General features: G+C 41.0%; 1 protein-coding gene, 1 long non-coding RNA gene and 1 other non-coding gene across 3 annotated transcripts; 2 read left to right on the top strand and 1 right to left on the bottom strand.

The window, feature by feature from the left end:
• Positions 1-12655: 12655 nt before the first annotated feature.
• LOC131230025 (small nucleolar RNA R71) lies at positions 12656-12762 on the top strand. The gene has a single exon (XR_009163753.1). It is a non-coding gene; the product is annotated as a small nucleolar RNA R71 (small nucleolar RNA).
• A 4989-nt stretch (positions 12763-17751) lies between these two features.
• LOC131229295 (uncharacterized) lies at positions 17752-18927 on the bottom strand. Its single transcript, XR_009163251.1, has 2 exons — positions 18814-18927; positions 17752-17928 (listed from the first exon to the last, which is right to left on the bottom strand). It is a non-coding gene; the product is annotated as an uncharacterized LOC131229295 (long non-coding RNA).
• A 995-nt stretch (positions 18928-19922) lies between these two features.
• On the top strand, positions 19923-28278 carry LOC131228797 (phosphatidylinositol/phosphatidylcholine transfer protein SFH3-like). Its single transcript, XM_058224660.1, has 5 exons — positions 19923-19955; positions 20042-20143; positions 20228-20277; positions 20366-20465; positions 27802-28278. Exons 1-5 carry the CDS (start codon positions 19923-19925, stop codon positions 28276-28278), a joined length of 762 nt encoding a protein of 253 aa, XP_058080643.1.
• Positions 28279-72089: the final 43811 nt, after the last annotated feature.

Genomic DNA, 72089 nt, shown 5'->3' on the forward strand with positions numbered 1-72089 from the left:
TTTCCTATTGTGGCCCACCTTGAAGAATGGATTAGATCTACACCATGGGCGGTGGAAATCCCCCCATGATGTATTATCCACACCGTTCTTCCTAGACAAACTTGGATGAAGGACAAACACAAGTATCGGTTTGATCCAAGCGGTGGGCCACGCTGATGTGGACCCACCATGATTTATTTATTATATCAAACCGTCTAGATTGCTGGACAGTGTGTTGCACCATGGTGCATGTGTTTTATCAACGCTTTCCATTTGTTTCATCCAGACCGTTTAGCGATCTGGACGTGGTCATGGACCACCATGTTGTATGTATTATATCCCACCCGTCCATCTGGAGAGTGGGGACCCACGAGCTGCATACCTGCTACATTTACATCAGCAGTTTTGTGGGTCTTAATCATGAGGTGTGTTATATCTCAACCGTCCATCTGGACGGTGGGCCAGCACGCCGCACCAACAGCTAGAGCTGCTATAACAACATTAGCAAGTTCTATGGGTCCCGCATGATGTATGTGCTTCAGATCTAGGCCGTTCGTCCATGGTCGGGACATGTGGCCACCTTGATGATGTGTCGTAGATCCACACCGTCTAGACCTCTAGACAGAGGGTCCTTCATGCCGCATGTGTTATATCTAGACCGTCCAGACCATGAGTCCCACGTGAGGTATATGTTATACCTAGACCATCCATCCATAGGACTCACCTGACGTATGCATTTTGCATCCACACCATCCGTAGGATGGGACCCATGTGATGTATGTGATCTATATCTAGGATGTCCGTCCATTGCTAGGACGTGAGGCCAGCCATGATGCACGTGTTGTATATCCTCATCATCCAGCTTGCTGGATGGTGGGTCTCTATGATGTATGTGTTACATCCAAACTGTCCATCTGCTGGGTCACACCAGCTATATAGCTGCTGTAGTGATGTTAGCAAGTGTGGGCCTGATCATGAGTTATGTGTTAGATCCAAACCATCCATCCACTGCGCGAGCTCGTCTTAGGGGTTAAGAAGAAAAATAAGACAGATCTATCTATCAGATGGACCACACTGTAAAAATCAGTGGAGGATTGAACACCTACCATTGAAACCCGTTTGGGGTTCCAGAAGTACTAGATCAATATTGTAAGGCCCGTATCCTAGACCGTACCGTTCTATAAGCTTCCGCGGTCCTCTCGATCAAATTCTGGTGACCCTTGACTTGTATCCGATGTTTGCTTGCAATTCTAAGCCGAGTCTTGCATATCAGAGTTGGCTTGACTCGAAACTTGTATCATTATGTCGCGCCGTCACTGTGGTTCCAATGCCGCGTCTCACGCGCTGAGGCGATATCCAGGCCAGGAGATGTGGGCCGACATTCAGTTCGAGAAAAAATGTTGCGCATTGCAAATCCCTAGAGAATGTCCATCAATCAATCCCATCAATCACCTCACATGCCAAGTACAACATCCCATCCCCAAGTACCAACACCCATCCCTCTCTCACCTAAAGTCAACTCTCCCTTACAACTAAGTACACATCCATCACCCATCACCCATCTCTCACCATCACACCCCATTCCCCTCTCTCTACATCACCTCTCTCTTCTCATTCTCTATCTCATTCTCTCCCAAGCACCCAACGTCCATGACTCTCCATGAGAGAAGCTAGTGTGGCCAACTCCCTACCAACCAATCCCATAGTCTATGATCCATCCCAACCGTCGAAATTCATTCATTGGAACTTTAACATGCATTGGCGGAAGAATGAAGTGGAGATCTAACGGTGGGTGATTTATGATTTGATTTTGATTATTTGAGGGCCCACTTGTGATGGGACCCATGTTGATGTATGTGTTGTAAACCAGAGAGACCCATAGTGGCGGCGTCCCTCATCGCACATCTCTCCCTTTCTCTCTTTCTCTCTTTCTATTGATGGCCCACCTTGATGTCTGTTGATCTGCACCGTCCAAATGGACATTGGAAGATGGATTGGCTGGAGTTCCTCCACCAACTATGTTGTTGTCCCTTGATGACAGCAAGCTTTGTGGGGTCAACCATGATGTATGGGCCTTAGCTGCACCGTCTAGACAATGGGTACCCACCATTTGATGTATGTATTATATCCTAACCGTCCATCCATTTGTACGTGGACCCCCACCATGGCAACGTGTGGGGCCCACCTTGTATGTGTGTTGTATCCATCCCGTCCAGATCTGCTAAACGGTGGATGTAGACGTGTTGCATCCACCCACTGAATGGCTGGTGTACCATGCAACTACATAGCTACTGTACTACATGTCAGTATGTTCCTGACGTCAGCAACTTGTGTGGGTCCCATCATGTGTTATATCCCAACCAACCATCCATCTGGCAGTTGTGATTAGGGGCCCACCCCACATGTGCTGCACGTGTGGGATGGGCCCCACCTTGCTGTACGCATTCTGTATCCACACCGCCTGTATGGGGCCTGCGTAATGTGTTTTAAATCCACACCATGTATCTATGTGGCCACCTTGATGATAAGTGTTTAATCTACACCATCCATCTATCTTTAACCATGCCATTTGGCACCGTGGGGCCCACACCACACGTGTAGCACTTGTGGGATGGGACCCCACCTTAATGTATTTATTTGATATCTACATCGTCATTTGGATGGTGTTGCTGTGGTACCAAACATGAGGTATGTTCTTTGAGCCCACGCTTTGGAATCCCTAGCGTGGGGTCCACCGTGATGTATTGTACATTCAAGTCCGCCCCATCCTGGCCGTCCAGATCATGGGCGAACCATGATGATGTGTAAACGCCACATAGTCCATCTGATGGCATTGCAAAGTGGATGAGATAGATCTAAATCTCAGGTGGGCCCAGTAGCCATAAATGTTGTACTACACGTCAGTAATTTTGTGGGGCCTGACCATGATGTATGTGCTTCGATCCCCACCGTCCAGACCTCTAGACTGTGCTAGAGAGATTTGGACGGTGTTGTGGACTGCCATGATGTATATCTTGATCCAGACCATCCATCTCTGTGGACCCCGCCATGATGCATGCGTTGCATCCTACCGTCCATCATCTGGACGTGGCCCAGTAACCCCCCACATGCAGATCAGCTGTTGTACTGTTGTCAGCAAGTTTTGTAGGGCTGATGATGTACGTATTACATCCAACCGTCCATTCATTTGGTGTGCTCGAGACTACAATGAAGCAGGTCCAAATTCCTGGTGGGCCACTTATGTGAGACCCACCTTGATGTTACCATTAGATCCGTACCGTCCAGAATATTTGGATAGTGCTGGACCATGTTTTGGATGATGCTATGGACCCCACCTCAATGTATGTTCCTTTTCCACACCTACCACAATGTTTGGATGGTGCTGGATAACGTCCAGATGATGCTGATTTACATGGATAACGTTTGGATGGTGCTGATTCACCTGAGACGATGTTTGGACAGGGCTGGTCATCTTTAGTGGGCCATGTGCCTCATGGAATGATGTGTACAATGATACACATGTTGCACCTGCAAGTATCGAAATGATTTTTAGATGTAATCCAAGTTCTCATCTGTGAGGCTCACTTTGATGTAATTTGTGGCCCATTCAAGAGGCCCACCTTGATATACTTGTAGCCCATCGGTGAGCCCACCTTGATATGTTTATAGTCCATCTATGAGGCCCATTAGTGCGGCCCATTGATGCGGCCCGCTTGTTGTATATGAGGCCCATTGGTGCGGCTCAATGACACGACCCACTGTGGTGTGTATGTTATCCAGGCTGTTCTTTGGTTGGGCCGCTGGTAGGCCCAGCTATGATGAGTAGGCCCACTTGCTGCATGTGTAGGGCCTACATGTTATGTATTTGAGGCCCATGATCAGGGTCCACCTGTGTATATGAGGTCCATTGGTGCGGCCCATTAATGCAGTCCACCTGTTGTATTTGAGGTCCATCGTGACGTGTATTAGGACCATGTGATGCAGCCCATAGTGATGTGTATGTAGCCCTTATATGAGGCCCATTGCGATGTATATTAGGCCTTTGTGTGAGGCCATAGGCCCACTTTATATTTGGCTCTATGTGGGCCACTCCTTGGGAGCAATGTTGGTTAAATGTCCACATTGATGGGCAATGATGGTTGAAGGTCCTCATTGTGACCTTCCATTAGGCCCTTTGTTAGGCTGATTTTGATTGTCATGACCGATTTTCTGACTCTGATTATCGATCGATCCTGATTGTCATGATCGATTTGCCGATTCTGATTATCGATCGATCCGATTGTCGTGACCGATTTGCCGATTCTGATTATCAATCGATCCGATTATCGTGACTGATTTGTCGACTCTGATTATCGATTGATCCCGATTGTTGTGACCAATTTGCCGATTCTGATTATCGATCGATTCGGTTGTTGTGACCGATTTGCCGACTCTGATTATCGATCGATTCGATTGCCGTGACTGATTTGCTAATTCTGATTATCGATCGATCCCGATTGTCATGACCGATTTGCCGACTCTGATTATCAATCGATCCCGATTGTCATGACCAATTTGTCGACTCTGATTATTGATCAATCCTGATTATCGTGACCGATTTATCAATTATGGTTATCGATCGATCCAATTATCGTGATCGAATTACCGATTCTGATTATCGATCAATTCTGATTATCGATCAATCCTGATTTTCGTGGCTGATTGCTGATTCTGATTAACGTGACCGATTTACCGATTCTGATTATCGATCGACTTCGATTATCGTAGCCGATTGCCGATTTCAATTGTCATGACCGATTTGTCGATTCTAATTATCAATCGATCCCGATTGTCAAGGCCAGATATTGAGGCTGAATCCGATTGTCGAGTTCGAGTGTCGATTTCGATTGTCGAGGCCGATTTTAATTATTGAGGCCGATTGTCGAGACCTATATGGTGCATATGTGACTCATAGTTGAGGCCCATTGTGATGTATGTTATGTGAAAGGCCCATCCTGATGTGTATTAGACTCTTGAGTGAGGCCCATGGTGTTGTATATTCGGCCTTTGTATGAGGCCATGGGTCCACTATATGTTAGGCTCTATGTGGGTCATTCTTTAAGGGCAATGTTGTTTAAATGTCTACATTGTTGAGGTCGATTGTCGATGCCAGTTAGATATCGATTATGAGTATGTGACAGCATAACATCATGATATGTGCCCATACGCATCATCTGCATGCATGTTATGAGATGTGGTTAATTATTGCATATGTCATTGAGCATGTTGTTATGAGACTCCCTGATAGGTGGAGGTTATCTCACATGAGTGCACAGTATGCGTAGGATTGATGCATGGCTAGTTCATATGACTCATGCATTTTACATGATTACTGTACGCCCTAGCCACATCAGGGCCGTAGCCTCCATAGGCATTTCATGGTTGGCCAAACGGGACACCAGAAATTTATTTTAGCATCAGGCTGCCATAGATGGCCCTAGGTGAAAATTCCTAAACCCTCTTGGTATCAGAGGACGCCCCAACGTTGAGACTAAGTGGATACATGAGCGCCCGAGTACCGAATACCAGGAGGTCGCATCTCCCAATATGTCGTGGTCGGTTGGGAGGGGGTGTGGCCTTACCCGCCCGAGTGTAGGGGGCATTAGTAGGCTGAGTTTGACCAGCTCGTGAATGGGTCCGTTATCGACGTGCCGAATAGGTATTGGCAAACTATTGGCCAGGTGGATAGTGAGGTTTCTTACGCTCACTTGGACTGTGGGGCTCGGAGAGCGGCAGTGCCATTTGAAGTGTACTAAACCCCGGTGATGATCCTAGAGATGAACAATATCGATATGTGGACTTATTGAGCAGGAGTTACATACTCATTCATTCATTCATTCACTATCCACTCGGGCTGCTGGTGCGCAACTATTTGTTACGTGTACCTTCGCAATGGCTAGGATTTCGGTTGGGGTGCGTGACTAACCTGAGATCAGGAGTTTACCACATTGAGTCTGACTATCCAAATTTAGGTATGGGACTGGTTTGAATAGAAGTCTCTTGTGATGGACCCCATAGCCTGCGATACTACGTACTATCATCCCGACTTCACACTCCAGCATGGTCATTCCAGTCACACCGCATATTATATTACATTCACGGTATATGGCATTTTGGGTTACTGTGTTTCTGTATTTATATGGTCTAGATACGGCTGACGCTATTCATGAACTCATCAGGATTTGCATATTACATCGCATCCTCGGTATCTGATATTTTGCTCTTTATGACTCCTAATTTGCATAGTTGTCCTATATTGCGTATTCTGATATTAATTGACTTATGGACTTGTTTGTATTTCTGCTTACCTTGTTATCGTATAATTCATGATCTTGTCAGTATTTCTGCTTATTCTGATATTGTATGATTATGAATTACCAGTATTTTCGGTATTGTATGATGATGGCATTGTATTGAATACTTGACACTTACCTTGTGCACACACTTACACTACCCTCTAAGCTTTCTATAAGCTTATGCACGATAGATGCATGCAGGTGATGTTAGGTTGCAACAGTGTTGAGCTTGGAGCTTGCAGCGGTCTTCTGGAGCTTGATTTTCGATTGATGTATTTTCCTTTCAGCATTGTACTTAAATGATTATATTAGTGGATATATGATGATGATGTTGCCTTTGTGAATTAGGTAATCTTGTGGTTATGTTTATTATGAGTTAAATGTACAAAAAAATCCTCCTTGTAGGATCCTAGGATCAAAATCTGGCGTATGGACACTAGGAGCCGAGAATGGGGTACTATGGAGGCTATCGGTACCGGATTCGGCAATTGGGATTCCTGTGAATCCGATCTCCGGGTTTGGGGCGTAACAAATATGGAATTTTTTTCCTCTTAATTCAGGTCTTTGTAACCTTATGAACAAATTGGAAAATAAACGTTTGGGTGGGCCGGTGAATTGTTAACGGTGAAAATCATTATCTCCACTGCTATTTGTGGAATGGTCCAGACGATCTTTTGATATGATTCATTTTTGGGTAACACTCTAAAATGATCTCTAAAAATAGATGAATGGTGTAGATAGTCCAGCTAGAACGATGGGTCCCACTTAATGTATATGAGGCCCATGTGATGCGGCCCAATCTGATGTGTATGAGGCCCATATGTGAGGCCCAATCTGATGTGTATGAGGCCCATATGTGAGGTCCAATCTGATATACATAAGGCCCGATGGGTAGTATATAAGGCCCTTATAATGAGGCCCGATGTGATGTATGAGGCCCATATGTGAGGTCCAATCTGATGTATATAAGGCCCGATGGGTAGTATATAAGGCCCTTATAATGAGGCCCGATGTGATGTATGAGGCCCATATGATGAGGCCTGATGTAAGGTATATATGACCCATGTGATAAGGCCCATTAAGATGTATATGGGGCCCATGAGTGAGGCCCAATGTGATGCATATGTGGCCCATGAGTGAGGCCCATCGTGATGTGTATTAGGCCCTTTGTGTGAGGCCCATTATGTAGTATATGAGGCCCTTGTGTGAGGCCATGGGCGCACTATATGTTAGGCTCTATGTGGGCCACTCCTTGGTCGCAATGTTGGTTAAATGTCCACATTGATCGGCAATGATGGTTAGATGTCCATATTGTGACCTTCCCTTAGGCCTTGTTAGGCCCATTCTCATCCTTCTCTAAGTAGGTTTACCCAAATCGGTGGGCCCCATTGATATTGCATGATCCATCTATTTTTCTTGGGCTAACCCAAAATGTTAAGCCCCCATTGGTTGTTAGTAGGGTTGTTTTAATCTTAGAGTCCATCTAATACTTATTTGGGCCCCTAGGGCATCTAGCAGGCCATATGATAGTATGGTGAAGGAAGCTCTTTCCATATCCTTTGGATTATAGGTAGGCCACCTAGGCCTAACCTTGATATGAGGAGAGTTCATCATCACCGTAGACGGAAGGATCCGTGCTATCAGATTTGGTATATCTACAATTGAGGATTGACCCTCATGTCATGAATCTACTATCTATTTATGGACCCCGCCTTGTATATAGACCGATTATCTATGCCGACTATGACCTTCTACCTCGCATTGTAGGATTACCCAAACCTTGTAGCCCACCTTGTGTTCCTACCAGACCTTTCATAGTAAATGTGGTCCACCTAGATATGTGTGTTTAGCTAAGCTTAGTGACCCTAGCCTAAGGCCCACTTAGATGATGAGCGGGCTACCCGATCCATTTGTAAGGAAACATAGCCCTAGATGTGTGAACCTTACCAAGGCCCGCCTTCTATTCATACCAGCCCCCCTAAGGAAATCTCAGTTGCTACATGATAATGAGGGTGAGGAAACCCACTTGTTGTACTTAGATTCATCCTCTTGTACACCCGCTTGACTCACCTCGTGAGATGTGTTCTACTCTCATAATCGATTGCTAGGACTTCGATATTATGTTTGTATCATCCACACCGTCTAGTTACCCCCTTTCAAGATGAGCGTGAGGCCCATCCTTGACGTTAGTATGCCATCTAAGCCATCCATTATTTGTAAGATGAGTACATCATCACCCCTTGTTGTAGATGGAAGACTATGTAGTATTAGGTTTGGTATATCCACTATATATATCCTATCTTAATGTATAGGCAAGATTTGTTGTCCTTCCAGTGGACCCTATCTTAAGATATATGGTATATCAGTACCTTAGAAGGCTAATGTTAGTATAACGCGGGACATACCGCATGGACTCCTATAGTTGTAGAAGGAGCATGTTGTTAGTTTATACTCTTGGTATGTGACATGCCAGTAAAGTTCAATTGTGGATTATTGTTGTCTGCCTTATCAGATAATTGTGCCTATGTACTTTATTACATCATGATGCATGCCCATATGCATCATATATATGCTTGTTATGAGGAGTGAATGATCATAGTATGTGCCATTGGGCTGGTTTATTATGGGACTCCTTGTGAGTGAAGTGGCCCCATAAGAGCACACAGTACCTGCAGGTTTGATGCATGACTGCATAGTATGACTCATGCATCTCACATTTTTTTTAGTATGACTCATGCATCTCACATCAGGGCTATGGCCTCCACAGGTATTTCGTGGTTGGCCAGTTAGGACACCGAAAATGTTTAGTTCTAGGATATAAGCATCTAATGTGTCTGTGGGTGAAAGTCCCTAAACCCCTTGGTACCAAGGACGCTCCAACATGTAGACAGAGTGGATGTAGGAGCACCGAGTGTCGAATACCAGGAGGCCATGCTTCCCACTGTGTCGTGGATGGTTGGAAGGGGATGTGGCTATACCTACCTGAGGGAGTTAGCAATGTTAGGCTGGGTCTGAGCAACTCATAAATCAGTCCGCTATAGACGAACCGAGCTGATATTGGTAGGCGGATAGTGAGGTTACTTTCACTTACCCATTTGTGCGCTTGATGAGGCAGCATGTGGCGTAGAGGGTACTAGACCCCGGTTATGACCCTAGAGAAGTATGGTACTAATATGTGGACTTACTGAGCAGGAGTTGCATACCCAGCATTTTACTCATTCATTCATTCACTATCCACTTGGGCTGGTGGTGCGTAACTAATTTATTATGTGTACCCTCGCAATGGCTATAATTTCGATTGGGGACATGACTAACCTGAGATCAGGAGTATACCACATTGTGTCCAGCTATCCAAATTAGTTATGGCCTAGTTTGGATAGAAGTCCCTTGTAATAGACCTGACAGCTTGCGATACTACGTACTATCATCCTGACTTCGCACTCTAGTTTGGTCATTTCATTCGCACCAAATATTGCATTACATCCTCAGCACATAACATTTGGTTTAATATGCTTCTGTATTGCCTATCCTGAATAAGGTTGATGGTATTATGGACTCACCAGGATTTGCATATTACATTACATCCAAGGCATATGACATTTAAGTTGCTATGTTTCTACATTTATATGGCCTAGATGAGGTTGATGGTAATCGTGGTTCGTTAGGAATTGTATATTGCAATACATCCTCGACATCTGATATTTGCCTCTCTATGACTCCACATTTGCATAGCTGATCTGCATTGTATACTCTGATACTGTATGACTTATGGATTTTCCAGTATTTCCGCTTACTCTGATATTTGTGTGCTTGACACTTATCTTGCGCACACACTTACACCACCCTCTAAGCTTTCTATAAGCTTATGCACGATCGTTGCGTGTAGGTGACGCTAGGTCGCAACAACGTTGAGGCAGGAGCTTGTGGCAAATCACTTTGGAGATTTTGTTATTTATATATTTCCCTTTCAATATTGTATTCAAATGTTTATATTAGTGGATAAGTGTTGTTAATATTGTCATTTGTGACTTGGTTATACTCCTTTACAAAAAAAAATCACATTAAAAATCCTCTTTATAGGATCCCAGGATTGGAATCTACCGTATGAGTGTTAGAAGCCGAGAATGGGGTACTATGAGGCTATCAGTGCCGGATTCGGCGATCGGAAATTTTGTTAGCCCGATTTCTAAGCTTGGGGCGTGACATGATACCCACATCCAATAATTAAGTACCTCAGCGTTAACCACTTCTTTCATGTTTGGATTTAATTGACGTTGTATTTGTCGAGAGGTTTTTGCATTATCCTAAAGATGAATGCGGTGAGTACAAATCAAAGGGTCAATTCCCTTAAGGTTTGCAATCGACCATCCAAAGAGCTCCTTTATGCTTAATGAGGGTGGAAATAAACACACTCTCCTATTCTTTCTCAAGGTGGGATAAAATCACCACCAGGTATGTCTCATCTTGACTTAAATAGACATATTTAAGATCAGTGGGTAAGGATTTTAGGTCAAGCTTCAGTGCCTTGATGCTAGATAATAGAGGGACTACATCGGTTTGGAGTAAAGTTTCACATTGTGGCCTCCATTGGTTAACTTCAAGTATCGTTGCAGCATCAAGCATGACATCCATCTCCCTAATCGTGTCACCATCTAAATAAGGAGAGTGGGCCAAGCACGTCTCTAGAGTGTCAGAGTATAGAGTCGAAAGTGCTCTATCTACCACGAAAGAATCTATCAAGTCAATGTCATGGATATCATCAACATCCTCTGACTGTTTGCTCATGTTGAAAAAGATATTGAGCTCTAATGTCATATTTTGAAAGATGAATTTATAATTCTATTTTTACAATTAATGATTGCATTTGATGTAGCAAGGAATGGGTGACCAAGAATGACAGGAATTTGGGTGCTCATATCTACGATGGGTTGAGTATTTAAGACAATAAAGTCTACTAGATAATAAAATTTATCAACCTAGACTAATACATCCTCAATCATCCCTCTAGGTACATGAACTAAGCGATCGACATGTTGTAATGTGGTCCGAGTGGGTTTTAATTCACCTAGACCCAATTATTCATAAACTGATAGGGATTAGATTTACACTTGCCCCCAGGTCAAGAAGTGCATGCTTAATTTGGTGATTCCCAATTATACATGTGATAGTTGGGCTATCAGGATTTTTATATTTTTGTGGTAATGTTGTTTGAGGATGACACTCACTTTTTCTGTCAGAAAAATTTTCTTTTATATGTTTTGCTGTCTTTTGGTAGTGTATAGATCTTTCAGAAATTTAGCATATGAATGGATTTGTTTAATGACATCCAGTAGAGGAATGTTGACATTCACTTGTTTTAGCACCTCTAGAATTAGATAGAGGTTTTTGGTGCAATCAACCCTTGAGGGAATAGCGCAATCGACTTACTTTGAGGTTCCAGTTCTAACCCATGTGGAGCATTACTAGGTCTGTCATTGTCATCTATTTCCGGGTCCTTAGGTTTTTCAGCCCTTACCAGAATAGCTTTGTCAATTGTCTTCCCACTCCTAAGAGTGGTAATAGATTTAGCTTGTTCCATTTATTTTGAAGGGCTTGAGTCACTTATTTCATATTGAGGTTTTGGGTTGGGGAGAGGCTGGGCCGAAAGGATCCCTTTCTCTCCAATCGAATTTTTTGTCTCAAGCCCTTGTATGACCTTTGTAAGGTCTTGAAAGGCTTGTAGCATACCCTGATTAAAAAGCTCTTAATTTTAAATATGTTTTAAAACTGGATCCTCTCGAGTTTTCCTTTGATTCAGAAATTGGTTAAGGATCCCTTGAGGAGCAATAGTTTCTCCATTCAACTAACTGAAGTTTGGATGGTTCCTCCAGCTTGAGTTATATGTATTTGAGGTGGGTTCACTAGAAGGTTTTTTGTAGTTGTTTATGGCATTTGATTGCTCATTCAATATCTCTTGAAATGCAGGAATTGTTGGGTAATTTTAGTTGTATGTATGTTAGAAGCACAAATACCATAAACAACTTCTGCAGTATTTTCAGGTTCTGCCTTCTTAAGGTCTATGGCCTCAACTTTTCTTGTGAGTTTGGTCAATCTTGCATTTATATCATCTTCCTCTTTTGAGACATAAATTCATCCCCTTTCCTTTGATTGAGTAGGCTTAGAAGCGGTAGTTTTTGAGGAGGTATCCCATGATTGCGCCTTTTCAACGAGTTTATCAAAATAATCACACGCATCATCGGCTTCCTTGTTCATGAATTCCTCATTACACATCATCTCCACAAATTGGCTCATGGATGAGGTCAATCCCTCATAGAAAAAGCTTGTTATATGCCATGTTTCATAGCCATGTAGTGGACATGAATTTATGAGATCCTTAAATCGCTCCCAACATTGGAAGAAGGTCTCATCCTCATTTTGCGCAAAATTCATGATTGCTTTCCTTAAGGTTTTTTTTTTATGACAGGGGAAGAACTTTTTAAGAAACTCTCTTGTAATCTCAGCCCACGTTCTAATGGACCATGGTCTTAAGGAATGTAATCACGACTTAGCCTTTTCTTTCAAAGAGAAAGGAAACAATTTCAGTCTTACCGTGTCCTCAGATACATTTGGGAAGTGCAGCCTAGATATGATCTCATCTAACTCTTTCATATGTAAGGACTTTCAAATTCAATTCCATAAAACTTAGGAAGGAGTTGAATCACCCCCAATTTAACATCCACAGTTTCTGCATTCAATGGAAACATCATGCATGAAAGTGTACTCACCCCCGCGAATTGTAAATAATCTTGCAAAATATGAGGCGAGGACCATTATGCACCTCATTCTCATCTTGAACCTCCTCAACTGGAGGTTGAGGTTGATTTGTAGTCATTACTTCAATTAACTGAGAGGATCTCAAGTGGTGTCTAATCCTTTGATAGATAGGCAACCCTTCGACTAATCCTCCTTCACTCAAGTGACGAAGAGTGTTATCACAAACCCAATTGGGTATGAAACACACACAACCCTTAAGCACCAAACAACTAAAACCTAGAAGAAAGAAACCTAAAGAAAATAAGAAATCTAAAAGACAGAGAGAATTGGAAAGAGATTACCGAATTGGAGTTGCAAGGTTAAGATCCTACAAAACAGAAAACAATGTCAGTTTCTAAAAACAATTTCAAAAAAAATCCTAACAAAAAAAAGAAGTAAAAAGTAACCCTAATCTTAACCTATTTCTAATACCAATTAATCTTAGAAAAACATACTCGTAGACCTCGATAACGGTGCCAAAAACTTGTTCATAACCCCAAGTGTAGGGTCACTGTAAGTGCTATAATGTTTAAAGCATACTTCACACTTTGTTTGTCAAATTTTGTTTAGTCAAAACATCTTATCAAGTGTTCTTCAAGCACGATTCAAGATCAGGGTTTAAAATACGTTCAAGATCTAGTAGAAGATCAAGCTCAAGATCAAGTTGAAGATCAAGCTCGAAAGACAACATGAAGTCATGATCTACTAATGTTCTAATAGAAGATCAAGCTCCTTAGAAAAGTTCAAGTCTCTAATCTCCTTCAAGACAATGAAGTTCAGTCCATACTGGTATTATAAACCTAAAAAGACCTTAGGTTTAGGTGCTTTTAAAATATATTCAAAATTGGGTTTTTATGCTTGTATTTGGTTGAGTTTCGACCAGCCTAAGTTTTGGCTCGACTAGCTTAAAATTTTCTCGACCAGTCCTAGTACAAATAGAGTGAAAACAGAATTTCTGTTACACCTTCGACCAATCGAGTGGTCTGCTCAACCAGTCAAAGGACAATCTTCGACCAGTTAAGTGTTTCTCGGCTTGAAGTCCAGCAACTAAATCAATTTGGATTATGGCTCCTTCGACCAGTCGAAGACCACATTCCACGAAATGAAGGTTTGTTAAATCTTATCCCGCTCAAATTTGAAAATTTGTTGGAACAAAATCTGGTGCTTGGGCCAGTTGAAGACTGCCTTAGGCTAGTTGAAGTAACAACTTTTTTGCCTAAAAAATGAGGTTCTCTTTCAATCTGAAAATTCATTTAAGTTTATCAAAATCCTTCTGCAAGAGAGAGAAGCTTCATTTATTGTCAAGCTATTGAACGGTATTTATAAATCATTTTATAGCTTTTTTGTTTAATTCCTTAATCTCGAACTCTATCATTCTTATTGAGATTTAAAAGAATTAATATAAGTAGCTATTAGTTTAAATTTAATTAAAATTAATAGAACCCTGAACCTTTCTTTATCGGACTGAACATTGAACATTCGACATTCAAGAAAAGTGGTTTTTCGGATACAACTTTTACGGTGAAGATAAGTATACATTTACATTTTGTATTTGGTTTTTCTAAATAGCCAGAAAATCTCAGTGTTGGTTTTTCTAAGATAAGCCAGAAAATCTCAGTGAGGGTTCTTGTTTGTGATATCCCAGTAAAATTACAACTGTATCAGGTTTTAAGGTGACCCTGAGAAAACCTTATTCATAGTGAAAGCGAAGATTACATGGATATTAATTTTGGGAGTGGAGTAAGTGTGACTATTTAAGAACAATTGTTGACACACCGAACCACTATAATTCTTGGTGTTTGTGGTGAATGCTTTTATTATTTTTGTGGTGAATGGTTGTAATTTCATTTTAGTACAAGTGGTGAATGATTGTAATATTTATTTTATTTACTTTTGCTTAGTTTGAGATTTTGATTCTTATCACATTCGTGAAATAAGATTGTCCTACCTAAACTTGTTTGGGTGAAGGTTGTCCTACGAATCAGTTTGAATCAACGTTTCAATACTAGTGTAATTGAGATATCTGATTTATTTATTATTTAGTACTTTATTCAATTATTTGGCATACTCCTATTCAACCCCCCCTTTAGGACTTCTTAAGCTCTCCTTTTCAAGTGGTATCAAAGCAGGTTGCTCTATTTTTTGGATTAACTTCCTTTAGTTTAGATCCAGAACTTTATTATGTCAAATTTCGACAGTTTATTTATTACCAGGCCACCTCCTTTTAATGGCTTTGGTTATTCATATTGGAAAGCCAGAATGAGGGCTTTTCTAAAATCTTTATATGAAAGTGTGTGGCAAGCTATTGTGAGTAAATGGAAACCTCCTATGACTGAAGTAGTAGCCGAGGATGGATCCAAATATATGAGAGAAATTGCATTCTATTTATGGATTGCAGGTCAGAAAAGTGAAAGCAGTGCTAATGCTAAAGCCTTAAATCCCATAACTTATGCTCTATTGCCTAATAAATTCAAAAGAATTATTTCATGCGATACAACTAAGCAAGCATGTGATATTCTCGAAATGACACATGAAAGAACTACTATATTCAAGAAATCAAAAGTTTAAATCCTCACTACAAAACTTGAGAAAATTCATATGGAATAAAATGAAACTTTCATGGACTTCTATACGAAACGAAATGACATAGTAAATTGCATGTGGGGTCTAAGAGATGGAATCTAAGAAAGCAAGGTTTGTGCAAAAATACTGCGATCTCTTCGTAACAGATTCAATTTTAAGGTTACTGTTATTCAGGAATTAAGGGATACTGATCTTATGAAGGTTGAGGAGTTAGTTGGTTCTCTTCAAACATATGAGTTGAATTTTAAGGCTTTTAAAGATAAGTTCATTGCTCTTAAATCTTCTAAATCCATTTAAACAGAAAATAGTTCTAATTCTGATTTTGAAGAAAATGAACATAATACGGCAATGTTAGCTAAGAAATTTTACACAATTTTCAAAAATAAGAAAAGATCAGATTTTCAAAAATCTAATTCTTGGAAATCTAAAACTAAGGACAATCAATGTTTCAATTGTTATGAATATGAGCACCCGGCAAATAAATGTCCTAAAAAGGATAGATAAAAAGAAAGGGCATGATAGCAAATTGGGATGAATCATTTAACTCTAAAAGTTCTTCTGAGTTTGATGAATCAGAACAAGAAAATACAAATGTAAATGATGTGAAAGCCCTCATAACTATATCCAGAGTCACTTCCTCAGATAGTTATAGTATATCTAACTATGAAAATCTCAGGAGTGACCCTGAAAATGAAAATGAAGATGATATTCAAGATGCCTACAATGCCCTATACAGAGAAAGTTGTAAAATTATTGTTAAATTGAAAATTCAAAAAGAGAAATATGATAAGCTAAAGAAGAACTTGAAAACACAGTTTTAGATAAATCTCATTTTTCAGATTGTCTTGAAAAAACAAAATTAGATTTAAGTTTTAAATCTTTTGAATTACAAAAATTCAAAATGGAAAATAAGAAACTAAAACTTGAAGTTTCTTCTCTTTTGGGTTCTTAGGACACTTGAAAATATGACCATGGTGACCAAGAACTTAAAAGATTATATTAACCGCATTAAGGCAATATAGTGACAAATCTGGTCTGAGTTATATTAAAGGTAATTCTTTGAAATCCAAAGATTTTGCTCCTATTTTTGTAAGAGGAGAATCCTTGAACTCTAAAGATAAGACTTTGAGAGATTTTAATGGTTATGATTTCAAAAACTCAAAACCCTTTCAAGTTCCTAAAAATAATAATACCTTCAACTATAAACATCAAAGGAATAATAAATCTCCCTTAGCTGAAAAAATCATGGACTTGCTTAAAGAGTTTCTAAAATTCAACTTTGATGAAAATGGAGTTTATAAAAAAAGGAGAAATCCTAACTCCCAAATGCAGCGAAAATCAAGAGACACTCCTAAACCTAGAACCGTAATGAAATAAGTTCTAAAGGTTAAGTGTCATGTTGTCCACACAGCTTTCAAAGCCATTAGCCACTCAAGATGGTACCTAGATAGTGGATGCTCGAGACTATGACAGGTGACAAGGAGATCATCATGAATATTAAAGAAATAAATGGTGGCTTACACTACAAGAAAAGGGGGCTTTAGCCTCGATTCAAAATTAAGGCTAAAAAGGTTAAAAACTGAGGCTAAAGCCTTTAGCCTCAGTTTTGCCTTAGTTATCCAAACCGAGGTTGAAACCCCCGTGGCTAAAGGCTTTAGCCTCAGTTTTAGCAACCGAGGTTAAAATGACTTCTATAGCCTCCATTCTTCAAGTGAGGCTAAAAAAACCTTTTTAGCTTCAGTTTTCTCGAAATGAGGCTAAATTTTGATTTAGCCTCACTTGTTTCCAATTGAGACTAAATCCAAATTTTAGCCTCGATTGCCTCCAATTGAAGCTAAATCTATTTTTAACCTCGGTTCTCAACAACCGAGCCTAAAGCCTTTAGCGATGGGAATTTCAGTCTTGGTTCTCAACTACCGAGGCTAAATCCAAGCCTTGGTTACAAATTAAGGATAAAAATGTTTAATTTTTTTAAATATTTATTTAAACCACTAATCCATTCATTCAATCCACTCATGAAACAATCAATCATGAAAGCCATAATACCAACAAAATAGTTAACAACTCAATCAAACAATCAATCTCACATGTTTACTATTTAAAGTTTTCAAAACAAACTCAATCAAACTATTACACAACATTAGGTTCCACAAATAATACAAAGTCACAACGCAAGATTTAGGTATGACTTTTGCTTGGCTGATGAACAACTACAGCTTGTTCGGTTGTCTGAAAGCATCTGCAAAGAAGAAGAACTCGCCATTAGCAATAATGTTGTGTGCGACTGTCCATGTGTCAAATGAACACAACTCCCCGTGCTATCTTCCCTATTACAACCCGAGAAAGTGACTGAACCCAAAAACAAAAACAAAAATAACTCTGCTTTTAACCTGTTGGAACATCAGGTCAATGGAATCTTGGCAATGGTTAAGTGAGATGTGTGCAGGACCTTCTTGAACACATCTCACTCAAGTTTATTCAATACACACACCATGGTTCTTCACAAACTGTTTGATTAGGGACCTAATAGCTGACACTTCAAATGTGCTAGGAAGGTAATTTTTTTTAGTCCATGAATGGCAGAGCATACCAGTTCAATTGTGCTTATAACCATCCAAATCTCAGAGGACATGCAATTTTATGGATACTTATAGCAGGAGAAAAAAAAAAGATAGACTCTGACATCAAAGGAGAAGCTGGTTACAAGCCACAACTGTTGGGCATAGTTCCAATCTTCCTGAGAGATATGTTCTAGTCACAGACTCTAAAACATTCAGAGGGAGTGGCTCTAGAAAAGGACAGAGCCATCTACCACTTTTTTTCTACTGATAAAGATAGACTCTGACATACACACGCACACCCAGATTCTCTATGACTTATAAATTCTCAGATAAAACAATACATTCAAAAGTACCATCTAGTTAACTTGTAAGACAGTAGACCACATCAATTGCAAAATCAAGTGAAAAATAGCAAAAAATCTCTAGTGATAATTATATAAGCTCTCAAAACAATCTAATTCTTTAAGAAAGTTTAAACTACAAACATGGATCTTGTAAATTAATTTTAATGCCTGCACAGCTTCCCATAAAGCAATATGAAAACCCAAGGATAACAAACATACTGGGAATTCACGAATCTTGTATTACTGGATTGTCCTTCCATCTGCATTCATAATGCCAATCCAATAACAAAAATGAGAAATGGTATCCAAGATACAACATCCAACTTCGAAAAAGGAAAAGGAAAAGAATATCTAAAACACTGCAATGCAAGCATAGTTTTCTTCAAAGCAAAACTACAATAAGGTTGGACATGCGAACTTCAACTAAGATAATAAGATGCAACAGAGTGGAAATAAACAATCGCAACAATTTTCTGATTATAGATGCAGTTTTCTCTCAACATTGCTGCAATTGTTTTCGTTTCAAGTCCGACTTAAAATAAATGCAATTGCAACTTGGAACATATCACTCACTAAATAAAATGGGAGTAATCCAATTTTGGATATCTTACTTGTTGGAATTTAATTTAAATCAATTGCACATCCGAATGTAGCTTAAGTTAAAAGCATGGTTGTAGAAATTGCTATAGCGGCATAGTCAGTTGAGTGCCATGCTCGTTTGAGCACACATTACTACCACTAGATTGTAGAATATGTTGTCATAAAGGAAAACTGAGCACACATTACTCCAACTTTTGTAAGTTGTCTTTGATGCACATCTGAAATGCCATATACATTGAAGAGAGCACCTGGCTTGCGTATTTTTATTTTTTTTTTACGAAAAGAAATGTTTGCATTTTTACCCTCAGGGGTACCATGGAGTTGATAAAAAAGGGAGACCCATCTACATCGAGAGGCTTGGAAAAGCTGAACCAAACAAGCTTATGCACATCACTACAGTAGATCGCTACTTAAGTATCATGTACAGGAGAGGGTCTTCCCTGAGAAATTTCCTGCATGTTCAATTGCGGTAAAAAGGCCCATTAATTCCACAACAACGATCTTGGATGTTCATGGCCTGGTATGTGGCATGTTTGTTCCTTTGTTGCAGTTGGCTTTTTGCATTTTGAATACACTTTGTATCTTTTACATTAGAGGGATTCTCGTCTCTTTGGAGATTCGGGTCCATTTGCATCAATATGGATGACACATTTACCTCACATGGGTTCATTTGTGAGACACAGGGGACAAAAAATTTAACAAAGTGTGCTTAGGACCTCCTTGCTGGCATGCAGAAAATTGATTCGAATTACAATCCTGAGGTATCTAATTCTTTTTGTCACTGGGAATGTTCATGCTCCAAAAGTTTTTTGGTGAATTATTTAACCTATTAATTTATTTTATGCAGACATTACATCAGATGTTCATTGTTAATGCTGGTACTGCTTTCAAGATGGCTTGGATGAGTGTAAAGAAATTTCTTGATCCAAATATTATGGAAAAGATAGAAGTAAGAGACCTTCCTTTGGGGACTGTGCTGATTTTATAGCTTTCTGCCGCTTTGGGTGAATATGTTTGGGTGCTAAATTTGCAGGTGTTAGGATCCAAATTCCAGAGTAAATTACTTGAAGTCATTGACTCGAGGTATGTTGATTTTTTCCTTGTGCTTTTACTGTTGAGTTTTCCAAAATGTAGGATGTTTTCTCATTTTTTAGATTGTATCTTCTTTTAGTCAACTTCCAGACTTCTTGGGTGGCTCATGCACTTGTTCTGTTGAAGGAGAATGCCTTAGGTCTAATAAAGGACTTTGGAAAGATCCTGAAATTATGAAGGTAAGTTCTAATAAAGGACCTTGGAAAGATCCTGAAATTATGAAAGTAAGTTGCATTATGTTGTTGAGTGACTGGATGCATACTTCTATCACTTATTGGGCATGATTAACAAAGGAAAAAGTACTGATGCATATTGTTTCCTCATAGCTTGTACACAATGCGGAAGCAACATTTATAAGGGATGTCACACTAATATCAGAAGGAGAACATAGAACCAACTTCTATACTAAGCTAAAACCATTGAAGGCAAGACTCTATCGAGCTATTATAGGTTGTTGGATTGGTATAAACGAGATGGTGTTGCACTGAAACAAGTTGCAGGACAAAGCGTAGGAAGAGAAAATTCAGCAAATGTCTTCCCACATGGATTAAGTTGTGAATTGGCAACAGTTTTGATAGCAGGGAAGTATGAGCAGAGATAATTTCTAACAGGAGATCAGAGTCGCATGTACTACTAGTAGATAAGAAGCAATTGAAGGTTCCTAAGAATCTGTGTTTTATTGCAGGTTCGTGTATTTCAAATCACCAAAAGAAACAGAAAATCCAATGAAATCTCAAAATGTATTTCAAATACATGATATTACATAAATCAAAGATAAATCTCTAAAATCTAAATACAAAAACCTAAATTACAACTTAAATCAGCAAGAATCGAAACAAAATCCAATGAAATCTCTTAGAATAAAGAGACATAAATTGGATCAAGATCAAAACAGATCAAGCACCAGAAATCAAGAAAAAATTACAAAAATCAAACCCTAAGTGGAAAATCAAAGCTCCAAACAATGAGATCCGAAAGGAAAACAGATCAATCAACAAGAATCGGATCAAAATCCAACGAAATCTCTTAGAATCGAGAGACATGGATTCATATTAAAATAGATTAAGCACTAAAAATTGAGAAAAAAAAATCCATAAGTGGAAAAAAAAATGGATGTCCAAGGGGGGAGGAGAGAGAGAGAGAGAGAGAGAGAGAGAGAGAGAGAGAGAGAGAGAGAGAGATGATAGATCTAATGAAGACGAGAGAAATATTGGAGAAGACAGAGAGAAGAGCTAGGGTTCGTTTCGGTGAGGAGTTGCAATCGGTGTATATGCCCCTTGTTTATCTAGCCTGCACAGAAATCAAAAATGGAGGAGCAGATTTCGGAGCAGAGAACAAGGTTTTGCTCTCAGATCGAACACCAAACCCTAATCGCTGATATTGCAATGCAAAAACGACAGCATTTTCCACTTCTTGAGCAAGATTTCAGTGAAATCAGCAAAAAAAAAACTCCTCAGATCGAACCAAAAAATGCGAAAATTGGATTTTGAACGGCCAAATGGGGAAAATGCACGAAAATGAGAGATTTCTACCTCGATTTTTGATTTTCGAGAGAAATCAGTAAAAAAAGAAGAAGAAGAGATCGAGTACCTGAAATCGACGAAGAGATTCAGAAGATGAAAAATTAGGGCTTGAGCTGCGGATTGATTGGAAAACGTAGCGACTGCAATGAAATGCGTCGGCTTCGTTCTTTAAAGACTGTTAAGCCGACACGCGTGTACAACTCATCTAGTGCATAAGCCACCACGTATGACAGCATGACATATAGATGAAATAAATCCATTCCATTCATCATGTAGATCTCATCGTATATATGCTTTTATAAGGATTTAAAGGTGGTCCACTCATTTTTTTGGGCCACTAAATCAGAAGTAAATGGACGTGTTATAAAACTTCAGTTGATTTTTTTCACAATGGTATTTTTTTCAATTAATTGTGGCCCACCTGTCTAGTGGACCGATCAGGTTCCATGGATAGTGAATCTATATAATGGTGCCCTTCCAATGAATGACTTGGATTTTGCAATCATGTGTCATGCTGGTGTATTTGCTGGCATGTGCGTTAGCTAAGGTTTACACGTGCGTGGGCTTAGCAAAAATAAATATAAACAAAAGCAAGGAGTGGTTGAGAAGCTGGACCGTTGTACTTTTACTTAAAAGAACTAAATGGGTGAAATTATACAATGCTCTGTACAAATGTTTGTATGTTCATACTCCATCTTGTGGAAGTGAAGAACATGGGTCAGTGATCTGAACCAATGAAGATAAGGACCCCACTATAAATGGACAATAAATTAAAAAAATCTCTAGATGGAGAGATCCTGACCCTTGTAAGAAACAAAATATGGCAACATTCCACATTCCACGGATAGAAGATAGAAGACCATTTTTTTTTATGGGGGATGGTTAGCCAATGGGCTATCCAGAGTGAGGTCCTTCATATCAACAGTTTGGATCACGGGGAAGTCGGCCACTCTTGTAAGAAAAAGAGTAAAAACTGTGAAATGGTAATACTTTTTTTTTTTCATACGAAGTAAACTTTTGGCCTCGGCTCGTAACTGAGGCTGAAAAAGTAGAGTTTTGGCCTCGGTTTGTAACTAAGGCTAAAAGTAGAGTTTCGGCCTCAGTGTCTCTACAACTTAAGCTAAAAAAATTGACTTTTGGCTTCCGTACCTATGCAATTTAGGCTTTAAAAAAAAGGCTAAAAAGTAGGTCTTTCGCCATGGTTCCTATGCAATTAAGGTTAAAAAGTAGACCTCTCACCTCGGTTCCTATGCAACTGAGGTTAAAATGTAGACCTTTCGCCTCGGTTTCTATGTAAATGAAGCTAAAAAGTAGACCTTTCGCCTCAGTTTTTATGTAACTGAGGCTAAAAAGTAGACCTTTCGCCTTAGTTTCTATGTAACTGAGGCTAAAAAGTAGACTTTTTGCCTCGGTTTCTATGCAACTGAGGCAAAAATGTAGATTTTTCGCCTCTGTTCCTATGTAAATGAAGCTAAAAATTAGACCTTTTGCCTCAGTTCCTATGCAATTGAGGCTAAAAAGTAGATTTTTCGCCTCAGTTCCTATGCAACTGAGGCTAAAAATTAGACCTTTTGCATCAGTTCCTATGCAACTGAGGCTAAAAAGTAGACATTTCACCTCGATTCCTATACAACTGAGGGTAAAATGTAAATTTTTCGCCTTGGTTCTTATGCAACTGAGGCTGAAAATTAGACGTTTCGCCTCGGATCCTATGCAACTGAGGCTAAAAAGTAGACCTTTCGCCTTGATTCCTATGCAACTGAGGTTAAAAAGTAGACTTTTAGCCCCAATTACCTAGCAACTGAGGCAAAAAATGAACTTTTAGCCTCAGTTCCTTAGCAACTGAGGCTGAAAAACACATTTAGCCTCCATTTTTTCAACTGAGGCTAAAAAATTGAGGCTAAAGGCCTACTTTCTTGTAGTGTTAGTTACTTTCGGTGATGGAAGTAACTGTAAAATAATAGGCCAAGGTACTGTATAACTTCTTAACTTACATCTCTTTGAAAATATGCTTTATGTTGAAGGTTTAAAACATAACCTCTTAAGCATATCTCAAATCTGTGATAATAAACACAATGTGAATTTTTCTGATCACGGATGTGAGATAATGAATGAGAAGGGTAATGTAGTATTAAATGGTCGCAGGACTTCTGAAATTTGCTATATAGTTGATAGCTCTTACTCATCCAACCACTCATGTTACATGGTCCAAAAAGACAAGATTGAACTATGGCATAAACGTCTTAGACGTGTGAACTATAGAAATGTTTATAAGCTGAGCAAAAGAGATCACTTACGCAGCTTACCCAAGCTAAAAAAGGTGGAAAAAGTATGTGGCTCATGTTAAATTGGCAAACAGATCAGGAGCAGTCACAAGAAAGTGAACTCCTTAGCTACGGCCAAACCTCTAAAACTACTCCACATGAATCTAGTAGGACCAATTAGAACGGAGAGTAGAGGCTGAAAAAAGTATTTTCTGGTCATTGTTAACGATTACACCAAAAATCAGAAAATACTTTTTTCGACCTCTACTCTCCGTTCCACATGGGTAACCTTTTTAAGAGAGAAATCAGATACTCTCGATGAAGTCAAATTTTTTTTAAAGTGTATTCAGACTGAAAAGGAGATATCTGTGATCAAAATTAGAAGTGACCATGGCACTAAATTCTCAAATAACAATTTTGAGAAGTACTGCAATGATCATGGTATATCACATGAATTCTTTGCTCCTAAAACACGTCAACAAAATGGAATTGTTGAAAGAAAAAATAGAGTTTTACAGGATATGGCTAGTGTAATACTAAATAGCATGAAACTACTAACAAATTTATGGGCTGAGGCTGTTAATACTGATCATTATATTATAAATCGTGTTTACATTAGAAAAGTAAAAAATAAATCAATTTATGAACTATGGTTTAATAAAAAGCCAACTGTCAAATATTTTCTGACTTTTGGAAGTAAATGTTTTATTTTACATGACGGAGAAAATTTGGGAAAATTTGAAACTAAGAGTAATGAGGAAATATTTCTAAGCTATGCACTAAATAGTCATGCTTACTGGGTTCTTAATAAAAGAACTGGGGTGATTTAGGAATCTATAAATGTAGTGATTGATAATCAACAAATCACATTCACTCCTGATCAAGATGATGATGAAGTCAAAGTAATTGATATACCTGAATCTTCATCTAAATCAGTCAATACTGAGACAAGGTTAGTCAAAGACCATCCAACTGATCAAATTCTTGGTAGGTGTACAGACTAAAAGACAATTAGAAAATATTTATAATTATGTCTCCTTCACTTCCCAAATTGAACTGGCAAATGTAAATGAAGCACTTACTGTTGAAAGTTGGATAATAGCTATGCAAGAACAATTAAATCAATTTGTTAGAAATGATGTATGGTACTTGGTTCCTAGACCTTCTGATAAACATGTAATTGGAACCAAATAGATTTTTAAGAACAAAACTAATGAATTAGGTAATATTATCAGAAATAACGGTCGACTGGTTGTACAAGGGTACACTCACATAGAAGGTATTGATTACGATGAAACTTTTGCACCAGTTGTGCGCATTGAATCGATAAGATTATTCATTTCAATTACATGTCATAATAAATTCAAAATATATCAAATGGATGTCAAAATTTTGTTTCTAAATGGTGACTTACATAAGGAAGTATATGTTGAACAACTTAAGGGTTTTGAGGACCCTAAACTTCCAAATCATGTGTACCATCTTAAAAAGACATTTTATGGTTTGAAACAAGCTCCCAGGGCATGGTACGAAAAATTAATTAAATTTGTAATTAGTCACAAATTTATTATGGGTAGTGTTGATAAAATTTTATTCATTAAGAAATATAACGATCATATATTGATGGTTCAGATTTATGTTGACGATATCATTTATGGATCTACATGCACTAATTTATCAATTGAGTTTCGAGATTTGATGAAATCCAAGTTTGAAATGAGTATGGTTGGTGAACTAAACCATTTTCTTGGATTATATGTTAAGAAACTTGAAGATGGTATATTCATCTCACAAACCAAATACGCCTTGAACCTTGTAAAAAGGTTTGGGTTTGAGAATGGAAAGAATTTTGAAACTCCAATCACTATAACTCTTAAACTCTCGAAGGATTAATCAGGTAAAAGTGTAGACTTCTGTCTATATCGAAGTATAATTAGTAGTCTCTTATACACAACTGCTAGTAGAACTGATACTACTTTTAGTGTTGGAATATGTGCTGGATATCAATCTAATCCTAAAGAATCACATCTAATTGTTGTTAAATGAATAATTAAATATGTCGCAAGTTCTGTTGACTTAGGACTTTGGTATCCACATGATACATTCATACAAATTGCCAGATATACTGATGCAGACTGGGCAGAAAATATTGATGATAGAAAATCTACCAGTGGTGGATGTTTCTAGGTAGGGAACTGTTTAGTTTTATGGCTCAGTAAGAAATAAAATTTTGTATCTCCCTCAACGATTGAAGTTGAATACATCGCAGCCGGTAATGCCTGCACTCAGCTTATTTAGATGAAAGAATGTTAGCTGATTATGGTATTGCACAAGATACAATAACACTGTTCTGTGATAATTCAAGTGCAATTAAATTTAAAAAAAATTCAATCCAACATTCTTGTACAAAACATATCGATATTCGATACCATTATATTCAAGAATTAGTTAAAGATAAGAGTATTATGCTAGAATACATTCAAACTGAGAAGCAGCTTACAGACATACTAACCAAACCGCTCGACAAAAATAGATTTTTCAATTTAATACATGATCTTGGTTTGTGTATTATTAATTAATCATATTGTTTATGCATTTATTTTTTTTATGTTTATATTAATTAAATGCATAAAATGATAATAAAATTAAAATTAAAAAAATTATTAAAAAATCATGTCAAAATTCATATTTTGTGTGTTTTTCAACGAGTCGAGTATGTGCTCGACCAATCGAACTGTCGACGAGTCGAGTACGTGCTCGACCAGTCGAGGACCAAGCGATTTCACCCTAAAACGATAAAATCACTTTTCCATTTCATTTTCATCTTCTTCTTCGACTAGCCGGTGCCCCACTCAACGAACCCAATTTCTAAACTTGGTTGTAAGTGTTTTTTTTAATATTTTCTTCAAGTTTTGGGTAGATCTTTGCTAGTCAATCTCATATTTGGAGTTTATTTTTTTATTTCAAACCCTCTTTGTATTGGGTTTTGCGTAAAATCTGATCTAGCTTCAATCCATTCACTCTCTTTAATTAGTTCTTGTGCAAGCACTAAATGGAGCATTATACTAAAAAAATGGCAACACGCAAGAGCCATGGTAGCTCGTCCTCTAGGCCGACTCTATTTAATCTGAGAACCCTAAACGGCCCCAAAGAAGATTCGGAGCAAGTTAGGAATTTCCGCTCAAGAGATATAATTATCAAGCGTACTGTCGATCTTGATCACATTGCACCGTTTAATCTTTTTCCTCTTCTTTCCAATATCGGTTGGGATGTCATCCTTGGTTGGGGTGGAACGACTTATCGTTCCATTGCACAGGGAATGTACGCTTCTATTTGTGATATGTCTCTAGAAGATCTTACATTTACGATTAAATTTGTAGAAGGGACCTTCACGGTAAATCGTTATACTATCTCGGCATTGACTGAGATTACCATTACAGAAGATGAAATTCCAATTGATAATTTAACTGATAAAATAACTCATTCTAAATGGCAAGCGATTACTCATAAATTATGTCATTTTAATGCTAAATGGAAATCCGGTAATGCTCTCTATGCTAACCAAATGCTCCTAAAATATCAAGTTCTTCATAAGATTTACGTCTAATGTCTATCCTAGATCAGGGAATAAGTCTGAACTTACTCCCTTTATGACTCGTGTCCTCCATTCGGTTGCATCTGGTATTCAAGTCTACCTTTCTTCTCTAATATGCTACATTATTATTCAGTTTCATCTACATCCTGGTCATGGTTTGATTCCGCTTGTTTATCTCATGACATGCATTACTTTACATTGTAATGTCACCATTCCTGTGTCTGAGGCACTAGAGTCGGAATTACGATTTAACAATACCAACTTGAATAAGACGAATCTGCAATTTCTTCCTGGCCAATGTGAAGAAAAGGAGGAGGAAGCACCTGCACTTAAAGACACTTCCATGGATGATATTTTTGCTGAACTCGATGAGTCTGATGATTCAGAAGATCCAGACTATCAACCTTCTCAGGTTGATGATCGTCTTAAATCTTTGGAGGAGAAGGTTGAGGCATTGCAGGTCTCCCAGGACAATGTGGTTCAAACCCAAAAATCATTAATGAAGTACATGAAAAGTACTTCCATCATATCACCAAGAGTTTGCACCAGCTTAACCCTTCTATGCATGCTCCTTCATCATCTGGATCCAATTGAGATCATTTCTTTTTAGTACTTATATTTATGGAGCTGTAAAACTTAAACTTTAATTGTTTGCTTGGTTACTTTCTTCACACTCTCCTAAACTCTTTGGATATTATTTGCCTAACTTTGACAATTTCATATGCTAATTTACTCCTTGCTATATTCATATGCTTAACCCTTCTATGCATGCTCTTTCATCATCTGGATCCAATTGAGATAATTTCTTTTTAGTACTTATATCTATGGAACTGTAAAACTTAAACTTTGATTGTTTGCTTGGTTACTTTCTTCACACTCTCCTAAACTCTTTGGATGTTATTTCCATAACTTTGACAATTTCATATGCTTATTTCTTCATCTATTAGGTTTCTATCCTTATTAATTCATTGAATATCTCATTTACTTGATAGATAAACTATTCCTTCCCTTGTCAACTTGTGACAAAAAGAGGGAGAGAGTTAGTTATTACTAGAAGAATGGCATGTTTGTTTTGAATATACGAATATATGAATGACACATAATGCTTGGAGAATTAATGAATGACTATGGATGGAATGCTTTGGAATGGAATGTTTTATGTCATAATACAGGGGAAGTACAAATTGAGGGGGAGTAGTAATGTAACACCCCGAACTTTTCAATATCCGAGTATTGAAAGTTCTCGAGTGTTACCATGAATTTTAACTTAACATGTACACATGTACGATACCAATCTAGCTATCCTGAACTTACATCCATCCTCCAACGTAAATATGACCGATTAAGAATGATCTTCATCCATAAATTAAGTCATCCAACCGTTGATCACGTGGTTTGATATATATACCTTCTTTTGACTAAATCAGTTAATAACTCTTTATCCATAACAATTTAGATATAAGCCCTTTTGTAAGAATTTCTTAGAAACGTGCCTACAACCATGTAGAACCATTAGATTTCACAAATCTCTTAGATGAACATTAATTATGAAAATACCATTAAATTACACCCTTGAATTCCAGAACACCTAGTTTCCATGATCCATTTCATGTAAAAAATTTATATCGTGCCTATGTATCAAAATTAGCCATACACGTTAAATTTCAACTCATAGATCATTGTAAAAATAACTCAGCCATTAACCATTGATTTTGGGGCCCACCTGATCTTTGGATATGCTTCAATTTTAGGACTCAACCCCTTAGTTTAGATGGAAAAATGAATGGATGGTGTAGATTTCTCAGAGAAACGTCACTGTGGACCCCGCCTTAAGTCATGTACGTACATAGTGCACGCACTCCCGCCGCGCACTGATCCAGAGGTAGAGTCAAACATGGTTTGACCCGACGTAATCCCGAAAACGGAGGGATTTCTCCCTACCGGCACGCTAACGGATCCCGTCCGTTTGAGGACGCTGATGGGCCACCATCACAATGGCCCACGATAATCGGAAACGTCCATCCTATAGAGGAGCTCAGCCTGATCGAAACCTAACTGGCCTTGTTCTCTCATGCATGCACACGTCCGATTGTGAAGCCTATGGCCCACCAGGATCAACCAGTGAGATGATCCAAACCGTCCATCTTGATGATGGGCCAATTCCGAAAGGACCTTGGCTGCTCCGCACAAAGACTAGTTTCCACGTGGGCACCAATCCAGTCACAACTGGATTGTGCGAAGATGAAATTTCTAAAACAGCAATTAAACCGAGATGGCTCAAAAGACTTTCCATGACCGAGAATTGAGTTTCATATTGATCTAAACTATCCATAACCTTAGGATTTGGATTCCAACTATAACCACGTCATCCAAAAGGAGCGTTAGGAAGAGGAGGATCCGGTATTTCCACCTCCTTTTACGCAAAACCACGCTGCTGCATCCGTAAGTTTCTGGAAACCTCTTTCACAGCAAGAAGTCGTGCGAAGATCGGAAACCGTCCGTTCGTCCGATCGCACGCCAAAGGAAGATCAGAAACCGTCCAGAAAACATCTCCTGCACAACCTCCCTTCAAAGGCACCTCAACCAAAGGATCAGATGGGGTCGTTCAATACTATATCCTCACCAATCTGGGCCTCACGCAAGACTTTGCAGAACACCCTACCAAAAAGCGAGAGGGCGTGCATAAAATAGCCGCCTCTTACGCAGCTTACGCAAGAAAGGCTTCGAAGGCCTCAGCTGGTATAAATGCGTCCCCACCTGTGCTGGAAAATGCACCAGTAGGGAAGAGAGAGGAAGAAACAAAGAAATGTAAGAAGATTAGCAGCCAGCCCTTGCTGGACGTGGCAGCAAGGAAGAAAGAAGAAAAAGAAAGAGAAAGAAAAGAAAAGAAAAGAAAACAAAGGAAAAGAAAAAGACAGAAAAGAAAGAAGAAGAAAGAGAAAGGAAAGGAGAGAGAGAGAGAGAGAGAGAGAGAGAGAGAGAGAGAGAGAGAGAGAGAGAGATTGTTGTTCTGAGTCAACTCGTCGAGTCCTAGGTCTAGGTCGGGGCCAGGTTCGAGTTAGTTTTGGGTCCTACAGTACTAAGAACCTTGGTGAGAAGCGTTCATCAGATGGAGTTATAAGATTGACGAGCTATGTTAAATGAGGTAAATTATGTGATTACCTAATGTCTTGATTCAAGTGTTACTGAAATAGTAATTAGTTAAACCTTATGCCTAGGCCATAGACATATCCATAGATTTAATCCTAACCTTGTAGATCTTATGATATAAGATAAGATTGAATGTGAAGGAGTATGTAGGAACACCTAGCATCGGATGAGGACAATTTGACTTTAAAAGTGAAGGTTTTATTCCTTTAAGCTTACAGTAGTTTGAGTTGATATGCTTTATCTTGCCTTTTACATACTATGTTTTTATGTTACTAAGATTCCCTCTTTGCAATTGATAATTTACCCTTTGCGAATCATGATTCAGTTTACATTCTCTATCACTGTAAGTGATGTGTTAAAGGTATCACGACTAGTGACTCAATATTTATCGTGGACGTAATGCTTTACGAGTAGCGGCACTCTTGGTCAGCACGTAATTTTGTGGGTTGGTTGGTGTGGTACATAATCGACATAAGTAAAATGTCATGCGTATTACATCACTCCTCAGGATTGTTTGTTACAAATAGTCACTCCATGAACACATCGTGTTACGTAAATTCATCAATCGCGTCATTGTGTCACCTTAAGATGCTCAGATAAATCCATGTTAACGTGGGACACGCCGATGAGTATCCGTATAGTGAGAGTGCTGGTCGAGCCGGATATCATGAACTGTTTTCCAGATTGTGATAGTGATCACTACGTATGATGAGCCGCATACACTTTTCTAAGCATACATTCATGTAGATGGTTTACGCATATTGATATGTCTCATAGTAGTGGAGTATGTGACGTATTAGAACTCTTACATTACTTTTATGAATCTCTTGAATTATTGTTAATCTTAAAGGATGATCATCACTATGAGTAGGGTGTTGACCCTCTCCCAACCATGAAGATGATACAAGTGATGTACAGATTGAAGACCTAGAGGACCATCTCCCTATAAAAGACTATACCAAAAGAAAAATACGAAGATAGTTTTATCATTTAGTTTTATACTTCCACTGCGAACTCGATTAATGTAATATGCTTCCATTGAAAAGGCATTTGATTATTTATTAAATTTCTTTACTCCGATGAAATAATCAATCTAGTCAATTTTATTCTTGTGAATGTTACCTTCATGAATGTATTTGGATGCGATTTTTTAAAAAAAAGGTGCGATTTCTAAAGCATCCAAGTTTACATTACTAACACACGGTTTTCTCGGGCACGATTATAAACTCTGGCTGTGAAAATTCGGAGTGTTACAAGTAAATCTTTAACAATCTTCTACAACATGAGTACAAGAGTAAAAAAGCTTCATTCTAATAATTGTAATACTAAGTGTTTTTTCACAAAATTGACAAAGGGAGAGTTGTAAGTGTTATAATGTTTAAAGAACACTTCACACTTTGTTTGTCAAATTTTGTTTAGTCAAAACATCTTATCAAGTGATCTTCAAGGATGATTCAAGATCAAGGTTGAAACAAGTTTAAGATCTAATAAAAGATCAAGCTCAAGATCAAGTTGAAGATCAAGCTCGGAAGATAACATGAAGTCAAGATCTACAAATGTTCTAGCAGAAGATTAAGCTCCTTAGAAAAGTTCAAGTCTCTAATCTACTTCAAGACAATGAAGTTCAGTCCATACATGTATTATAAGCCCTAGAAAGACCTTAGGTTTAGGTGCTTTCAAAATATATTTAAAATTAGGTTTTTATGATTGTATTTGGTTGAGTTTCAACCAGTCCTAATACAAATCGAGTGAAAACAAAATTTCTTTTACACCTTCGACCAGTCAAGTGGTCTGCTCAACCAGTCGAGCGTTTCTCGGCTCGAAGTCTAGCAACTAAATCAATTCGAATTTTGCCTCCTTCAACCAATCGAAGACCATGTTCGACCAGTCAAAGACCACCTTCGACTAGTCGAAGATTTGTTAAATCTTATCCCGCTCAAATTTGAAAATTCGTTGGATCAGAATCTGGTACTTGGGCCAGTCGAAGAAACAACTTTTTTGCATATAAATTGTGGTTCTCTCTCAATCCGAAAATTCATTCAAGTCTATCAAAATCTTTTTGCAAGAGAGTAAGAAACCTCAGTTATTGTCAAGTTATTAAACGGTATTTATAAATCATTTTATAGTTTTTTAGTTTAATTCCTTAATCTCAAATTTTGTCATTCTGATTTTAAAATGAGAGGGAATACTCTTCTTATTGATATTTAAAGGAGTTAACATAAGTGGCAATTAGTTTAAATTTAATTAAAATCAATAGAACCCTGAACTTTTCTATCGGATTGAATATTGAGCATTCAACATTCAAGAAAAGCGATTCTTTGTCTACAACTTCTTCTATGGTGAAGATAAGTATACATTTACATTTTGTATTTGGTTTTTCAAAGATAGCCAGAAAATCTCAGTGTTGGTTTTTCTGAGATAAACAGAAAATTTCAGCGTTGATTTTTCTGAGATAAGCTAGAAAATCTCAGTGAGGGTTTTTGTTTGTGATAGCCCAGTAAAATTACAACTGTATCAGGTTTTAAGGTGACCCTGAGAAAATCTTATTCATAGTGAAAGTCAAGATTACATGGATAGTAATTTTGAGAGTGGAGTAGGTGTGGCTATTTAAGAACAGTTGTTGACACATCGAACCACTATAATTCTTAGTATTTGTGGTGAATGCTTTTATTATTTTTATGATGAATGGTTGTAATTTCATTTTAGTATGAGTGGTGAATGATTGTAATATTTATTTTATTTACTCTTGTTCAGTTTGGAATTTTGATTCTTATCAAATTCGTGAAATAAGGTTGTTCTACCTAAACTTGTTTAGGTGAAGGTTGTCATACGGATCAGTTTGAATCAACATTTCAATACCAGTGTAATTGAGATCTCTAATTTATTTATTGTTTAGTACTTTATTCGATTATTTAACATAGTTCTATTCACCCCCGTTCTAGGACTTCTTAAGCTCTCCTTTTTAGTCGCGATGTAGTAATAACTCGTGAGAACGAGGTCGAATCTACAAGGACTAAACTTGTACGTATTCTGAAAAGAACTAGAACTAAAAGAAGATCTAAATTAAAATATGAATAATTAAGAGTAATTATGAATAATGTTTAAATTATCAATTAAAGTTAGGAACTAGGGTGCCAAGGATCCACTTTAGCTATCAAGATGCTACCTTACTTGATTCAAGGAACACAATTGGAATTGGAGTCCTATCATATCCAATTGGAAGATAAAACAATTAAATTAAATATGAACTTTTCATTGACCTAATTCTCAATAGAAGAGAATTATGATGAGTGGAAGGGATTCCATCACCCTACCATGCCCAGGAGATGAGGGTGAAATATAAGATTTACCAATCTCACAATCTCAAAATAGGAAAAGAAGATATCCAAAGTTATCACATCATTTATTGTAATTTGAGTCACAATAAATCATAGAAAACTAAAAATATTCCTTAAAATCAAATTAGAATCCAATGAAGTTCAACATAAACAAGAATCAAAGCAAAATAAACATCCAAATACAATACAAGCTTCACATCTTAGCCCTAGTAAGAGGTTGAGCCAATCATTGACATGATTGAAACTAAATCTCTTAAACAAAGCATGATAAATAAATTAGGGAAGTAGACAAACACTTTGGCAGCTGTTCCACCCTTGTGTATGCTCCTTTGTAACGTCTCAAAAAAATTAGTATAAAGACCCGAGTACCACCTCAGGCAGAAATACCTAAGGATCGTATCCCGTAGAAATTTAGGCAAAAATAGGTTAAGTGCAAAACTAAATAATCGATGAATTTAGCTCGAACCACCATTTCTAAAAATGGCAAGACCTAAAACCATTGATACCACTAACTCAACACGACATAAAGACCTAGAAAAAATCCCAAGAGCCTGTCGCTCTCGAGAGTACATTGAAACTCCATACGGACCTGGACCGCACGTCGAGAATCTGATGAGCGCGAAACTATAAGGTTACATCCATCCTACTGGGCTTGACAACCATCGCAGGAATCGAGCCCAGATAGTATATAGAAATGCACAAGTTGAGCCCTGAGTGAAGTGTGTGAGAAACGTGAATATCTTTAGAAAATGTATTGAAACTTAAGTGAATTGGGCCATTCGCTCACACGTGAAATTGAGGATTTTAGACCGTCAATTCCTAACCAAACTTCACCCATGGGAAAAGGAAATTTCCCTGCACATATCCGTATACTTGTGGCCCCGATCGAGTAAGAACGACCGTTGATCTGACGCAGTCCTCCACGGTCAATCGACCTATCCAATCACACTGAAACTATATCTTGGCATAGATCCATTGTCAGGGAACTTACACTATGACTTATGTGAGTTGTGGGGCTTCCTATGAATCCTGTTTGTCGAAAATAGTCGCCCTTTGGATATAAATTAAGTATACCATAGCCTTGAGCCCATTTGCATCACTTCTGGGCCTATATATAGCCCTTAAACTACCCCATATCTCTCCCATACGAATTTCTCCAAACCCTAGGAGAGAGAACAGAGAAAAGAAGAGAAAAGAGGAAGGATAGAAGAGAGATCTTTAGAGATTGCTTCAGCAGTTCTCTCCCACTACTCCACATACTGATTCACCTCCCCACTTCGCTACATGATCGTTTTCGGCTACGATTTGGGTTAGAAAACCTAACCCTAGTATCGTTGTAAAGATCTAGATTGAGTAATCGACAAACTAGCTAACCTATTTCATGATTTAGGTACCCGTCGTTCCATTTTCGAGAACGTAGAATTCGAACTGAGTCCGAATCGAGTATTCCGACAAAAGGCGCGGACTATAAATGTTCAGGTTATGGTTTTCAATACTTTCAATGTCAGCTAATGATTTATGTCTAATTTGATTGTTGCCATATGATCTTAGTTACGTCGTTTTCGATGTAATATACATGTATGAACTATGTAGAATGAGATATGCATCCTATGTGTTTGTTGAAATGTTTGAATGAACATGTAAACGTGATATGTGCTTGCCATGATTACTAATCTAGGGTTCATGTTTGTCATATGCATATGACCTCTTTATGTAAGGAATTGCCAAAATATACGACGTAACTAATCTAGTCTATGTATTTGGTAATGTGTAGTCTGTGTTTAATAAATTGTATGAATGAGAAAAATGTTGATGATTTGTATTTATTAAGAGTATTAAGATAGGATTCTCATTTACCTTAATCATATGTATAGTTTCTTTCATGTAATCATATTTGCCGCCATGCAATTTGTGGATAAAATGCAAGTGTTTGGTGACCTGTTCAATGTGTTTGATGAAATGCTCAAATGAGGGATTTATTTGGATTGTTTGTAAAAGGCTGGCATGATTATCACATGTGTCTACCTATTGCATCTAAGTAAGATTGGGGCTACAACGTAGCCCATGCAATCGGTAACAATCCATGTACAGGTGGCTGAATTAGTCTCGCCACCTTTGGGAACTCGACGAATCCATGTCGCACGACGATTGTCGACAGTGGTTAGGGCATAAGGGGTGCTTATGCGCTCCATGTCGATTAAGTCAACATGTGCTCGTACCAATCGAATTTACCAAATAAACTGATTGGCCCACTGTGTTTTTACCATGTATGGACATCACTGCTTGAATCTAAGGTACCACTTACCAATGTAAAAGCCCGTTTTAACTATGGTACCATGATCCGCTAAGACTCATGAGCTAGGCGTGGTGGTATGGGACACCGTGGTCGAGCTGTCAGCCTACGCTAGGCTGACGAGCCTCCCCGTAGTGACCAATGAGCAACTCAGACTCGTGAGTCGGGCATGGTGGTATAGGACACCATGTTTGAGCTGTCGGCTTACACCGAGGTGATTAGCCACCCCGTAGTGACCATGAGTATAAAGTTTTGAATTTGCCTATTGACTGCTTTTCATTAGGGGTGATGCCCTACCACTTGCCTATCGTATGTGATTAACTAAGATTGACGACCCTAGATGGATCCTTCAGTTTGGGTCAACGATATAAAGGGAGGTACCTTGGCTTCCAAAATCTATTGTGTGAATAAGCTTAATTAAGTACTCAGCTAACATGACCATACATCATATTGCATGTGCTTTTGCGAGAAAGGTGCACTTTAGGGAGTGTTGTCATATGCGAAATTGGTTACCGGAGTCTCTTGTGAGGGAGCTTTGTGCAAGGACATACATCATTACTGCACACCATTCTTGTATTAATAAGAATAGCTGGGAAGTGATTATTGTATTGCGTTATCATTACTGCTTGATTGACTTGATAACATGTTAATTTTTGCCTTACAATACCACTGAGTTGATCACTCACTCCCACCCTAGGACAGTGTTTTAAAACACCAACCAGACTCTGGTTTAGATGCAGGTGATGACGAAGCCTATGCAGCGAAGTTAGACTTCATAGATGAGGAGGAAGAATTCTCCTACGTTCAACTCTTAGGCAGGTCTATGTAGACCTCGGCTGATTCATCGGGATTACAGGGACACATGGATTAATGAGACACTTTACATTTTGATATTTTGTCTATTTTGAAAACAACACATGTATATATTCAGCCCGTTTACATAATCATACTCTGGAGGTTGTGAAACACTTACCTGTTCAAATATATATGCTTCAGTCTTCCTGTAACGCCTTGAAATTCGGGGGTCGAGCATAACTCAGCTCCCGAGTTTCAAAACATCACTTATGTAACATATTTAATGATGGATGTATGTTGTCTGTATGAGTACATAAAACATAGAATAGATTAAGCCAAACTGCAAATATAATTCAAGGATAAGTAAAAAACACAAGCGGAAGACTCAAAGAAATATATGTGTACAGGTGAAAGTCCCTAAAATACATATACATGCCAGGTCATACTTACAAGTGCTGCTATTAAAATACAAGTATTAAAATGAAATTCATCTATTCCCAAAAGAAAATCCAGAATTCCCGCACATCAGGACATGGCTCACAAGAACCCGCCTGAAAACTGCATGAAAGAGAACGCAACCTCATCATCCTTGAACTCCTGCTCTGCCTCAGGGGTCGCATCAAGATCTGCATCTAAGACAGAGTCTGGTTGGTGTTTAAACATGTAACGCCCTGAAATTCGGGGGTCGAGCATAACTCAGCTCCCGAGTTTCAAAACATCACTTATGCAACATAATTAATGAATGATGTATGTTGACTGTATTAGCACATAAACATGGGATAGATTAAGCCAAAACACAGATATGATTCAGGGATAAGTGAATAAAGCAAGCGGAAGACTTATAGTAAAATATGTGTACAAGTGTAAGTCCCTGAATTACATATACAACCAGATCGTGTAAAAGTGTTATTTATCAAAATTATAAGTACAAGTTACATCATTTGATTCCCAAAATAATCATCCCATAGATCCCGCGTAGCACGAGGCTCGCTAGAACCCGTCTCAACTGCATATAGGAGAAGGCGGCCTCGTCGTCATCCGGCTCCGCTCTGCCTCGGGCGTCGCATCCACATCTGCAACATCGGGGCCTAAGACAGAGTCTGGGGTTAAAACACCGTCCCGAAACGTGGGAGTGAGTGATCAACTCGGTGGAACAATAAGGCACTTAGGTTAACATGTTATCGTTCAATCAAACAGTAATGATAAAGCAAGACAATTAAATAAATCCTAAGTACTCTTGTTAATGCAGGTATGAATGCAATATGATGCGTGCCCTCACGCGTACACCCTCAGCGTCTTCATCTTACGTTACGCATGACATCGCCTCAAAGTGCGCCACATCTACAAAGCACATGCAAATGCGGTGCATGGATATGATTACCAAGTTGTTATTAGTCCAATTCATACCGCAGGATTGGGAAGCTAAGATACCTTCCTCATATCACCATCCAACAGTGATCCATACTAGGGTCGTCAATCCTAGACATCTCATACGATCATATAGTTGAGGTCGTAGCAAAGGGCTCGTCACCAATCAATGCACGCCTTTCATGCCCTTACTACCACAGATCGGCTCGTCACCTCCTTGCGGTATCCGGGTATGCTCGAGGTCACTACAAAGGGCTCGTCACCAATCAATGTAGGCCGACGACGAATATAGTGTCCCATACCACCATAATCGACTCACGAGTTTAGTTGCTCACTGGTCACTACGGGGAGGCTCGTCACCCCAGCGTAGGCCGACAGCTCGACCACGGTGTCCCATACCACCATGTCCGGCTCATGAGTCTTAGCGGATCAGGTACCATGGTTATTAGGATTTCACTGGTAAGTTCGGTACCCTAGATTCAAGCAGTAGCGTCCATACATGGTTAACATACACTGGACAATCGGGTTAGTTGACGAACTCGACTAGCACGAGCGCACGTTGAATTGAACGACATAGAGTGCGCAAACACTCCGCGTGACCAAACCACTGCCGCCAACTCTAATACGACTCGGGTTCGTCTAATGCGTCTCACGTGGCGAAAGCAATCTCAACCACGACCAAAGGGTCAATTACCGATTTCCTGGACTAAGGCATAGTCCCAAACATCCTACACTACGACAAATATTCATATGGAATGTAAAACAGTAATGGAACAACCACTCAAATCATGGTGCATACACATCTGAAGAATATCAACTTAACATAAATGTAAGCATAGGAATGCTTGAATTTAAATAACTTGGAATGTAAATGCATAAGGGAAATCATGCGCATCCATAGAAGTATTGAGAATCACTTCTCAACGCCTGCATTTAGTGTAATCAGTTACACGTAGATCATTCATGCATTTCTACAAACACTTAGCATACAAGGAATAACATACATGACGTATGTTGGAATACATGCACTTAGACAATTCCCTTTACCAAGGAGTTGTCATACATGCATCTAGCATACATACATGACCAATAATCATGGCAAGCACAAGTGCGTATTTTATACGTATACGGTACTTTATAAATACACTTAGAATACACAAATCTCAATATAGCACATGCATATCGGAAAGAAATGTAAACATAACATTTGACATGTGAAATCTCATCCATAACAAGAATAAATCACTAACTGGGATTGAAAGCCTTGAAAACCATAACCTATACACTTAAAGTCCGCACCTTAAGCGAGGAAAGAACCGCCGAACTGATTTAGACGAGTTGTCTTCGTCAACGGCGCAAGAATACCCTAAAATAAGGATAGAAATGAGATACAACAACACCAAGTCTAATCTAAGCTCTAACACAGGTTAGGGTTAGGTTAACTTACCCCAAAAGATCTCAGAATCGTCAGAGGAACGATTCAAAGTGAAGGTTCAAAGGTGAAGAAGAACAAGGAAGAATCAAGATGATTCACCAATCAATCTCTCTCACTAACTCTCTCTTTTCCACTCTCTTTCCAAGCTACGCATAGAGAAAATTCGTATGGAAATGAGAGCTAGGGTTTAAGGACTATATATAGGCCTTAAAATGATGGAAATAACCCGGGTCAAGGTATACTTAGGTTATAACCAAAGTCGCCTTTCTCGATCCAACGAAGCACTTCGGTGGGCCTATAACCACGAAAGGTCGGACTTAAGCTCACCGACCATGGATCTAGGTCAGTGTAACGCCCGATCGGCTCTTCAGATCAGTAGTGGCGGACCACACTCAATTCAACGGTCACGGAAACTCGATCAGTCCACAAGCACTAGGATATGCCGGGGCCAACTCCTGATTCGAGGGTGAAATTGGGTCGAGAATCCAACGGTCGAATGCTTAAAATCGTCGCGCAACACGACTCAATTTCATAAAAAGCTTATTAAATTCCAACCGTTCTCACACTCTTCACTCCGAACTCAACCAAATCGACCGAGAACATCAGATCGACTTAATTTTTGAGGTGAAGACCAAGCCCAACTCAGTGACCACAACAGCCTAAGATCATCGCCATCGGACTTTCGACGCGCGGTCAGGTCCGATCCAGATCTTCCAAAAATTCCCCAGAACAACTGGATTTAGCGATGGATCCCAGATTTCAGAGTAACGTAGCGCTCACTAATCTACACGTTTAGAGCCATGTGGATACAATTTAAAGTGATTGATGCGAATTTCACAAGCAATCAAGTAAAGCGCTAATTACCCCAAAACAACTACTTAAGGAAAGATTAGCACAAAAATTCCAAGGTCGTTACAATCTACCCCCCTTAAAGAAAATTTCGTCCTCGAAATTCATACCTTCGTATAATCCTCGAGGATCAGAGGGTAGGTCTTCCTGACCTCAGCTTCAGATTCCCAAGTAGCCTCTTCTACGCCATGATGCGACCATAACACCTTCACGAGAGGGATAACCTTGCTACGCAGTACCTGCTCCTTTCTATCCAGAATACGTGTCGGTTGCAGTACATAAGTGGCATCCTCACTTAACTGCACTTGCTCCCAACTGATAATATGCGAAGGATCAGGAACGTACTTCTTCAGCATAGAAACGTGAAATACGTTATGCACGCCCGCAAGAGGTGTGGGCAAAGCAAGGCGGTAAGCTACCGCTCCCACTCGATCCAGAACTTGAAATGGACCAATAAATCTCGGCGTCAGCTTCCCCTTCTTACCGAATCGCAAAACTCCCTTCATAGGAGAGACCTTCAGAAAAACATGATCTCCCACTACGAACTCAAGCGGTCGACGCCTCGTATCCGCATAACTCTTATGCCTGCTCAGAAGTCGGCGTCGAATGATGTCAACCTTCTCTCAAGTCACCTGCACAACTTCGGGCCAAGCAAACTACGCTCACCAATTTACGCCCAACAATGTGGTGCTCGCACGGCGACCATACAACGCCTCGTAGGGAGCCATGCCGATACTACTGGAAACTATTATTATACGCGAACTCTGCATCAAGACAATCATCCCAACTGTCTTTGAAATCCAAAACACAAGCTCGCAACATATCCTCCAGGACTTGATTCACGCGCTCCGTCCGCCCATCTGTTTGCGGATGAAACGCGTTGCACTTCGATTTCACACCCATTGCTTCTGAATACGAGTCCGGAAGATAGATGTAAAACGCGTGTCTCTATCGGACACAATCTCCAGGGGATCCATGTCGACGCACTATCTCCTTGATATACAACCTAGCCAACTCGTCTGCGAGTAAGTGACTCGATCGGTAAGAAATGCGCCGACTTCGTTAATCGATCGACGATCACCCAAATAGAGTCAAATCCCTTTCTCGTCCTCGGCAACCCGGAAATAAAATCCATAGAGATGAAATCCCACTTCCATTCAGCTATGGGCATGGGCTGCAACAACCCAGGAGGTCGGCGATGCTCTGCCTTGACCTGCTGGCACGTGAGACAACGAGAAACAAATTCAGCAATCTGGACCTTCATATTGTCCCACCAATAAGACCTCTTCATATCCTGATACATCTTCGTGCTACCAGGATGCATCGCTAGCTTAGAACTATGGGCTAACTCGAGAACCTCACGTCTCAAGTCAGGGATGTCGGGAACACATAACCGGCCACGAAACCGTAGGCCCCATCAGAACTAACACTCCGGTCGGAGCTCTCATCTGACCAACCCGCTGCCTCATCTTCACTAAGAGCTCATCATCTGCCCGAGCTGCAACGATCCTCTCGTCGATAGCGGGTTCACGAATGTGTGCGATAACCTCATACGGCTCAACCACCGTAAGCTTCGCTCAAAATCGCGCACGAACTCCAACATCTCCCACTCTGCTATCATCGGCGGAGCGCAAACTTCAAAGCCTTCTTGCGACTCAACGCATCTACCACAAGGTTCGCCTTACCAGGATGGTAAGAAACATCGAACTTGAAGTCCTTCAATGTTTCCATCCATCTGCGCTGCCTCATATTCAAATCACGCTGCGTGAATATATACTTAAGGCTCTTGTGGTCGCAAAAGAGCTCAAACTCCTCACCATAGAGGTAAGGTCTCCAAAGCTTTTATGCGAAGATGATTGCCAATCCAAGTCGTGCGTAGGGTAATTCTCTTCGTGTTTCCTTAACGACGCGAAGCATAAGCAATCACCCTGTCCTTATGCATAAGGACACAACCCAGACCAACACGAGAGGCGTCGGTATATATAATATACTTAACCCCTTGCTCGCAATACTAGCACAGGGGCGGACGTCAACTTGTCCTTCGGCTCGAAAAGCTAACTCCGCCTGCTCACTCCAAGCAAACTTCAAATCCTTCCGTGTCATGCGACAACGGTCGGCAATCTTCGAGAAGTCCGAATAAAGCGTCGATAATATCCTGCAAGGCCAAGAAAACTCCTCACCTCGATAGAAATCGAACCAGCTGTCTTCGATGAAACTGCACCTACCTTGGCAAGGTCGACGGCTATACCTTCCTTGGACACCACATGTCCCGGGAACTTGACTTCCTCTTTCCGGAAATCACACTTCTTAACTGTGCGAAAAGCCGATGCTCCCTAAGAGTACCCAAAACCGCTCTTAAGTGCTCCTCGTGCTCTGCCGGCTCGCCGAATAAATCAAGATGTCATCAATAAATACAATGACAAATCGAAACAGGAAAGCCGAAACACCCTGTTCATCGATCCATGAACACGGCCGGTGCGTTCGTCAGACCAAGCGACATCACAAGGAACTCATAATGGCCGGAACTAGTCCTGCGGTCTTCCGCACGTCCCCATCCTTGACGCGAAACTGATGATACCCTGACTGCAGATCAACTTTGAAAAGTACCGTGCCCCCTTCAACGATCAAGCAGATCATCAATCCTAGGCAAGGGTACTTATTCTTCACGATTACCAGAAGTTCAACTGCGATAATCAATACACAATCGCAAGGAACCATCCTTCTTCTTCACAAACAAAAGCAGTGCTCCCCAAGGAGACACACTAGGCCGAATAAAACCCAATTCTAGCAAACTATCTATCTGCTTCCTCAACTCCTCCATTTCACTCGGAGGCATCCGATAGGTGGGTAAGGAAATGGGCGCCGCACCAGGCATAAGATCGATAGCAAAATCAATCTCACGCTGAGGAGGTAATCCAGGAATCGACTCAAACACATCTTCAAACTCCTGAACTACCGGCGTACTAACCAACGCCGACTCGGCCGAACTCTCCAACAGAGAAGAATAAAAATCAATACGAATAGGGTAACTGACCTGAACTGGGAAAGTAACAATCTCGCCCTCAGGTCCATGGATCGACACTGATCTCGCTTCACAATCAATCTCGGCTCGCACCCTCGTGAGCCAATCCATACCCATAATAACATCGTAGTGATAAAGCGGTGCGACTAGCAAATCAACACGGATCGATCCACTTCCTAGATCGACCAAACAATCCATACAACGCTTGCCCAAGGCAGAGGACATCCCCGTAGCGGTAGTAAGCGTCACTCCAGGTATAGGAACAGATCTCAAACCCAAACGCCTAACTGCCGCATAAGAAATAAGAGAAGTAGTGGACCCTGTATCCACTAGCACAGAAACGGGAATACCTTCTATATGCGCTGTCACCTCAAAGGACCTCGGCACCAAGTCAGACATACGCTTCATCTGAAAGCGCATGAACACGAGCTGCTGCCGACGATTCGGCGGAGGAACCATGGGCCGGTGAGGTGGCCTGAAACCAGGAATCTGTGAAGGATGGATGAGCTGGCGCTGATCGAAGAGGAGGAGGAGAAATAACCGGAGGCATCGGACGGCTAACCCTCTGCGGTGGAGTAAAACCACCTGCTCGCATACGGGAAAAGCAGAAACGGTCCAAGTGCCCAACCTTCCCACAATAAGAACATCTCAGATCAGCTCTCATCTGCTGAGCGGGCGGCGCTGAACGCCTAGGAGGAGAATCAACACGCGGCCTCTTGCAAAGGAAAGGTGCCCCCTGGAAATCCGGTCTCGGCCTAGGAGGCATCGGTGCTCGCATGCGGGACGCTCTATCTCCGTCTGCTCTGCTCGCAAGGACATGCTCACTAGCTCCGCATATGAAGAAATGCTGCCACAGCAAATCTTCGATCGGATCTCAGGTCGCAGCCCCTCAGAAAAACCGCATCCTCATCGGCTGATCACCCAGGATCCAAGGAACATGCCGCCCTAACTCAGTAAACCGGTTCTCATACTCCGTAACCGACAACCCTCCCTGGCGGAGGCGAAGGAACTCACTCTCCTTCTCATGTCGGTCCGTCACCGGGAAATACTTCTCGTGGAAGCGCGCCTCAAACGCCTGCCACGACCACACGAAGTCCTCCTCGACAGTGCGAAGCACACTGTCCCACCACAAACTGGCCTCCTTCTCAAACATGAAGGTGGCAAGCTCAACCTGCTCGACCTCAGAGCAGTGCAACGGCCTCGGCATCTTAGAGATGCGGTCAATCCAATACTCGGCCTCCTCGGGTCATGAGAACCCGCAAAGTAGGAGGTCGCAAGCGCTGGAATCGCTCGAATGTGCCTCTGGCACTCGCACTGGCGCTCCCGGATGGAGGCATAGGTGAAACAGTTGGAGTCTCCCCTACTGACTGAAGATGCCAGCCATGGAGGAGAGGAACTCCTGCTGCTGCTCTGCTGCTCTGGACCTTGCTGTTGCATCAACAACATCATCTGCTCAAACCTATCAACAGGTGAAGCGAGAAGAAGGTGCATGGCTCGGCTCGGAACCGAGGGTGTGACTGGAGGAGCCATAGGTGTCGACCCAACACCACCTCCATGTGGCCCTGCGGATCTGAATGGCTATCACTTAAGGGAGGAACCCCCTCAAGCGACTCAATCGAGATAGACGGGCCGAAGTCTTGAACCCTTAGGAGGCATCCCTACATTAAATCAAAGGATGCAACTTGTCCGATTCTAAGTCACATAATCCATCCACACAACAACAACACAACAACACCAAAAACAAACCACATGCATTCCATTAACCAAAATCGTCGCAATACAAGTAGTGCGGCAATACATGAATCACGACCAGGAAAGCATGAAAACAACAACATCTAACACCTCAAACAACCACAACTACTACAACCACTAACCTACAACACTACAACAACACCAACTACAAGCCAACAACGGCCACACACGAAAGAAACACCAAACAAAGCAAAGACGGCCACGACGATGCTACTCGTCGGAATCGGGAGACGGAGGCGGGGCACCCTTATCCTGCAAGAAACACAGGGATAGACTTCAAAGTCCGGACATCTTCTTGAACTTGTGCTTAACCAAGCCTCGAAGATCCACCATCTCTGGCGTAAAGCGGCTTGCCCTTCTTCAAGCCGTGTAAGACGGGCATCTCTGCAACCTGCTCTGCGCCCTGCTCTGGCACCACGGGAGGAGAGCGATCACTCGAATCTTGTGCCTCACTCTCTTCCTCGTCTTGCTCTGCTTCTTCCTCAGACTCCGCACCACCTTCAGCATAACTCTCATCGTCACCACTCTCAGACCCGGCCTAACCCTCAGAGGCAAGCCGACCAGAACCAACCTCCATCAGCTTAAGGGTCCTCAAGTTGATATGGCGAACAGGGACCGGCTTCTCAGCTTCAAGCCTATAGCCAAACTCATGTGCGATCTTGCAAATGAGGCGGCCAAAGGGAAGAGACTCGGTCCGTCTACTCGAACGAGCGATGAGAATAATCGGGCGCAAGACGTACGTCGGCACACACAACTCCGCTTCCACCCCATCGATATAGAAAATCTACCATCAGCGCGTACACTCATTGCGATTGCTCCACCGGATACACATTGAACGTAAAGATGTGGTGAAGCAAAGCGGAAGTCGTCCGTCATGTGAGAAGCCAAAAGACTCTTATTCGGCTGTTCAACCGACGACCACACAAGGATCGGGTGCGACGATCCTTCTCGCGCACACTGTTCCACATTCTTCTCGCGGGCATGCACTTCCCCAAGTGGCACCTTCAAGAGTCGGGATATCAAAGCAACATTGACAATTTCAACTCGACCGCTACCACAGGGAATCTTGAACTACAGAGGATCCAGCGAAGGCTCCAGAATGTTGGCATAGAAGGCCCGAGCAGTGCTAGCATTCGCGCGATACTCGCCTTCGAACAAGGGACCCCAACCGGCCCCTTCTAGGCGCTCCAACAAGAAGACCTCTCCACAGAGCCGCGGCGCACCATGAGCCTCAAACAGGACTCTACGCCCCTCCTAGACTCCATGCGACCATTCCGCCAACAAGGTCCTACTGATAGGAGCTCGAGGATCGAGGTCCCGCTTCGTCTGGAACTCGCGCGTGGCGGACGTGCTAGAGTCGGCACCTCTCGGCCTCCGTGCACGGGTTGGGCGGCTCGGCCCGGCTTCATCCATCAAGGAAAGAAGGGAAGAAATGGAAAAGATGGCCGTCACAATCTCAAAGAGGGCCATGAGAAATGAGAGAAAGAGAGAAATAGGAAGATGGTGAAGCTTCCACACAACTATGAGCCAAAAAGGGAATGAAAGGGCTCAAATGAGAGGGAAAGATGGAGAAATCAGCAATGGAATGGAAGATTTGAGAATGGAGTGATGGGTTTGCACGAAAATGGGAGGAAGATGAAGATTTGGGAGAGATTTGAGAGAGTTTGGAGAGGTTTTGGGAGGAAAGGAAAGCTTGGAGGTGGGTGTTGTGAAGGAAATAGATGAAAGGAAGGGTTTTAAAATGAAAACCGTGGAGGGGTGGGCCACACAAGCCTCATGGACGATCGGCCCGCGTCGGCCCGCCGGACCGGCGATCCCTCGCCGAACCCGCGATGGCATCGCCGGTCTCTGGACATATCGGCGATGCCTCGCCGATTTGGCGAGGTCCTCCTGGTCCTCCTTGGACCAAATGATGTGGTTCCCCACCTGGGTCCCCCAGAAACTGCCCCGATTGGCCCCTTGTGTAGTTTGAAGCCTATCGGGACATTCTCCCAGAAATCTGATGCAAACAGCGATTTTTGGAAGGTTTAAAGATGAATAATGGGAAGATAGACCATCTACACTCATTAATAGAGGGTCTAGGAAAGGTTTCGGGTCGCTGTGTGTGATCAGGTAAGGGTACAGACTCGATCTCGGCAAAGGTTTTCAAGAAACTTTCGCCGATAGAAACTACGGAGCACAAACACAAAGCGACACTATAGTGGCGACAACGTGCGGTGTGTGACCATAACCCAGGTCTGGTTTAATCCAGATCATGCTCTGATACCAACTTGTAACGCCCTGAAATTCGAGGGTCGAGCATAACTCAGCTCCCGAGTTCCAAAACATCACTTATGCAACATATTTAATGAATGATGTATGTTGACTGAATTAGCACATAAACATGGGATAGATTAAGCCAAAACACGAATATAATTCAGGATAAGTGAATAAAGCAAGCGGAAGACTTATAGTAAAATATGTGTACAAGTGTAAGTCCACTGAATTACATATACAACCAGATCGTGTAAAAGTGTTATTTATCAAAATTATAAGTACAAGTTACATCATTTCAGTTCCCAAAATAATCATCCCATAGATCCCGCGCACACCGAGGCTCGCTAGAACCCGTCTCAAAACCTGCATATAGGAGAAGGCGGCCTCGTCGTCATCCGGCTCCGCTCTGCCTCGGGCGTCGCATCCACATCTGCAACATCGGGGCCTAAGACAGTCTGGTGGGTGTGAAACACCGCCCCGAAACGTGGGAGTGAGTGATCAACTCGGTGGAACAATAAGGCATTGGTTAACATGTTATCGATTCAATCAAACAAGTAATGATAAAGCGGGACAATTAAATAAATCCTAAGTACTCTTGTTAATGCAGGTATGAGTGCAATATGATGCGTGCCCTCACGCGTACACCCTCGGCGTCTTCATCTTACGTTACGCATGACATCGCCTCAAAGTGCGCCACATCTACAAAGCACATGCAAATGCGGTGCATGGATATGATTACCAAGTTGTTATTAGTCCAATTCATACGGCAGGATTGGGAAGCTAAGATACCTTCCTCATATCACCATCCAACAGTGATCCATACTAGGGTCGTCAATCCTAGACATCTCATACGATCATATAGTTGAGGTCGTAGCAAAGGGCTCGTCACCAATCAATGCACGCCTTTCATGCCCTTACTACCACAGATCGGCTCGTCACCTCCTTGCGGTATCCGGTATGCTCGAGGTCACTACAAAGGGCTCGTCACCAATCAATGTAGGCCGCAGACGAATATAGTGTCCCATACCACCATAATCGGCTCACGAGTTTAGTTGCTCACTTTGGTCACTACGGGAGGCTCGTCACCCAGCGTGGCGACGGCTCGACCACGGTGTCCCATACCACCATGTCGGCTCATGAGTCTTAGCGGATCGGTACCATGGTTATTAGGATTTCACTGGTAAGTTCGGTACCCTAGATTCAAGCAGTATAGCGTCCATACATGGTTAACATACATCGGACAATCGGGTTAGTTGACGAACTCGACTAGCACGAGCGCACGTTGAATTGAGCGACATAGAGTGCGCAAACACTCCGCGTGGCCAAACCACGCCGCCAACTCTAATACGACTCGGGTTCGTCTAATGCGTCTCACGTGGCGAAAGCAATCTCAACCACGACCAAAGGGTCAATTACCGATTTCTGGACTAAGGCATAGTCCCAAACATCCTACACTACGACAAATATTCATATGGAATGTAAAACAGTAATGGAACAACCACTCAAATCATGGTGCATACACATCTGAAGAATACCAACTTAACATAAATGTAAGCATAGGAATGCTTGAATTTAAATAACTTGGAATGTAAATGCATAAGGAAATCATGCGCATCCATAGAAGTATTGAGAATCACTTCTCAACGCCCGCATTTAGTGTAATCAATTACACGTAGATCATTCATGCATTTCTACAAACACTTAGCATACAAGGAATAACATACATGACGTATGTTGGAATACATGCACTTAGACAATTCCTTTACCAAGGAGTTGTCATACATGCATCTAGCATACATACATGACCAATAATCATGGCAAGCACAAGTGCGTATTTTATACGTATACGGTACTTTATAAATACACTTAGAATACACAAATCTCAATATAGCACATGCATATCAGGAAAGCAATGTAAACATAACATTTGACATGTGAAATCTCATCCATAACAAGAATAAATCACTAACTGGGATTGAAAGCCTTGAAAACCATAACCTATACACTTAAAGTCCGCACCTTAAGCGAGGAAAGAACCGCCGAACTGATTTAGACGAGTTGTCTTCGTCAACGGCGCAAGAATACCCTAAAATAAGGATAGAAATGAGATACAACAACACCAAGTCTAATCTAAGCTCTAACACAGGTTAGGGTTAGGTTAACTTACCCCAACAGATCTCAGAATCGTCAGAGGAACGATTCAAAGTGAAGGTTCAAAGGTGAAGAAGAACAAGGAAGAATCAAGATGATTCACCAATCAATCTCTCTCACTAACTCTCTCTTTTCCACTCTCTTTCCAAGCTAGGGTTAGAGAAAATTCGTATGGAAATGAGAACTAGGGTTTAAGGACTATATATAGGCCTTAAAATGATGGAAATAACCCCTGGTCAAGGTATACTTAGGTTATAACCAAAGTACGCCTTTCTCGATCCAACGAAGCACTTGGTGGGCCTATAACCACGAAAGGTCGGACTTAAGCTCAGACCATGGATCTAGGTCAGCTGAGTTTTTGTACCGCCGGCTCTTCAGATCGCCGTGGCGGACCACACTCAATTCAACGGTCACGGAAACTCGATCAGTCCACAAGCACTAGGATATGCATGGGCCAACCATCCTGACGAGGGTGAAATTGGGTCAGAATCCAACGGTCAGAATGCTTAAAATCGTCGCGCAAGCGACACGACTCAGATTTCATAAAAAGCTTATTAAATTCCAACCGTTCTCACACTCTTCACTCCGAACTCAACCAAATCGACCCAGAACATCAGATCGACTTGATTTTCGAGATGAAGACCAAGCCCAACTCAGTGACCGCAACAGCCTAAGATCATCGCCATTGGACTTTCGACGCGCGGTCTAGGTCCGATCCAGATCTTCCAAAAATTCCCCAGAACAACTGGATTTAGCGATGGATCCCTGATTTCAGAGTAACGTAGCGCTCACTAATCTGCACGTTTAGAGCCATGCAGATACAATTTAAAGTGATTGATGCGAATTTCACAAGCAATCAAGTAAAGCGCTAATTACCCCAAAAACAACTACTTAAGGAAAGATTAGCACAAAAATTCCAAGGTCGTTACAAAACACCACCGCAGAACGTGAGAGTGAGTGATCAACTTAGTAGAACAATAAAGCAAAAGTTAACATGTTATCAATTCAATCAAACAGTAATGATAAAGCAGAAAAATCAAACATGTCCTAATTACTCTTGTTAGTGCAAGGATATATGTATAAATGATGCATGCCCTTGCCTTACTCCCTCAGCGTCTTCATCTTACGTTATGCATGACATCCTCCCGCAGTGCCAACGACTTCTACGCACATGCAAATGCGTGCATGAGCATGATAACCAAGTTATTATTAGTCCTTTTCATACAGCAGGATTGGGAAGCTAAGGTACCTTCCTCATATCAATTTCCACATAGTGATCCATTCTAGGGTCGTCAGTCCTAGGCCATCTCATATGATCATATGGTTCTAGGTCGCTGCAAAGGGCTCGTCACCAATCAATGCACGCCTATCATACCTTCATTACTACTCTAAGGCTCGTCGCCCTAATGCAGTATCCAGGTATGCTTGAGGTCACTACAAAGGGCTCGTCACCAATCAATGTAGGCCGATGGCACGAATATAGTGTCCCATACCACCATAATCGGCTCACGAGTCTGATGTGCTCACTGGTCACTACGGGGAGGCTCGTCACTCCAGCGTAGGCCGACAGCTCGACCACGGTGTCCCATACCACCATGTCTGGCTCATGAGTCTTAGGGGATCAAGGTACAACGTTTAACAGGATTTCATCGGTAAGTTTGGTACCCTAGATTCAAACAATAGCATCCATAGATGGTGAACATACATCGGACAATCGGGTTACTTGACGGACTCGACTAGCAAGAGTGCACGTTGGGTTGAACGACATAGAGTGCGTAAACACTCCGTGTGGCCAAACCATTGCCAACAACTCTAATACGACTCGGGTTCGTCAAATCACGTCCTTCATGGTGAAAGCAACCTCAGCCACAAACTCAAGGCCGATTATCGATTTCTTGGACTATTTCATAGTCCCAAACACATTCCATTATAATAGATATGTATATACAATTTAGAATAGTAAAGGAACGACAATTCAAATCATGTAATATGTGAGCATTGAAGCATATCAACTTAACATGGATTTACACATAAGTAATACTTGAAGTTAACCAACAAAGAATGTGACTTGCACGTAGGAAATCATATACACCAATAGGAGAGTTGAGAATTGCTTCTCAATGCCCGCAAATAGGATAATATATTGCACTTTAAACCATTCAGACATTTCTACAAACACTTAGACTACATAGTTCAACATACATGACGTATGTTGGAATACACGCATTTGGACAATTCCTTTTGCCAAGGAGTTGACACACATAAAACTAGCACAAGTACACAACAAATAATCATGGCAAACACATGTTCATATTTTATATGTATATGATACTTCCTACATATACATAGAATACACAAATCTCAATATAATACATACATATCAGGAACGCAAAATAAACATAGCACTTGGCATGTGAAATTGCACCCACAACAAGAATAAACCATTATCTGACATTGAAAGCCTTGAAAACCATAACCTATACGAATACAGTCCGCACCTTAAACTAGAAAAAGCACACCGAACTGATTCAGACGATATGTCTTCGTCAACGGCGACTAGATAACATAAGGCAAGAATAGAAATGAGCTGCATCAACACAGAGACTATTCTAAGCTCTAAAATAGATTAGGGTTAGATTAACTTACCCAAGAAGGAACTTAGAATCGCCGGAATAACGATCCAAAAGTGATGGTTTAAGGATGTAGAGTAACAGGAAAGAATCTCAAATGATTCACCAACTTCTCTCTCACTTACTCTCTCTTTTCCTCTCTCTTTCTTAGCTAGGGTTAGGAAATTCGTATGGAAAAGAGAGTGAGGGTTTTAAGGTCTTTATATAGGCCTAACATTGATGAAAATAGCCCCAGGGCCAAGGTATACTTAGGTTATAACCAAATCAAGCCCCTCTCGATCCAATGGAGCACTTCCGGTAGTCCTTATTCCACGTGCGGTCGGACTTAAGCTCACTGACCATGGATCTAGGTCAGGCGGAGTTTTCGTACCGATCGAATTTACAGATCAGCCGTGGCGGACCACTCTCAATTCAACGGTTACCGAAACTCGTTCAGGTCCACAAGCATTATGACATGCCTGGGCCATCTTCCCTGATCCGATGGTGAAATAGTGTCAGAATCCAATGGTCAGATTGCTTAAAATCATCGCGCAAGCAACACGACTCAGATTTCATAAAAGCATATTTAATTTCCCACCGTTCTCACACTCTTTACTCCGGACTCAATCAAATCGACCCAGGACATCATCTAGACTTGATTTTTAAGGTGATGGTCAAGTCCAACATGGTGACCATAACTGTCTAGGATCATCACTATCGGACTTTCGACGCATGGTCCAAGTCCGATCCAAAGCTTCTAAAAATTCCTGAGAGCAACTGGATTTAGCGTTGAATCCTAGATTTTAAAGTTACATAGCGCTAACGATTTTACAGGTTTTGAGTCCTGCAGATCAAATTTAAAGTGATTGATGCTAATTTCACAAGCAATCGAGTTTAGCGCTAATAACCCACAATTAGCTTATAAGGAAAATAGAGGTAGTACTCGGGTCTTGGCACGGAATTTTTTGGGTCATTACAATCTACCCCCCTTAAAGAAAAATTTCGTCCTCGAAATTCATACCTTCTCATATTCCTCAAGGATCTGAGGGTAGCTCTTTCTGACCTCAGCTTCAGTCTCCCAAGTAGCCTCTTCTTCACTATGATGCGTCCATAGTACTTTCACAAGAGGGATGACCTTGCTACGCAATACCTGCTCCTTCCTGTCTAGGATACGCGTCGGTCGCAGTACATATGTGGCATCCTCGCTCAACTGCACCTGCTCCCAACTGATGATATGCGAAGGATCAGGAACGTACTTTTTCAGTATAGAAACATGAAATACGTTATGCACGGCCGCAAGTGGTGTGGGCAAAGCAAGGCGGTATGCTACCGCTAACACTCGATCTAGAATTTGAAATGGACCAATAAATCTCGGCGTGAGCTTGCCCTTTTTACCAAACCGTAGAACTCCCTTCATAGGGAAAACCTTAAGAAATATATGGTCTCCAACCTCAAACTCAAGCGGTCGCCGCCTCGTATCAGCGTAACTCTTCTACCTGCTCTGGGCTATCAGAAGTCGACGTCGAATAATGTCAACTTTCTCTGAAGTCGCCTGCACCAACTCTGGGTCAATCAAACTACGCTCGCCAACTTCTGCTCAGCAATGAGGTGCTCTACACAGGCGACCATACAATGCCTCGTAGGGAGCCATGATGATACTCGCCTGGAAACTATTATTATACGCGAACTCTGCATAAGGGAGACAATCATCCCAACTATCCTTGAAATTCAAAACACAAGCTTGCAACATGTCTTCCAGAACCTGATTCACACGTTCCATCTGCCCATCTGTCTGCGGATGAAACGCGATGCTGAACTTCAATTTCACTCCCATCGCTTCCTGGATACGAGTCTAGAAGATAGACATGAATCGCGTGTCTCTATCAGACACAATCTCTAAGGGAACTCCATGCAGACGTACAATCTCCTTGATGTATAACCTAGCCAACTTGTCTGTAGAGTTTGTGACTCTGATCGGTAAGAAATGAGCCGACTTCGTCAATCGGTCGACGATCACCCAAATAGAGTCATGTCCCTTCCTCGTTCTCGGTAACCCTGAAATAAAATTCATAGAGATGAAGTCTCACTTCCATTCTGCTATGGGCATGGGCTGAAGTAGCCCAGGAGGTCGGCGATGCTCTGCCTTGATCTACTAGTACGTGAGACAACGAGATACAAACTCAATAACGTGAACCTTCATGTTGTCCCACCAATAAAATCTTCTCATATCCTGATACATCTTCATGCTACCTGGATGCATCGCAAGCTTAGAATTATGAGCTAACTCGAGAACCTTCCATCTCAAGTCAGGAATATCTGGGACACATAGCCGGCCACGAAATCGTAGGCCCCCATCTAAACCAACACTCCACTCGGAGTCCTCATCTGTACTAACCCGCTCTCTTATCTTCCCTAAAAGCTCATCATCTGCCTGAGCTGCAACGATCATCTCGTCAATGAGGGGTTGTACATGAATATGTGCAATAACCTCATACGACTCTTCCATCGTAAGTTTCTGCTCAAAGTCTCGCATAAACTCCAACATGTCCCACTCTGTTATCATTAGCGGAGCCGCAAACTCTATAGTCTTCTTGCGACTCAATGCGTCTGCCACAAGGTTCGCCTTGCCCGGATGGTAAGAGACATCGAACTTAAAGTCTTTCAATGTTTCCATCCATCGGCGCTGCCTCATATTCAAATCACGCTACGTGAAAATATACTTAAGGCTCTTGTGGTCACAAAAGAGCTCGAACTCCTCTCCGTAGAGGTAATGTCTCCAGAGCTTTAATGCAAAAATGACAGCTGCCAACTCCAGGTCGTGTGTAGGGTAATTTTCTTCGTGTTTCCTCAACTGTCTCGAAGCATAAGCAATCACCCTGTCCTTCTGCATAAGGACATAACCCAGACCAACGCGAGAGGCATCAGTATATATCGTATACTTAACCCCCTGCTCTGGCAATACTAGCACAGGGGTGGACATCAACTTGTCCTTCATCTCTTGAAAAGCTATCTCCGCCCTCTCATTCCAAGCAAACTTCAAATCTTTTCGTGTCAACTGAGACAACGGTCTGGCTATCTTTGAGAAGTCTCGTATGAAGCGTCGATAGTAGCCTGCTAGACCCAGAAAGCTTCTCACCTCAGTAATTGAACTAGGCTGCTTCCAGTCCTAAACTGCAACTACCTTAGCAATATCGACAGCTATTCCTTCCTTGGACATCACATGTCCTAGGAACTTGACTTCCTCTTTCTAGGAATCACATTTCTTGAACTGTGCAAAAAGCTAATTCTTCCTGAGAGTATCCAAGACCGCTTTTAAGTGCTCCTCGTGCTCTTCCAGACTCGTAGAATATATTAAAATGTCATCGATAAAGACAATGACGAATCGGAACAAGAATGGTCGAAACACCCTATTCATCAGATCCATGAACACGGCCGGTGCATTCATATGACCGAACGACATCACAAGGAACTCATAATGGCCAAAGTTAGTCCTGAAGGTGGTCTTCTGCACATCCTCGTTCTTGACGCGCAACTGATGATACCCTGACTGCAGATCAACCTTCGAGAAGTACCGTGCCCCCTTCAACTGATCAAATAAATCATCAATCCTAGGTAAAGGGTACTTATTCTTCACAGTTACCAGATTCAACCTGCGATAATCAATACATAATCGCAAGGAACCATCTTTCTTCTTAATAAACAGGACAGGTGCTCCCCAAGGAGACACACTAGGCCAAATAAAACCCAAATTCAACAAGCCATCTATCTGCTTCCTCAATTCCTCCATTTCACTCGGAGGCATATGATAGGTGGGCAAAGAAATGGGCACCGCACCAGGTATGAGATCGATAGTAAAATCAATCTCTCGCTGAGGGGGTAATCCAGGAATCGACTCGAACACATCTTCAAACTCCCAAACTACATGCGTGCTTTCAAATGCCGATCCAGCCATACTCTCTAACAGAGAAGTATAATAACTAAGACGAAAAGGGTAACTGACCTGAACTGGGAAAGTGACTGTCTTGCCCTCAGGTCTATGGATTGTCACCGAACAAGCTTCATAATCAATCTCTGCCCGCATCTTCGTGAGCCAATCCATACCCATAATAACATCGTAATGGTAAAGAGGTGCGACAATAAGGTCAACAAGAATCGATCCACTCCCTAGATCAATCAAACAATCCATACAACGCTTGTTCATAGCAGAAGAGATCCCTGTAGCGGTAGTGAGCGTCACTCCCTTCATGGTGACAGTGCCCAAACTCAGGCGCCTAACTGCTGCATACGATATAGGAGAGGTAGTGGACCCCGTATCCACCAACATAAAAATGGGAATACCTTGGATATGAGCAGTAACCTTGAAGGATCTCGGCACCAAGTCAGCCACAGATGCTCCAGCTGAGAGCGCGTGAACTCGAGCCTGCTGCTGGCGATTCGGCAGAGGAACCATGGGCCGTTGAGGTGGCCTGAAGCTAGGTACAAAAGGTCTGAAGGATGGATGAGCTGGCACTGAACGAAGAAGTGGAGGTGATATAACCTGAGGCATCGGACGACTGATCCTCTACAGTGGAGTAAATCCACTATCCCGCATACGCGAAAAGCAAGTACGATCCGAATGCCCCATCTTCCCACAGTACGAACAGCGAAAATCAGCTTGCACTTACTGAGCGGGCAGCGCTGAACGCCTCGGAGGAGAATCTACCCGCGACCTCTTACCGAGAAATAGTACACTTTAAAAGTTAGGTCGCGGTCTGGGAACCATAGGTGCTCGCATACGGGACGACCTATCCCCGTCCTGCTCAGCTCGCAGAGACATGCTCGCCAACTCCACATAGGAAGATATTCTAGCACAACACATCTTTGATCTGATCTTAGGCCTCAACCCCTCAGAAAAATGCCGCATCCTCATCGACTGATAACTCAGAATCAAAGGAGCATAGAAACCTAGCTCAATAAACCGATTCTCATACTCCGTCACCGACATCCCTCCCTGACGGAGGCGAAGGAACTCACTCTCCTTCTCGTGTCGGTACGTAACCGAAAAATACTTCTCGTAGAAGTGTGCCTCAAACGGCTACCACAATCACTTATACCCTTCCGCAATAGAGCGAAGAACACTGTCCCACCATAAACTGGCCTCCTTCTCAAACATGAAGGAGGCACGCTTGACCTGCTCAACCTCAGAACAGTGCAGCGGTCTCAGCATCTTAGAGATGCGATCAATCTAGTACTCGGCCTCCTCGGGTCTATGAGAACCAGCAAATGTGGGAAGTCGTAAGCGCTGGAATCGCTTAAATGTGCCGCTCGCACTAGCGCTCCCAGATGGGTGCATAGGTGAAGCAGGTGGAGTCGCCCCCATCGACTGAGTAAAGATGTCAGCCATGGAAGACAGAAACTGCTACTGCTGCTGCTGGTGCTGCTACTACTGAATCTGCTGTTGCTGCATCAACAGCATCATCTGCTCAAACCTATCAGGAGGCGGAGCAGACGAAGATGCATACGGCATCGACGCAGATGCACAGTTTGGCTTAGGAACCGAAGGCGTGACTGGAGGAGCCATAGGTGGAATCACAGGTGTCAGCCCAGCACCAGTATGAGACAGGCCCGACTGTGGATCCGTCTGACTATCGCTCAGGGGAGAAACCCCGACAAGTGACTAGACCAAAGAGAGACGGGCCGAAGTCTTCGAACCCTTAGGAGGCATGCCCTACATTCAACAAAGGATGCAACCTGTAAGATTCAACATCCACATAATCCACCCATACAGCATTCACAGCACAACTTCAACGATAAACAACATGCATTTTATTTAACAAAATTGTCACAATACAAGAAGTGCAGTATTACATGAATCGCGATAGAGGAAGCATGTGAACTAAAACATCTAAAACTTCAAACAACAAACAACTTCCAACAACTATGCCAACAACGGTAAACAACAAAACAAAGCAAAGGACGACTACAACTGCAGCTACTTGTTGGAATCAGGAGATGGAGACAGGGCACCTTTATCCTGTAAACAACATAGGATAGACTTCAGAGTTCGAGTCACCTTCTTAAACTTATGCTTCACAAGGCCTCGAAGATCCATGATATCCTGGCGTAGAACAGCCTGACCTTCCTCAAGCTGAGCGATACGGGCATCCCTGGCAGCCTGATCTATGCTCTGCTCTGGTGCCACAGGAGGAGAACTCTCACTCGTATCCTGGGCCTCTACCTCTTCCTCGTCCTGCTCTGCTTCTTCTTCAATCTCAGCTCCACCCTCGCCATAACTCTCTTCCTCATCGCTCTGTCTCATCCTCACTTTCTGAGTCTTGTCGACGAGGCCCAATGTCCATTTGATTTAAGGTCGTCTCATTAATGTAGTGAACAGGTACTAACTTTTCTGCCCCAAGCCTGAAGCCAAACTCATGTGCAAGCTTATAGATAAGTTGGCCAAATGGGAGCAATTCGGTCCTCCTATTCGAACGAACGATAAGGATAATCTGGCGCAAGATGTACGTTGGCACACATAGCTTCTCTCCTTGCCCCACCTGATATAGAAAATCTACAATCAGGCGCGTACACTCGCTGTGGTTGCTCCACCTTGGTTAAACATTGAATATACACATGTGGTGAAGCAAGCGGAAGTCGTCCGTCATGTTGGTAGCTAGAAGGCTTCTATTAGGCTGCCATTCGACCAGACGACCACACAGGAGCTGCGTGCGGCAATCCCTCTCACGCACACTGCTCAAATTCTTCTCACTGGCATGCACCTCACCAAGCAGTATATTCAAGAGTCAGGATATCAAAGCGACGTTGACCGTGGCCTCCCGACTGCTTCCACAAGGGATCTTGAACTGCAGAGGCTCCAGTGAAGGATCATGAATGAGGGCATAAAAAGCTCGAACAGTACTCGCATTGGTGCGATATTCACCCTCAAACAAGGGACACCAACCATCCCCTTCCAGGCGCTCCAACAAAAGAAACTCGCCAAATAGCCGCGGATCTACATGAGCCTCAAAAAGGACCCTACGGCCTTCATAAACTCCATGAGATAGCTCCGTCAACAAGGTTCTTCCAATGGAAGCTTGAGGATCAAGGTCCCGCTTGGTCTAAAACTCACGAGTGGCGGTTGTGCTCGCTGCGGCACCTCTCGGCCTCTGTGCACGGGTTGGGCAGCTAGGCCTGGCTTCATCCACGGGTGCTCTCTTCTTCCCCATCAAAGAGAGAAAAGTGGAGATGAAAAATATGGTCATGACAAACTCAAATAGGGCCATGGAAAATGAGAGAAAAGGGAGAAATGGGAAGAATAGTGAGGCTTCCACACATTTGAGATCCCAAAGAAGGATTTGAGAGCTCAAATGAGAAGAAAAGGGAGTGAAAACAGCAATGGGGATGGATTTTTGAGATGGGTTGAATGGGTGTGCACGAAAATGGAAGAAGAAGGAGATTGGGGAGGGATTATGGTGGAGTTTCGAGGGAGACTTGAAGAAACGGAAAGCTTGGGAGGGTATTTTATGAAGGAGAGAGGGTTTGTGAGGTGTTTTAATTGACCAACCCTAGAGGAATGGGCCACACTAGGCCCCAACGGCGTAGGCCCGAGCCGGCCGGCCCGGCCTGGCCCGCTGGGTGGCGAGGGCTCACCGAACCGGCGAGGTCATCGCCGGTCTCTAGATAATCCAGCTATGACTCACTGTTTGGGAAAGGTCCTCCTGGCCCCCTAAGTTCAAAATGAGGTGGGCCCCCTGGGTCCCCCTAAAAATGCCCCGATCGGCTCCTTAGTACGATTCGACGCCTATCGGGCCACTCGGGTTAAAATCTGATACAAACACAGGTTTACTGACATTTTAAGGGTAGAGATGGGAAGATAAACCATCTAAACTTGTTAATAGACGGTCTAGAAGAGATTTTGGGTCGCTGTGTGTGATCAGGAGTGCACACAGACTCGATCTCGGCGATCATTTTCAGTAAACTTTCACCGATAAAAGCAATGAAAACACATACACAAATTCTACAATAAACTCGCACCCTCCTACACTAAGGTGGCGATAGCGTGCGGTGTGTGACCATAACCCAGGTCCGGTTTAATCCAATTCATGCTCTAATACCAACTTGTAACGCCCTAAAATGTGAGGGTCGAGCATAACTCAGCTCCCGAGTTTCAAAACATCACTTATGCAACATATTTAATGATAGATGTATGTTGTCTGTATGAGTACATAAAACATGGAATAGATTAAGCCAAACTGCAAACATAATTCAGGGATAAGTGAAAAACGCAAGCGGAAGACTCAAAGAAATATATGTGTACAGGTGAAAGTCCCTGAAATACATATACATGCCAGGTCATACTTACAAGTGCTGCTACTAAAATACAAGTATTAAAACAAAATTCATCTATTCCCAAAAGAAAACCCAGAATTTTCGCACATCAGGACATGGCTCACAAGAACCCGCCTGAAAACTGCATGAAAGAGAATGTAGCCTCATCATCATCGAACTCCTGCTCTGCCTCAGGGGTCGCATCAAGATCTGCATCTAAGACAGAGTCTGGTTGGTGTTTAAACACTGCCCCAGAACGTGGGAGTGAGTGATCAACTCAGTGGAACAATAAAGCAAAGGTTAACATGTTCTCAATTCAATCAAGCAGTAATGATAAAGCAGAATAATCAAACATGTCCTAATTACTCTTGTTAGTGCAAGGATGTATGCATAAATGATGCATGCCCTCGCCTTACTACCTCAGCGTCTTCATCTTACATTACGCATGATATCCTCCCGCAGTGCCAACGACTTTCACGCACATGTAAATGCGTGCATGAGCATGATTACCAAGTTATTATTAGTCCTTTTCATACAACAGGATTGGGAAGCTAAGGTACCTTCCTCATATCAATTTACATATAGTGATCCATTCTAGGGTCGTCAGTCCTAGGCCATCTCATACGATCATATGGTTCTAGGTCGCTGCAAAGGGCTCGTCACCAATCAATGCACGCCTATCATACCTTCGTTACTACTCTAAGGCTCGTCGCCCTAATGCAATATCCAGGTATGCTCGAGGTCACTACAAAGGGCTCGTCACCAATCAATGTAGGCCGACAACACGAATATAGTGTCCCATACCACCATAATTGGCTCACGAGTCTGGTGTGCTCACTAGTCACTACGGGGAGGCTCGTCACCCCAGCGTAGGCCGACAGCTCGACCACAGTGTCCCATACCACCATCTCCGGCTCATGAGTCTTAGCGGATCAAGGTACAATGGTTAACAGGATTTCATCGGTAAGTTTGGTACCTTAGATTCAAACAATAGCATTCATACATGGTGAACATACATCGGACAATCAGGTTACTTGACGGACTCGACTAGCACGAGCGCACGTTGGATTGAACGACATAGAGTGCGTAAACACTCCGTGTGGCCAAACCACTGCCGACAACTCTAATACGACTCGGGTTTGTCAAATCACGTCCTTCGTGGCGAAAGCAACCTCAGCCACAAACTCAAGGCTGATTACCGATTTCCTGGACGATTTCATAGTCCCAAACACATTCCATTATAACAGATATGCACATACAATTTAGAATAGTAAAGGAATGACAATTCAAATAATGAAATATGTGAGCATTGAAGCATATCAACTTAACATGGATTTACACATAAGTAATACTTGAAGTTAACCAACAAAGAATGTGACTTGCACGTAGGAAATCATACACACCAATAGGAGAGTTGAGAATCGCTTCTCAATGCCCGCAAATAGGATAATATATTGCACTTTAAACCATTCAGACATTTCTACAAACACTTAGACTACACAGTTCAACATGCATGACATATGTTGGAATACACGCATTTGGACAATTCCTTTTGCCAAGGAGTTGACACACATAAAACTAGCACAAGTACACGACAAATAATCATGGCAAACACATGTTCATATTTTATACGTATACGATACTTCCTACATATACATAGAATACACAAATCTCAATATAACACATATATATCAGGAACGTAAAATAAACATAGCACTTGGCATGTGAAATTGCACCCACAACAAGAATAAACCATTATTTGATATTGAAAGCCTTGAAAACCATAACCTATACGAATATAGTCCGCACCTTAAACTAGAAAAAGCACACCGAACTGATTCATACGATATGTCTTCGTCAACGACGACTAGATAACCTAAGGCAAGAATAGAAATGAGCTACATCAACACAAAGACTATTCTAAGCTCTAAAACAGATTAGGGTTAGATTAACTTACCCAAGAAGGAACTTAGAATCGCCGGAATAACGATTCAAAAGTGATGGTTTAAGGATGTAGAGTAAAAGGAAAGAATCTCAAATGATTCACCAACTTCTCTCTCACTTACTCTCTCTCTTCCTCTCTCTTTCTTAGCTAGGGTTAGGAAATTCGTATGGAAAAGAGAGTGAGGGTTTTAAGGTCTTTATATAGGCCTAACATTGATGAAAATAGCCCCAGGGCCAAGGTATACTTAGGTTATAACCAAATCAAGCCTCTCTCGATCCAACGGAGCACTTCCGGTAGTCCTTTTTCCACGTGCGGTCGGACTTAAGCTCACTGACCATGGATCTAGGTCAAGCTGAGTTTTCGTACTGTTCAGATTTACAGATCAGCCGTGGCAGACCACTCTCAATTCAACGGTTACCGAAACTCGATCAGGTCCACAAGCATTATGACATGCCTGGGCCATCTTCCCTGATCCGAGGGTGAAATAGGGTCAGAATCCAACGGTCAGATTGCTTAAAATCATCGCGCAAGTGACACAACTCAGATTTCATAAAAGCATATTTAATTTCCCATCGTTCTCACACTCTTTACTCCGGACTCAATCAAATCGACCCAGGACATCATCTGGACTTGATTTTTGAGGTGATGGTCAAGTCCAACATGGGGACCATAACTGTCTAAGATCATCGCTATCGGACTTTCGACGCGCGGTCCAGGTCCGATCTAAAGCTTCTAAAAATTTTTGAGAGCAACTGGATTTAGCGTTGAATCCCAGATTTCAGAGTTACATAGCGCTAACGATTCTACAGGTTTTGAGTCCTGCAGATCAAATTTAAAGTGATTGATGCTAATTTCACAAGCAATTGAGTTTAGCGCTAATAACCCACAATTAGCTTCTAAGGAAAATAGAGGTAGTGCTCGGGCCTTGGCACGAAATTTTTTGGGTCATTACACTTCCACTTTCTTAATTTTATTATATCTGGAGTATGAGATGTTGTTTTGATATAATCTTGCTCATGTTTAACTCATTAATATGGATGAAATGTAAACATCATTATCCATGTTGCATAAGTGATGTGCTGGATCTTGGGAGTAGAGCTTTGCACGACCCTCGAAATCTAGGGCATTATAGAGACCTTTCCAAACCCTAGAAGATGCTTTAGAGCATCCTAGGGTGTCCTATTTATAGTTGTGGAACTCCAACTTTGTACTAAGTTGAAATAATCTAGAAACTGCCTCAAATTTACATACCGCACAGTTTCTCAAAATAAGCTCAAAGTTCAAACCGCCTTAAATTTATGCACTCTGCGCAGTTTCCCAAAATAGGCTCAGAGTTTAACAATATGCTTTTTTAGGATAATTTCAGGAATATGTTTGTTTTCAAGACAATTTTAGGATTCCTTTTCTTCACTTTAAATCTTTGATTCTCTTCATTCTTCAACTAGCATTTGACACTCAACACACCCCCCAACTAGCATTTTGCTAGTCCTGAGCAAAACATGCGTGATATAATCTTCAATTCTCGAATTACAATCCTATTTTTTTTAAAAACAATTGTTTGTGTAAACAAGTATGAATGAGTATAATCTAAAGAGGTGAGAGTGAAAAATTAAAATCCTAGAGCCGAATGACATGAGCAATCTATCAAATAGGTTCTTCAACAATCACTTAAGAGCAGAAGTTCATATATCAAGTTAATGTGCTTAGTGAATTTCAACTTACTTTCCATAAAAATACTATCATTTCATAATGTTAGCCATGCTCATCACTTGAGGATTAATTGAATAATCAAGTGTTGATTTCGAACTTATCCCAATTTTCTTCTTTTTCCAGTTTTTTATTTTATATCGACGGTCCTTTTTATTTGTTCATTCTTTTTAGCCTTTTCATCTTCATTCTTTTCAGACTTTTCATTCTTTTCCAATCTTTTCATCATACATGACCTTTTTTGTCGATCTCACTACTTTTTTAACTGGTTCTTTTCATCTTTTTAAGGTGGATAAAATTCTCTAAACTCAATTCTCAACATCTATTAATGATACACATACTAATAATCAGAAATTCTAGCATAATTCACAGAAAGAAGATTGAATGTGTCTTGTGATTGGGATCAACATGATATTCAAACTTCCTCTTAATTAATTAAATGAAAGAACTTAGGTGATAGTCTACTCAGTTGATCAAACTCCAACAATTCAAAATTCAATCTTCATCTTATCACCACACTCAAAGCATTCTTAAGTGCACAAACTATTGCTTTCCAAATAAGTTTTTGACTTGAAAAATTGAAAATTTTCAAAATTTTTGCTCAAAGACTAAAAAAAAATACTTATTAGTTTACCTAATCCACACCCCCAACTTAAAATTGATATTGTCCTCAATGTATAAGATATAAGCATGCAATGCATATACGACAACGAAAAGAGAGGAAAAGTGATGGAAAGGTAGTACCTGAAGACGGAGAATTGAACCATTTACAAAGTTCTCAACATGTAAATGGGTTAGCACTAAATCTTGAAAACATACTGGAAAAAAAAACTATCCTAATCCTAAATCCTATGAAAGCACTAAACCTAACTACACCTCCATCAAACTAGGGGTCAATCCTGATACACAAGATCAATCAGAGGTATGGACATATCCTCTGAATTAAACTTCTCGAAAAATGAATTGAGATGATGTCTATTCACTTTGAAAACATTGCCATTTATAGGATTTTTTACCTCTACGGCCCCATGAGGGTAGACATTTGTAACAGTGAAAGGGCCGGTCTAATGAGATCGAAGCTTACCCGAAAAAATATGTAACCGAGAATTGTACAGAAGGACTTTTTGACCGGTGGTGAATGATTTTCGAAGGATGTTACGATCATGGAACACCTTCATCATGTCCTTGTAAATTCTCGAGTTCTTGTATGCATCTTTCCAAATTTTTTCAAGTTTGTTCAATTGAAGTTTGCGCAGCAAGCCAGTGTTGTCCAAATTAAAGTTCAGATTTTTTATAGCCTAGTAGGCTATATGTTCCAATTCCACAAGTAAGTGGTAAGCTTTCCCATAGACGAGTCTAAAAGAAGACATTCCAATAGAGGTCTCAAAAACTGTACAGTAAGCCCATAAAGCATCAGTCAGGTGGATTGACCAATCCTTATAGTCAGGATTAACTGGTTTTTTCAGAATTTATTTAATTTTCTTATTGGAAATCTCAACTTGGCCACTCGTCTGTGGGTGGTATAGAGTGCTCACTTTATGAGAGATGTCATATTTCTTCATTAAGTTCTCGAAAGGCTTATTACAGAAGTATGACCCTCCATCACTAATGATGGCTCGAGGTATTCTGAATTGAGAAATGATGTTTTCTTTTAAGAATCTAATGACCATTTTATGATCATTGTTCTGGCACGGGATCTCTTCGACCCATTTAGTGACATATTCTACTGCTAACAAAATGTAAATACTTCTAAAGAATTGGGGGAACGGCCCCATTAAATCGATGCCCCAGCATATTGAATGCTTCAATGATAAGAATTGGGTTTAGCAGCATCATATTTCGATGGGACAATCTTCCCAATTTCTGACAACACTCACAAGCTTTGTAAAACTCATGAGTATCTCTAAGCATAGTGGGCCAGTAAAAGCCATACTGCAGCATTTTGGTCATGGTCTTTTTAGGAAAAAAGTGACCACCATAGACCTGATAGTGACAAAAGGAGATAACAATCTAATGTTCATTGTCTAGCACACATCTCCTTAGAATTTAATCTGGGCAATATTTAAAAAAATAAGGATCATCCCAGAAAAAATTAGTACCTCGGCAAAGATTTATTTATTTTATCTTGCACAATCCAATATGTCGACTTGAAATCTGTGTCAAGATAATTCACAATGTCAGCAAACCAAGGTAATTGGGAGAGTTTAAACAATTGTTCATCAGGGAACATATCATTTATTGGTGTCAGCTCAAGGGAATTGGGGAGACCAAGTCTAGAGAGATGGTTAGCCACTATATTCTCTACTCCTTTTTTATCTCATATTTCTATGTCGAATTCTTGGAGTAGAAGGATCCATCTCATCAGGTAAGGCTTTGCATCGTTCTTAGAGAGAAGGTACTTCAGCGTTGCATGATCAGTGTAAATGATGATCTTGGGTCCGATTAAATAGGATCTAAATTTATCCAAAGTGAACACTACGGGTAGGAGTTCCTTCTCCGTGGTAGAATAGTTCACTTGAGCAGAATTTGGAGTTCTACTCTCATAGAAAATCACATAGGGCTTCTTCTGTTTTCTCAGGCCTAACACTGCCCCAATAACATAGTCAGACGCATCACACATAATCTTAAAAAGGATGCTCCAATCTGGTGGCTGGATGATAGGTGCAGTAGTCAACATGGCTTTGAACTTAGTGAAAGCTTCTTGGCATTGCTCGGTCCACTCGTATGGTGCATCCTTTTCAAGAAGAATACATAAAGGATGAGAGATCTGGCTAAAGTCCTTTATGGATCGTTTATAAAATTCAGCATGTCCTAGGAAGGATCACACGTCACGAACGCTCTTGGGTGGAGATAAGTTAGAGATAAGATTAATTTTTTCCTTATTTGTCTTAAATCTCTTGGATGAAATTATGTGTCCAAGCACAATTCTCTTGGGGACCATGAAATGACATTTCTCCCAATGTAAAACTAAATTCTTTTCCATGCATCGCTTCAGCACATGTTTAAGATTTTTCAGACACTCACTGAAGGATAAACCAAAAACAGAGAAGTCATCCATGAAGACCTCTAAATATTGCCACACCATGTCAGAAAATATGTTCAACATGCATCACTGAAAAGTGGCAGGGGCATTTCACAGTCCGAATGGCATCCTTCGGTAAGTAAAAGTGTCATAGGGGCATGTGAACGTTATCTTCTCCTGATCTTAAATGGTTATCTCTATTTGATTGTAGCCTGAAGACCCATCAAGGAAGTTGTAGTAAGAATGACCAGCTAACATTTCTAAGATTTGATCAATGAAGGGCAAAGGATATTGATCCTTCCTCGTGATGGTATTCAATTTTCTACAGTTAATGCATATTCTCTTACCAATGGTAACTCTAGTTGGCACAAGTTCAATATTGGCATTGGCTATGATGGTGATTTCGGACTTCTTGGGAACTACCTAAGTTGGACTCACCCATTGACTATCAGATATAGGGTATATGATACCCATATCCAACAACTTCTCCCTTAACCACCTCTTTCATATTTGGATTTAATTTGCATTGTGGTTGTTGGGAGGTCTCTGCATTATCCTCAGGATGAATGCGGTGAGTACAAATCAAAGGATTAATTCCCTTGAAGTCCGCAATCGACCATCCAAGGGGTCTTTCATATTTAATGATAGTAGAAATAAGCATACTCTCTTGTTCTTTCTCAAGGTGGGAAGAAATCACCACTGGGTACGTCTCATCTTGACCTAAGGAGGCATCTTTAATATCAGTGGGAAAAAGGTTTTGGGTCAAGCTTTGGTGCTTTGAGGCTAGACGGTAGAGGCACTACATCGGTATGGGGCAAAGTTTCAAATTGTGGCCTCTACCGGTTAACTTCAAGTATTGGCACATTATCCAACAAGGCACCCATCTCCTTAATCGTGTCATCATCCAAATCAGGGGAGTGCGCCAAGCACATCTCTAAAGGGTCAGAGAATAGAATCATTAGTACTCTATCTTCCATGAAAGAACTTATCAAATTAATGTCGTGGATATCATCAACATCTTCTGACTGTTTACCCATTTAAAAAATGATATTGAGCTCCAATGTCATATTCCCAAAAGAAAAATTTATAACTCCATTCCTACAATTGATAATGGCATTGGATGTAGCAAGGAATGGGCGACCAAGAATAACGGAACCTGAGTGTTCACATCTATGATCAGTTGAGTATCCAGGACAATAAAATCTACTGGATAATAGAATTTATCAAGTTAGATTAACACATCCTCAATCATCCCTCTTAATACATGGACCGAATGATTAGCAAGTTGTAATGTGGTCTAGGTGGGTATTAATTCACCTAAACCCAATTGTGTATGTGCTATGTTGTATATCAAGCACCCTGTATTGTCAAATTTTGTAGTGACAAACCACTTTGGAATGAAGGACTTTTTTATGATGGAAAGTTCACCTTCAAGTGACCTTCGAGTGATGGAAATTTCACCTGCATACAAAGATGTGTTACAAGCCATGAAGATTGTTCTATCTACATCAACTTCATGTCCAACATCAACTTCAAGTGCTACATCGACTTTAAGTTCAAGACCAAGTTCAATTACATGTTCAAGTTCTAGACCAAGTTTAAGTGCTACTTCAAATGCAAGATCAAGTTTAAGTAGAAAAAGATCAAGTTTCAAGTATACATGTTCAAGCTTCAAATACTTTAAGAAGAAGATCTACTCGACCTACCAAAGCTATAAGTTCAATGTTCAACAATTCAGGTATAAAAGACCATATAAAGACCTTAGGTTTAGGTCATTCATATTGTACATTTAATTTGGGTCATTGTGCTTATTATAGGCTTTGCTTCAACTAGTCCTTGTCAATGTTCAACTAGTCCAGGCTCTAGCTCAACCAGTTCAGGGTTTTTCTTGACTAGTCCATATTTAAATTCAAAATTTTGGATTTTTCTGGTAGGTCCTCAACCAGTCGAGCACCCTGCTCGACCGGTAGTGGATACTGGCTCGACCAGTCGAGCCAGGCTTGACACGAACTCCAGCAATCATTTTGAGCCCCACTCGACTAGTCAAGGGTCAATTTTATCCGATCGCGATAGAATTTTTGAAATTTAGTTGCTCACAGGACTAGTTGAGGCAGACCTTAGACCAGTTGAGGGAACCATTTTTCAACCTACAAATAGAGGACTTTTCTCAGCTTTTTTCATTCATTTCAAGCCAATACAAGCATCACTCTGAGAGATAAGTCCCCATGATTGTCAAGCTATTGTACGGTAATTTAAGATTCTTTTTATAGGTTTTTAATTTCTAATTTCTTGATCTCTTGCTACTTCAATCTGATTGATAAAAGGGAATTTTGATCTACCCCTTTTGAGATCTAAGAAATTAAATCAAAGTAGCCTAATGTTGGATTGATTTAAAATTCATTTAGACTTAGAATCCTTCCATTTGTGTGATTGAACATTGGACATCTTCATCTTCAAAGAAGTGGTTCTACCGGGCTACATCGAAGAAGAATCTTTAGATAAGTATTTTTATTTACAGCTTTTTGGTTGTTGAGATAGCAAGAAAATCTCTATTGTGGTTTTGACTGAGATAACCAGAAAATCTCAGCGTGGGGTTTTTAATTGTGGTAGCCCATTAAAAACATAATTGTAAAGGTTTTAAGGTGAACCTTGGAAAACCTTCTTTCATAGTGAAAGTCAATATCGTGTGGGTTGAAATTATTGGGAGTGGAGTAGGTGTAGCTGTTTTAGAATAGTTGGTGTACACAACGAACCACTATAATTCTTAGAGTTTGGTGGATGATGATGTATGTGATTTACGTGTGGTGAATGCTTGTATTTATTTCATGTACTTGTGGTGAATGTTGTAATAGCTAGATTTGTTTCAATTTTTTCTTGTATTAGTTTGAGTTTTTGATCCTTACTGAGTTCAAGAAATTAGGTTGTCCTATCATAAACTTTGGTTTTTGGTGTAAGGTTGTCCTTTGAACAACGTTTATATCAACCTCTCAATACTATTGCAATTGAGGTTGTTATTTGTTTCAGCTATCTGTAATTATATTTCGCATTTATTTTTTAATTTAGCATAGTCCTATTCACCCCCCCTGCTCTAGGACTGAGAGCTCACCCTTTTCAAGTGGTATCAGATCTAAGTGGCTCATTCTATTGGATTTATTTCCTGAGCTTATCAATCTAGAGCTTTCATTATGTCAAATTTTGATAGCCTATCTATTACTAAGCCACCACTGTTTAATGGCTCCAACTATGCTTATTGGAAAGATAGGATGAGGATATGTAACGCCCCGACTTTTAAGGACCCGAGTATATGACTCATTTTCCAAAAACCTGAGTGTTAACCTTAAAGGATGGTCAAATTTGATTATATATTTTTTTTCTTTCATTAGAGTAAGCAGATGAGGGTAGAATGACAAGTAAGCATAAAGGAAAATTTCAAATTTCATTTAGAATATACAAGTGGTTGCCCATAATGACTTATACAAACCAATGTCTCCAAAATTAAAAATATAAGAATTACATGATCCAATACATGAGAAATAGTAGAATGCAAGTAAATTTGAGCCGCAAGATCCCTCAACTTCTTAAGGTAGATACAGTCATGCAATCCTGACACTTGAACCCAGCTCCTCATTAGCTCGAACCTGAAAATCACTTAAGCTACCTGTGCTACCTGTATGGTTATAATTATTTGATGGATGAGTGGCCAACTCAGTGTGAACTCCCCTCAAGATTACACACCACCGCATTAGGTAAGCATAGTTATAAAGCAAAGTATACAAAACAATACATGATGCAGGTCTTATTAGATGCATGGATGCGTGAATGCAATCATCGCCCTAGGGATGCTCATCCGTGCGGAGAGTGGGCTCGTCACCCATGCAATCATCGAACCTAAGAAAAATCATCTAGTCAGAACAATTCATACATCACATATGATAGCAATAGATGCTCGTCTGTGCCATGTATGCATGATTAGCCAATCCGTTATTAATCTAATTACAACCAGCCATTTTAAATAAACTCAAAGGTCACTGCGTGAGCTTGTCACCAGTGTAGGCTGACAGCTCGGGCATAGGTCTCATACCACCATCCCCGGCTCATGAGGCTACCACCTTAAGATGTTTAATGGAAACCCATCAACTAGTGGCCAATCATATTAAGTATATAGGGCTTACCATCCCATGGTTGCATATTACAAAACATCGAACCCATCTAGGGCAAATACTAAAATAAAATCACGTAGGGCGAATATAAATACTAACCACATAGGGCAATTACTAAAACTAAGCGACGTAGGGCCAATATCAAAATAAGCCACATAGGGCAATTACTAAAACCAAGCCACGTAAGGCCAATATCAAAACCATGTGATAAGAAAGCGTCCTTAAAAAAATATTGGTCATAACAACCCTAAATGGTAAGCCCACA

Source organism: Magnolia sinica, chromosome 16, assembly GCF_029962835.1.
Source record: "Magnolia sinica isolate HGM2019 chromosome 16, MsV1, whole genome shotgun sequence".
Taxonomy (NCBI): domain Eukaryota; kingdom Viridiplantae; phylum Streptophyta; class Magnoliopsida; order Magnoliales; family Magnoliaceae; genus Magnolia; species Magnolia sinica.

What these genes read in the sequence shown, in the direction of transcription:
- LOC131228797 (XM_058224660.1), top strand. Translation starts at nt 19,923, where the DNA reads ATGCAGAAAATTGATTCGAATTACAATCCTGAG. An exon ending in ATTCGAATTACAATCCTGAG is followed by an intron (nt 19,956 to 20,041) that starts GTATCTAATTCT and finishes TATTTTATGCAG; the next exon opens with ACATTACATCAGATGTTCAT. An exon ending in AAGATCCTGAAATTATGAAG is followed by an intron (nt 20,466 to 27,801) that starts GTAAGTTCTAAT and finishes ATTATTATTCAG; the next exon opens with TTTCATCTACATCCTGGTCA.